The sequence below is a fragment of the Phocoena phocoena genome, chromosome 4 (assembly GCF_963924675.1).
Source record: "Phocoena phocoena chromosome 4, mPhoPho1.1, whole genome shotgun sequence".
Classification (NCBI taxonomy): domain Eukaryota; kingdom Metazoa; phylum Chordata; class Mammalia; order Artiodactyla; family Phocoenidae; genus Phocoena; species Phocoena phocoena.
This window is the reverse complement of record NC_089222.1, coordinates 41,791,361-41,863,449: the sequence shown is the minus strand read 5'-3', so window position 1 is coordinate 41,863,449 and position 72,089 is coordinate 41,791,361. Positions and strand designations below refer to the sequence as shown.

Below are 72,089 nucleotides of genomic sequence, written 5' to 3'. Positions count from 1 at the left end.
GTTAAATTCACTTTTATGGTTTTGGCTTCCAAAAAAATTGTATTCGCTTTTCACGAAAATCCCACGTAGTAAGGCACCACAGACTTTGGATTGAAACTATAGGGCCTGAGATTTAAATGATAATTCTCTACTGAATCAGCCACAAAATTATAAAGTGAAATTTTCATATTTTATTTAAAGTAATCATCTTTATTAAAATCACTCGACATTTATTATTTAAAATTATTTCAAAGCCACTTTGAAAAGTACAGTCGGCACTTGAATAACACTGAAGGTAAAGAGTGCCAACTCTCTGCAAAGTTGAAAACCTGCATATAGTCAGCCCTCCATTTAATTCGTTCCTCTGTATCCGCAGTTGTGCATTCTCCAACTGAACAAACTATGGATGGGGTAGTACTGTACTATTTACTATTGAAAAAACTCCGTGTGTAAATGGACCCGTGAAGTTCAAACCCATGTTGTTGAAGGGTCAATTGTAAAGAAATTCCACACCTTTATTAATAAACCTGCCACGGGAAGTCTGTGGTGTGATCCTCAATGCACGAACCCTGGAGCCAGGCTGTAGAGTGGGAACCTAACTTCTGCTATTTTAATTTCTATTTTTTTCTTGAGTTCTATCACTTCCATTTTGAATTCTAATTTATTTTGCTCTTTTATTTCTTATATATGTATTTTTTAATATATTTTACCTCATTTTGAAATAATATAGTATTCCAGATCTGCTTATTGAGTATGTCTTTCTGACGTGCTTTTAATGTCTGCATGAATGTTATTTTACTCCTTATTCTTTTTCCTTATAATAACTTTGTATAGCATCAGATCTTGATATTGTCTTGTTGCTCATTTTTATATGAATTTAGTTTTACTGAATTTTAAGAAGAAAGCTTTGTTCAGATAACTTTTATAACTTTGTTCAAAATAGGGCAGCTTGCTTTCAGATGTTTCCTGATTGTTCTCCTTTCCCACATTAGTCTAGACCTTTTTTTCCTTTTTTTTTTAAATTGAAGTACAGTTGATTTATAATACTGTGTTAGTTTCAGGTGTACAGTAAAGTGATTCAGTTATATATATATATTTCAGATTATTTTCCATTATAGTTTATTACAAGATATTGAATATATTTCCCTGTGCTATACAGTAAATCCTTGTTGCTTATCTATTTTATGTATAGTAGTTTGTATCTGTTAATGCCAAATTCCTAATTGATCCCTCCTCCCACTTTCCCCTTTGGTAACCGTATGTTTGTTTTCTATGTCTGTGAGTCTGTTTCTGTTTTGCATATAGATTCATTTGTATTATTCTCTAGATTCCACAAATATGTGATATCATAGAGTATTTGTCTTTGTCTGACTTACTTCAGTAAGTATAATAATCCCCAGGTCCATCCATATTGCTGCAAATGGCAAAATTTCATTCTTTTTTATGGCTGATAGTCCATTGTATGTATATATACACCACATCTTCTTAAGCCAGTCATCTGTTAAGGGGCACTTGGGTTGTTTCCATGTCTTGGCTATTGTAAATAGTGCTGCTATGAACATTGGGATACATGTATCTTTTCAAATTAGAGTTTTCATTTTTTTTCTGGATCTATACCCAAGAGGGGAATTGTGGGATCATATGATAGCTCTATTATCAGTTTTTTAAGGAAACTCCATACTGTTTTCCATAGTGACTGCACCAATTTACTTTCCTACCGACAGTGTAAGAGGGTTCCCTTTTCTCCACACGCTCTTCAGCATTTATTATTTGTAGACTTTTTGATGATGGCCATTCTGACCAGTGTGAAGTGACACCTCATTGTGGTTTTGATTTGCATTTCTCTAATAGTTAGACATGTGGAGCATCTTTTCATGTGCCTGTTGGCCATCGGTATGTCTTCTTTGGAGAAATGTCTATTTAGGTCTTCTGCCCATTTTTTGATTGGGTTGTTTGTTTTTTTGATATTGAGTTGTATGAGATGTTTGTATATTTTGGATATTAGCCCCTTGTCGGTTGCATCATTTGCAAATGTTTTCTCCCATTCAGTAGGTTGTCTTTGTTTTGTTGATGGTTTCCTTTGCTGTGCAAAGCTTTTAAGTTTGATTCGGTTCCATTCATTTATTTTTGTTTTTATTTCTTTTGCCTTGGGAGACTGACCTAAGAAAATATTGCTACAATTTATGTCAGAGAATATTTTGCCTATGTTCTTTACTAGGAGTTTTATGGTGTCATGTCTTATATTTAGCGGGCTTTCTCTTTCTTTCTTGACTGTGCCTGTCCTGCTAGATTTTTTTTTTTTTTTTTTTTTCGGTACGCGGGCCTCTCACTGTTGTGGCCTCTCCCATTGCAGAGCACAGGCTCCGGACACGCAGGTTCAGCAGCCATGGCTCACGGGCCTAGCTGGCCCGCGGCATGTGGGATCCTCCTGGACCAGGGCACGAACCCATGTCCCCTGCATCGGCAGGCGGACTCAACCACTGCGCCACCGGGGAAGCCCCTGCTAGATTTTGATTATGCTTCCAATCATTTATGTTCAGTGTGAAGCCCCAGCCTTGAGGCAAAACTAATGCGTCAGGTTTTTTGTTTTTGTTTATTTATTTATTTATGGTTGCATTGGCCTTCGTTGCTGTGTGCGGGCTTCTCATCACGGTGGCGTCTCTTGTTGTGGAGCATGGGCTCTAGGCACGCAGGCTTCAGTAGTTGTGGCACACAGGCTCAGTAGTTGTGGCTCATGGGCTCTAGAGCACAGGCTCAGTAGTTGCGGTGCATGGGCTTAGTTGCTCTGTGGCATGTGGGATCTTCCCAGACCAGGGCTCAAACCTGTGTCCCCTGTGCTGGCAGGTGGATTCTTAACCACTGCGCCAACAGGGAAGCCCCTAATGGGTCAGTTTTGAGAATTAATGGGATTACAACACTCTGGCCTGTGGGCCTTACCTTGAGATCCTCAGTTTCCTAGCCACCTACTAGCTGTGTGACCTTGGACAAAAATTGCTGTACCTTTCTATGCCTCCATTTCTCCTTTCATAAGATGAAAAAAGTAATAGGATGATCAGTTTTCATTCAAGGTGGTTAACACATTGACACCCAGGGATCACTTTTTGAATGTTTGGTTAATAAGTAAAATATCCATTTGCTCCTTCTTTATGAACTCATCTTTAAGTTGTAGAAGATCTGAGGTCATCTGATCACAACTATCCAAAATCCCCAGTGCTTCAAGGAGTCTATTCATGGTCTAGCCATAGTTAAAGCTTTAATTTACCCACTCAACATACCTCACACCATTTTGGTTATTAATAAAAGATTCAAGAGAAAGGAAAACTGCTCAATGTCATCCTACTAAGGACACAAATGCCCTTACTTCGGTGTTGAGTCATTTCTTGTTACATTTTTTTCATTTTTTTCTTCCCTAGGCTCTCTAGAAACTTGAAGGTAACTTTATTTGTATATAATCAAATAGGACTTCTCAACACCTGGTACTTGAGCAAAAGTGGCAAACGATCTTTTTAGAATGGCCCTGGAAAAACTTTTCTTAAAAGTCCAGAGCATTTTTTTAAAGGTTTCTGAAGTTTTCATTTTTTATAGCTTATGATTTACTGCTGAAAATTTGTATGATCTATAGTAAGAGTGTGCCATTTCTTTAACCTGTTGGATCGTATGTTTTCCCTTTTAAGCAACGTTATTTTAAAACTTATGAATACAAAAAAGGTGAATCAACCAGATTTTTGGAATTCAAGTTGCCAAAAAAGCATTTTTCTACATCAACCTAGGATTTATCTACAAAAATATGACCCCAAAAAAGGGTGTGTGGAGGAACTCCTAACAACTAAATGTAATGTGTGGTCCTGGTTTGAATCCTGGACCAGAAAAAACGTTTACTTCTTTTTCTATAATTATTGGGAATTGATGAAATTTAAATAATGTCTATAGAGAGCAATATTGTATCAATTTTCCTGATTTAGATAATCACACTGTGATTGTATAAAAGAATGAACACAAAACATTTGGGGAAAGAGGCATCATGCCTGCAACTTAGTCTTGAAGAGTTCAGAAAAAGGAGAGGATGTGAAAGCAAATGTGGTAAAATGTTAACATTTGGGGACTCTGGGTGAAGGGTATAGAGGAATTTTTTGTACTGTTCTCTTACAACTCAGTGAAAGTCTGAAACTGTTTCAAAATAAAAAGGATTTTTAAAAGTTGGGGGGTTAAGGGCAGAAAGATAGTAAGATTAATGTTGGTAGGGGCACTTTGAGCATTTACAGTATCCCTGAATGTTGCATGTGGAAACAAAAACCTTATTTTAATAGAAAAGTTGGGGGCTTAGAATGCCTCAAATATCTTGACTAGGATTCCAGAACAAAGTCGCTCCCCAGAAGTATTCACTTTGATAGGTGCACTGATATTTGAGTCAGTAAACTGCCATTCCATATTAGCTGAATCAGTGATATCCTAGTGAGCTAATAACTCAGGCTAAGGTCATTAGAAATAGCAGGCACTATCAGATTGGCAGAGATGAAGCTGAGTTATTATGCTCAGCTAGCATGTGGAGCAACGATGGTGCTTGTAATCTGTTGGTGGGATTTAGATTGGTATAATCTGGTATAATCTTTTTTAAGGAGCAATCGGGTAGTATGTATCACGTTTTAAATGTTCATACCCTTTGACTCAGCAATTTTACTTCTAGAAATTTATCCTAAGGAAATAGTGGGGTAAGTGAACAAAGATGTATATTCAAGGATGTTCACTCTGTCACAGTAAAGAACAGGAGACCTTATGTGTCCATCAGTAGGAGATTAAATAAATAATGGTTTATCCATACAAGAAAACATTCTTCAGCCATCACAAAGTATGAGATAACTGACAAGGAGCAATATCTCTAATATATTAAATAAAAAGTAGGTTGCAGAATAGTATGTATAATATGATCCTATGTATATTTGCATTACTTATTTACATTTAAAGTAGAGATATTACATAGGCATTTATTTTTAAAGAGTGAAGAAACATATGCCAAAAAGCATATGGTAGGTAGAGAGTTAGAAGTGTATACATTGCATTATCCATGGCAGACTATGTAATTTGCAAATCCCAGTGCAAAATGAAAAGGGGGAGCCTCTCAATAAAAAAAATTAAGAATTTCAAGATAGTGACAGCAATCATTAAGGCAAATGTGCGGCCCTTCTACGTGCAGAGCCCAATGTGACTATATAGGTCACATGTCAATGAAGCTGGCCCTACATATACACTGTACTATACACTTAGATATATACTGCACTATACTATACATTACACTACAAAGTATATGCTAAGATATACACTACACTAAGTGGTAGTGTATGGAAGGGTGGGTGGAAATATACATGTTGTCTATCCACTCCATCCACCTCTTTGTTATTTTGGGTATTATAATAAGGGCAATACTTTGTGATAAGGGCAATTCAGAGTGTGTTTAAATTATTCCTAAAAGGAGCTAGCATGTTAAGGGTGCCAAGATTAACAATTTGCCAGTGTACCCTTTAGATCACTTTGCATGCCACAAGAGTGCCTCCAAGAGGACTGCCACAGATTCAATGAGGAGAGATGTGCATCTCTCAAGAGAAATGTCTGTGGCAAATTTGAATTACTTTTAAAGAGGTTCCACTTTAATGGCTATCAGGACAGATAAATGATGAGTGATTTTTTTCTTCTTGTCATGTGGCAAGTAGAAGAAAAAAAAGAACAAAAAATGTAAACACGAATTTCCTATCTCTAGAAATTAAATAGCTCTTCTAGGCCGTCTGGGTATCCATAAATATTTTTCTACTGCTCAAATTGTTCTTTTTATTTTTGGCTGCATTGGGTATTCGTTGCTGTGCGCGGGCTTTCTCTAGTTGCAGCGAGCGGGGGCTACTCTCTGTTGCAGTGCACAGGCTTCTCCTTGTGGTGGCTTCTCTTGTGGAGCACAGGCTCTAGGCGCGCGCGCTTCAGTAGTTGCAGCACGTGGGCTCAGTAGTTGCGGTGCGCAGGCCCTAAGGCACGCAGGCTTCAGTAGTTGTGGTGCCGGTCTCAGTAGTTGTGGCACTCAGGCTCAGTAGTGGCGCACGGGCTTAGTTGCTCCATGGCATGTGGGATCTTCCCAGACCGGGGATCGAACCCACGTCCCCTGCATTGGCAGGCAGATTCTTAACCACTGTGCCACCAGGGAAGTCCCTCTAATGGTTCTGTGATCGACTTGAATTAACCAAATAATAGTATTGCTAGTCATTAGTTGACTGTCTACAAGCTAAATGCTCCTCTGATACTTCTCTTTATAAGTAGAACTAAAAACCTGGGAAGTCTAATTTGGGATCAGCATGGTAGCTTATGTTCTGTCATGTAGAACATCAAGGTTTGATCAGGCAGATCCTAGGGATGTAGCCAAAAAGGCAAGAGGATAAGACATTCTAATATCTAACAGGCTTTAAATATGATGGTATAACACTAACCAGGCCCTGATTCTCAATAGTTTTTATAGGGCCTAATGCGTGAGTGTTGGGATAAGCATGTAGGTAAAAGGACAAGGATTTCCAGGGTTCAACCAAGTGGGGAAGAGGTGAGAAAAACATTAAAAGATTTGTTAAAGATTTTATTTTGAAGTCCATCATAAGGTAACTAAGTCTAACTGACACACCAGGAGTTCCAGACCTTTGACTCTGTAGGCATCTGGAAAATTTGTTGAAACTATTAGAGAAGTTTTCCAAGAGACTTCAGGGTTTTGTATAAAATAGTGACAGAACTATAAATAGAAAGCTGATAAATCCTATGAGGTGTTATGTATTTCAAGGCTCATTTCTATGTCTTGAATGTGTTCAATCCTGTACTATTTTTAAATTCATTTTCTAGAATTATATGTGTATACATGGTACCATGTGTCACATCTAATTTATGCTCAGTAATAGGGAAAAACAACTAATAAATACATCAGAGTTCTACTTATATGTGATTCTCCAAGGCAGCCAATTGTTTTAGGGCATCAGTTATGTCTTCATTAAAGTTATTAAAATCACTCGTATTCATGAGAATTAATTTTCACCCATCTGACTAGCACTACTATTCTCAAATTTCAAAAAAGGACCCATAATCCAGGTGTAAGACATTACTGAAGGTGGGAATCTTATCATTTTCACAAATTAAAAAAAAAAAAGAGCTCCATTAATGCATCTGCCCTTTTTTGGTCTATAGATATTTAACTGCTTTGATCTTAAATATTACAATGACTTTTTCTTTTAAATGATATTATATACACACATGTGTTTGACATGAAGAAATTTCTAATGATATCCTCTGAAGACTAAATGGGTTATGATTTAAGAAATATTGAATTCCCCATTAATGAATGTGTTGCCCTTGATGAGAATGTTGAAGTGAGAATTCAAGCACAAAGTAGGTGGTTGAACTAGTTAACACGTGTGCTCTTTTCCAACTCTGAGACATCATAAATGTGAAACAATTCTTACAGGTCTTGAACACGGCAGAAGATGGTCACAGGGAGATGGGAAACGAGGCAAATAAGAGAGACACCATGAAGATATCCTATTAATTCTATACCATCTGTTCTTGATTGTACATGGAATGGCAGGAGAAAAGGATGAAAAATCAATAACACTTAATGTTTTCAGCTCAAGAAACTAAGTAGAGTAGCACCATTAAGAGAAATGAGAAAGGATTAAGAATTAACAAGTTTTCCTTTTTTCATTGTTTTGATTGTGAAGGAATCCCCTTGAACAGGGTGACTAAAAATAAAATTAACTCTGCATTTCTGTTTTGTTTGTTGGTATCAGAGACCGTTCTAGGAGACCAGTCAAGATGTGGCAGGAGAACCCATTCCTGACTGGACCTGAGAGGGTGTCGCCCCGAGGAGGCGGCTATAGAGGAAAACCTGGCAAACAGGCTAGAATTCAGGACTCGAGGAAGAACAGTTAATGGAGACATGCTCTGCCTCTTTGCAGATTGACTCAAGAACTGGGACAGGCCTGAGCCTTCAAGGAGCTAGGCAAGTGGCAGAGGATATGAGATTTAACCTAACAACAAGGAACTCAGAATAGACTTTACAGGCTCAATAGAGATAATCTTTTAGAAGAATGTCATCAATGGTATCCGAGAAAACTCAAGGGAAAAACTGGAGGCAGAAAGGGGACCCAGGAAAGTACTGCATCAATCTATTCAGAAAGTAACATGGAATTGGATATTACTGACCTGTAAATTCTATCCTTGAAACATTAATTATGTGGTACATTTTTCGAGCAAGAGTCATATAACCGTTATTTTATATTTGCAGTACTTTGAAAATTTACATGATATATTATCATCTATTACTGTGATGCTTAATTATACTTATTTAACTCTATCCTTACCTTAGGCTGAAACCACCTTAAATGGGATGGCAGGCCAGATCTAGTAGTTCTCAAAGTATGTTCCAGGAACCAGTACAAGCAGCATGAAGTGAGCACTTGTTAGAAATTCAAATCTTTAGATGCTATCCCAGACCTACTGAATCACAAACTCTGCGGATGGAGTCTACCAATTGGGGTTTTAAGTCTTGCAAGTGGTTCTAAAACACTCTAAGGTTTGACAACCACTGCTTCAGGCATTTCAGACTTAGACCTCTTTAGAGCCTGTTTAGGAAAAAAATACTCTTCTGTTTTCTGTCAACTCACAGCACTACTCTCACTTCAGATCACCAAATGTGTGATTTTTTTTCCCACACCAAAAAATTCTGCCACACCAGCTTGGTGACCTACATTTAAACTGAGTTCTGACACTACCTGGAGATAGTGTCAGATTCAACAGGTTAAAGTCTTGTGGGACTGAGCCCAACTCCCTGACATCAGTCACCAGTTGCAAGTTCAAGTTGTTACCTGTGCTTCTGACCTATAAGCAGTAAATTGGGGGTTCATATAACCCCGTCCTGGGGCTTGATTAATTTGCTAGAGCAGCTCAGAGAACTCAAGAAAACAGTTTACTTACTGAATTGCCAGTTTATTATAAAAGAATATAACTCAGGAACAGCCAGGTGGAAGAGGTGCATAGGGTTCAGTATGGGGAAAGGGCTCAGCTTCCATGCCCTGTCTAGGCTCACTACCCTCTCAGCACCTCCATGTATTCACCAACATGGAAGCTCTTCAAACCAGTTGGTTTTGGGTTTTTATGGAGGCTTCATCAGCCACTGATTCAACCTCCAGTCCCTCTCCCCTCACCAGAGGTCCCTATCCTTAGCAGCTTTCCGAAAGTCATCATATTAACATAAACACAGAGGTGGTTGAAAGGATACCCGTTTCATTCTGGAGCTATTTCAGAAGCTGAGAAGGAAAGGTATCCCTATAACCCTTATTGCTTAGGAAACTACAAAGGTTTTAGGAATTATGTGCCAAAACTGTGGAGGAAGACCAAATATATATTTTTAAAATCACAATATCATTGTGGTTTGGCAGAGATTTTTGTTAAAAACCAGCGAGGTGGGAATTCCCTGGTAATCCAGTGGTTAGGACTCTGTGCTTTGACTGCTGAGGGCCTGGGTTCAATCCGAGGCCAAAAAAAAAAAAAAAAAAAACCAGGGAGGCAAAATGTTTTTTTTGTCTGTTCAGGCTGCTGTAACAAAATGTCATAGACTGGATGGCTTACTCATAAACAACAGAAATTTATTTCTCACAGTTCTGGAAGCTGGGAAGTCCAAGATCAAGGTGATGGCCAATTCAGTGTCTAGTGAGAAGCTGCTTCCTCATAGACCATAGTCTTCTCACTGTAATCTCATTTGGCGGAAGGGATGAGAGAGCTCCCTGGGGCCTCTTTTATAGGGGAACTTAATCCCATTCATCATGACCTAATCACCCGCAAAGGCCCTACCTCCAAACACTATCACATTGGGGATGAGGTTTCAACATATGAATTTTGCAGGGGCACAAACATTCAGTCCATAACAATGGCTAACTATAAATAGTGGGGGTTTGCAGCTGGTCAGGCCTGGAATCAAACTGGGGCTCCAGTACTTGTTAGTTGTATAGGATTTTTTTTTTTTTTTTTTTTTTTTTTTTAGTACGCGGGCCTCTCACTGTTGTGGCCTCTCCCATTGCGGGGCACAGGCTCCGGACGCACAGGCTCAGCGGCCATGGCTCACGGGCCCAGCCGCTCCGCAGCACGTGGGATCTTCCCGGACCGGGGCACGAACCCGTGTCCCCTGAATTGGAAGGCGGACTCTCAACCACTGCGCCACCAGGGAAGCCCAGTTGTATAGGATCTTGAGCGAGTTGCTTAGCCTTTCTGAACCTCAGATTCCTCACACAGAAAATAGAAACAATAATATCTACCTTGAGAGGTTACTATGAACTCTGAAGTCTATGTACCTAGATGGTAATCAGGAGTGCTGACTCTGCTGTCAGACCCAGTTCAAGTGCCAGCTCTTCTATTGACTGTGTGATCTTGGGAAAATTACTAAACCTCTCTGTGTTTCAGATTTCTCATCTGTAAAGTGAGTAATAATATACTTTCTTCATAGGGTTGTTGTGAGGATTCAATGAGTCAATATTATCAGTGGCTTAGAAGACTGCCTGCCCCATAATTGTTCAATAATTATGTTTATAATAATAGAAATACAAATAACAACACTGATAATAATAAAATACATCACATAGATAGAATACCTAGACCTAGAATATGGTAGATATTAAATATTTGGTAGCAATTATTATTATTATTACTATTATTAAAAATTTTTTGGCTTCACTGCATGGCTTATGGAATCTTAGTTCCCCAAACTGGGCCCTTGGCAGTGAAAGCGCCAAGTCCTAAACACTGGACCACCAGGGAATTCCCAGTAGCAATTATTATTGTTGTCATTATAAAATTCTCAACAAGCATAGGGTTGTAAGAGGCTCCAGTATATAGGCACCCCCTGATACTTTCATATAGTCTTTACATTCTAATGACTCCTGTCTCCTATGAATAAGCTCTATGGATTATATCAACATCAATTTTCTGGTTTTGATAGTATACTATAATTACTCAAGATGCTACCATGGGAGGAGATGGAGCTGAGTAAAGGATATATAGAACCTCCTTGTACATTTTTTATTTTTTTGGAAATGCCTGTGAATCTGTAATTATTAAAAAATAAAAAGTAAAGAAGAAAAAAAAAAAGATAGGGGTAGGGAGCTTGCCTGAAGTGAGATCTACTGGGGCAAGAGGTTGGGCCCAGTTCCTTATTTCTCAGCCCCTAGAATCCTAACATTCCTCTTTACCAGTTTGGGCTACTGGAAGCCATGGGAGCCTGACTAGTGAGAGCTAGCCCAGGTTCCCATAACATTAGGTAAGATATGAATTTGCAGAATCTCTGCTACATGGAATTTTACACGTAAGGAACACTGTACTTTGTCACTTCCTCACCTAGCACAGTTCCTGGTGCATGGTGGCAAAGACAAGAAAAGTGCTCCTCCCACCCAAAGTTGTAACTCCAAATACAGCATTTTCCTCATAGAACTATTGCCACATATTGTCACTAGGTTCTATGACATTCATATAAGTACTTTATAGATTAAATAAGCCCTTGTGGGTTAACTTGAACACCTACTCACTAGTCATGACCATGCTTTTATGCACACATTTCAAAGAACTAATCTTCAAGCAAACTTTTGAAATACCACCCATTTGTAAGTCACTATACTTACAAACTGGTGCTATTAATACAAAATTTTTAAATTGAAGAGGGATAGTGACTCTTCTCAATTCACTGATCTCAAGTTTCCAAATGGTGTTCTGCTTAACACTGTCTCAAAATTCCCACTCCCCGCACCCACCAAGTTCTAAACTTGTTAGACCAAGGAAAGTTTTTGTGTTCGTTTGTTTTGTTTTAAGGAATACTTACTAACATCTAGATCTGGGGAACTCTCTGTTTGAGAAACACTGCTCTAAGTCATATGATCAGTCTCCTTGGCTATTTGGTTTAAGTGGATCCTTCTGTGCTGTTTACTTTTTAAAAATTAAAATTGAAGAGTATACGTATCCTTTAATTTTTTCAATATTTAGGTCCAAATAAAAAGCAAGTGAAGGAGGCTTCCCTGGTGGCACAGTGGTTAAGAATTCGCCTGCCAATGCAGGGGACACAGTTTTGTGCCCTGGTCCAGGAAGATCCCACATGCCGTGGAGCAACTAAGCCTGTGTGCCACAACTACTGAGCCTGCGCTCTAGAGACTGTGAGCCACAACTACTGAGACTGTGAGCCACAACTACTAAAGCCCACGTGCCACAACTACTGAGCCTGTGCTCTAGAGCCCACGAGCCACAACTACTGAAGCCCATGCGCCTAGAGCCCATGCTCCGTAACAAAGAGAGGCCACTGCAATGAGAAGCCCGTGCACCGCAATGAAGGGTAGGCCCCGCTCGCCGCAACTAGAGAAAGCCCGCACACAGCAACAAAGACCCAACGCAGCCAAAAATAAATAAATAAATAAATTTTAAAAATGAAAAAAAAAAGCAAGTGAAAAAAGTTTTAGAAAATCTATGGATGTTTGCCTGGTGGCAATACAAATAGATATTTACCAATAATCAATGATTTGTACACATGAATTATGAGTATTTCTCCAATTAATTAGTCAAAACTAAGCTTAAAAAAAAAACTAAGTTAAAAGAAAAACTGGTGGCTCATCTCTCTCAGTCAGATTATTATCAACAGCTATGCTTTTAATCTCTTACCATTCCAAGACTTGAGTCAAAATAAGAAGTAATTTTTTCCAGGCTCCCCAAGTCTGAAAAATCCTGGCAATAAAGAGGAATAAATAAAGTCCTCCACTACCTGATCAGTTCTGTTTTCCTAAGAAAATAAAAGCATATTAACAAAGGTCCAATGTTTTTTTCTCTCTAAAAAAAACCACAAAAAACCACTCAACTATAAAAAATAGAAATTACACTTTATTTAAGATTTAACAACACATAAAACTGCTTCTTGTTTCAGTAGATAATGCCTAGAGTTTTGCTCAAGAAATCACTCATAATTCCCCAAACAGTAACACAAACTGTAAGATCCATATTCTAGATTAAAGAGGGGTTCCACAATCTTCAAGTTAATGTATGTATCATGAGAATACTCCAAACTGCTTAAATGAAATAATGTTCAATTATAATTATTTTTGAAATTACATTTGATCACCTAAAACCCTGTATAAAGCTTCACAAATCCTCTCACAAGTCTCTGCTGCAGAACAGAGAAATAAATTTCTTTATACAGAAAGTGACTCTAAGAGAATTTCATGACACATTGAAAGCTAGTATCTCCATAATATTTTAGACTTTTCTTATACCAAAATAATAAAAAGTCAGGATATTATGTACCTGCTGTTGAATATCCTGTTTAAAATAGGTCTCATGTATAAGTCTTACAGTGTTTGGTTATAAATATATTTCATAATACACACAAAAAATTGTTAAATAGTCTGTGTTGAAATGGTATTGATGGCTGCATTACTATTTCCTTAGTTCAGCAAATTAAATTTCTGACACCTCCTAACTAAGAACTACCATATCTTGCCAATTAGATTGTCGATCTGCATTTAGATCTATTACCAACTCCCCGGAAAAAAAATGTACTCCTTTTATATAAATTGTGTATCTTCTATCTGGAAAGAACTGGAGCTACAGACACTAAACATGTAAAGTGAGTGGCAATGGGTAATGATAATTTCAAATGAAAAATTTAGGCCAGCAAACAGACTACCTAAGCATTATAATTAAGGACAATTGTTTGTTTTAGAAAGTGTGTCACGACTCCTTCTAAACATGTGTGTGTGTGGGGGGGGTTGCCCTGAAGCCTATGTCTGATCTACCCCCTGAACTTTAACCCTGGAGTGAGCATGATACCAAATTAAGAATTATTAGAAGGAACCCAGTGTAGATTAGAAGCTGTACTAACTCAGTCAACATTTTTAATCAAGAAGTGTTAGCTTGTCTTTTAACTTATGAAACATACACTCACAGCAGCTTAGATTCAGGTCCTGCCTTTGATAAGTCACTGAGTGCACACTACCGTGCCAAGTACTAGGTGTCGGGTATATAGAGAAAAAAACCAAATATGGCCCTTGACTTCAGAGAGCTTATTGTGTAGAGAGGGAGAGAGACCTTAGACAGACATTAAACAAATATTAAAAACCGAAATTACAAGTTGTGGTTATTTCCGGTTTGTATTGCATCTCTCTTAGTGGATAACTGTTATCACACCCTTCTTTTAGGAGTACGGTATTCTAAACTGAATTCTCTTATCCTAAACTCACTTTGAAGGCATCAGTGCTACAGTGTGCAATGTTACTTCTAATTGAAGTGAGATTTTTGGGGAATAAAGATTTATAATAAACATCATTTAAAACTTAGAATCGGCAGTGAATTTACATTCAAGTGAACGTTCAGTGTGAATTATTTCCAGGTACAGCTTCTGTTTACCTAGGCAGCTCAAAGCATACAAAGTATTGAGGACTTTAAAGGTATTATACTCATTTTAAACGTTTTATCTCTGCACCTTCTACCCCAAACAATATACCGGTAAGGAAGTGGGAGGGACCAGGTGTAAAAGTTCCCAAAGTAGTTTGAATAAGGGTCTCTTCCCCCTAACTCGCCAAATTTAAACACACCCAAAGCTTCTAAACACCCCGCTTTCCTTCCGACCCCAATTGCTCCTGCATATTTGAGGAGCTATTAGTTGGATTTAAATATATTTTTAAACCATTTCCTTCTCCCGCTTTCTAAAACATTTTAGTACGTTCTTTGTAGCTAGTTTTATTTCTGCCTCTGGTAATAACATTTCTGGTAGAGATGTATATCTTCGGAACTCATTTCCTTTCTCAACAGAGTTACAATATTACATTTCCTATGCCAGGTGCCACGGTCCCCGCCTTCCGTAAGTTAGTACTCTGTGGCCGAGGAGCTCCTTTAACTTTCTAAGACGAAATATCCAGGGGGTGGTATCGTCACAGGATCATCAGCGCTGCCCAAGTTCCCACCTGTTGCGAGACTTGGTTAGAGAGGATGAATCAGATTCGTCTAAAACGTCCTTTGCCTCTTCGACCCACTGTCCCTACCGCTTTCCGCTGCGCCTCCCGAACGCACGTCACTCCTTCCAGTCCAAGCCCCGAAGCCGGGCCCCCAGAGAGCAGAGACCTCGGCCAGGGTAGGGAGCTCGGTTGAGAGGAGGGGGTTGTCCCGACCCAGGATAGAGCAGAGGCGCAGATCCCACTTCCTGTAAAGCCAGCGGAACTCGCAAAGAATGCTCTGGAAGAGAAGGTTCACCGAAGAAGAAAAGAACGTACTTTAAGTGGGCTTCGACCCCGGACCCCAGACGTCTGGGGTGGGCCGCACATGAGCAAACCAACTAGCTCCCTGGCGTCTCCTTTCCCTTCCCCTTCCCGCCTCTAATTCTCTTTCGCTTCCTCTCCGTTGCTCCGGGGGCACGTGGTCGCTCCCGGCTCTGCCCCCGCCGCGCCCCTCGCCTCCGGGGCCCGGCCCCGGCCCCGGCCCCGGCCCCTTCCTCCCAGCGTCGCCCGCTTTCCCTTTCCGTTCGCTCTTCCGCCCCCGCTCTCCATCGTTCTTTCTGATTGGTTGAACGCACCGGAGTCTGGTTGGCCAATCGGCGAGCTGGGCTGGCGGCGATGGGCGTGGCCGCGGCGCCGGGGCCCTCAGATCGAGGCTTCCTCCCCCTCGCAGCCGGCAGCACATTCCGCCGCCGTTGCCGCCGCTCGGCCCGGCAGTTGTCTTAGCGGGAGCTGCGGTCGCGCTGGGGTTAGGGCGGGGGGGGGGGGGGGAAACGGGCGGGGAGAGGAGGAGAAGGCCGCGACGGAGGCAGGTGAGAGGAGGAAGGAAGCGACGCCGCGGCGGGCATAGCAGCTCAGGCGGCGGCCCGGTTCCTGGGAGTGTCGGTGCGGCGTGGTGGTTGGGGCGGATCCCGCGGGGCCCGGGCGGGGGAAGGAGTCACCGGCCCGGCCATGGCGGACAACGAGAAACTGGACAACCAACGGCTCAAGAATTTCAAGAACAAAGGCCGCGACTTGGAGGTAAACTCGGGGGCGCCGGAGGGGTGGGGGCCGTGGGCCTCGGGTCGATCTACGCCGGGACTCGGAGTGTGGGGAGTAGGGGCGGGAGCCGCCGCCGGGCCGCGGGGGAATGGCGCTGGGGGCCGGCCCGTCCGTGACGCCTGTGCTAACGCGCCGGGAAGTTTGTGTTGGGCCTGGTCCGCCTCCGCCGGGGAGCGAGGTGCCGGGGTACGGCCGGCGCGGCCTAGGCCTGCCCCGAGGAGCCGGCCCGGCTCGGGTGCGAGGGGCTGGGCCGCGCGGCGGGGAGGCCGGGCGCGGCGAGTGCGGAGGAGGCGTGTGTGTGCCGCGCTGCCAGGGCCGTGCTGCGGCCCCCATCCCGGTAGCTGCGGAGATTCCGGCTCTCGCTCCCGCACCGACGTCGGGCGCCGCGGGCAGGAGTGCGGTGGGAGGTGGAGGGGGGGACTAGCGTGTGGCGACCGAGTGAGTCTCGGAACTTCCTCAGTGAGGCCTGAGTCGTCTCCACTTAAAGGCATTTTCTTTGGTCTTCCCGACTCCCGCTTTACCCTTGCCTCCCCCCAGTATTCCAAACTACAGGAGTCAACTTCTCCGTTGAAAAAAAAACACCCCCGGCGTGAGAGGCCATCCTGGTGATGCTAACAGTGCCTTCCAGCGGCCTGTGTTTTACTATGGGTATAGCTGATTCAAGATGTGGCTCACGGTGTGTCCTCTTCCAGGCAAAGGATACCCCTTATTTCAGCTTGTTCACAAATCTCTTTACCCCCTTCCGAGAGACCACCAGCTGCGTTCTTGCATATAGAGTCCAAAGGGTTATACAAAGCTGTCATCCTCTAGTCTGCAGTATCCTTTCCCTCCACCTGCCGGTGGTGGTGGTAGCGGGGGATGGGGTGGGCCGTGGAGTGGCACCATCACGTTTTATTATTTGAAAAGGGTGAAAAGCAACCTTCATTATCTTAAGTAACAGCTGCCCCTGAGGTTCTTAGGCTACATAAGGTGTGTGGGCTAAGCACACACCCACATCACAGATTTTTAATAGAAGACTTCTTCCCTTCAGGTTTAGGCGTCTAGGTAAATAGGGGTTTTTGTTTGTTTCTGTTTTCCATTCTGCATCTGAATCAGGAGGTTAGCTTTTAAGAGAAAGTGGTCAAGTAGTATTTTTTATGTTGTTTCTTTGTACTTTTTTATACTGATATCTTCAAATTCCCATCATTTGTTTCTGAACTTTGAGCATTTGCTTGCCTGAGATAGTAACTGTCTTTTGGACTTTCCACAAAGCCATTTACTTTCCAAGGCAGTTAGTGCTGTCTTAGTGGGTTTCCTAGTTTGAGGGACTATCTCCTAGTTGAAGTGAAATTTCAGCATCTTTATTGAGATAATTCATATGCTATAGAAATTGCCATTTAAATGTAGAACTTACGACTTTTATTAAGTTTACCTAGTTGTGTAATGAAACATTTTTTTGACCAGTATTAATATTTAAAATGAGGGAAAAAATTACAAAAGCTAAAAACATAAATACCACAAAGTTACAAACATCCAGAGAAATAGCAGTTAAATGCTTGACAATCCTTCTGATCCTTTTTCCCTCTACATTTCTGGCTGCGCTTTTTTTTTTTTTTTAACATCTTTGCTGAGATGTAATTCAGATACCATACAGTTCACCCATTTGAAGTGGCTTTTGGTGTTTTCACATAGTTGTGCAGCCATCAGCACAGTCAGTCTTAGGACATTTTCATCACCCCCAAAAGAAACCCAAACTCACTAGCAGTCACTCTTTGTCTTTTTAGATATGCCTATTCTGGATAGTTCATATAAATGGAGTTATACAATATGGGATCTTTTGTGACTTGCTTCTTTTAGGTAGCATAATGTTTTCAAGGTTCATACACTCTGTAACTAGAAAGTATTAGTGCTTCATTCCTTTTTATAGCTGAATATTCCAGTGTGTGGATACACTACATTTTGTTTATTCATTCATCACTTGATAGACTTTTGCATTGTTTCCACTTTTTAACTATTACGCATAATGCTGCTCTGAACATTCATCTACATATTTTTGTGTAGACCTGTGTTTTCATTTCTATTTGCTTATACACCTAGGTGTGGAATTAGTGGGTCATATGGTAACTTTATTTATTAAACATCTTTATTGGAGTATAATTGCTTTACAATGTTGTGTTGGTTTCTGCTGTATAACAAAGTGAATCAGCTATATTTATACATATATCCCCATATCCCCTCCCTCTTGCATCTCCCTCCCACCCTCCCTATCCCACCCCTCTAGGTCGTCACAAAACACATGGTAACTTTATGTGGAGTTGCCAAACTATTTTCAGGTGATCCTTATTTTTTGAATTGATGTTTCCCCTTACTGTGTATCTCTTATTATTTTAGTCAAAATAAGATCGTGTTGATTCTATATTAGAACAATATTATGATATGTGACTTTAAAAAATAATTATAAATACACATTAGGTAAAATTTTTTTGAGAAGTTCATTGTGCCTTATGGGCATCCTTGTGACTTTGATAACCCTGTGTATGCATTAGGAATGTGAATATTTTCACATTTCCACATAAGGAAATGGAATATGACTTTAAGGGAAAGTCATACTCTCTCCTCACTTGTGATTTATTCTGTCACATATGCCTGCAATGAGATAGAACCATCTTTTATTTTATTTTATTTTATTTTATTTTATTTTTTAGAACCATCTTTTATTATCCTTAGAGAACACTAGAAGGCCTATTTTGTGTATCTATTCATACATATATGCCTGTGTCCCTCAAAATACTAATTATGCCCATTTCCTCCTCCCTCAAAATATGGTTTCTGTATTGTGCTACAACAAATTCTAAGAAAATACTGCTTTTTGGTTGATCTTACAGTGACATGTTTCATTGGAAGGTCTTTGAAAAGAAGTATGGACCAGTGCTGTCCAGTGAAATTTTATTTAATCTGGTATATCCAAAATACCATTTCAACATGTAATCAGTGTAAAAAAATTTAATGAGATGTTTCATGTTCTTCTTTTCATACTAGTCTTCAAAATCTGGTCTGTCTTTTACACTTACAGTGTATCTCAATTTGGGCTAGCTACATTTCAGGTTCTTAATAGCTGCATATGACTTTGGGAGAATCAGTTAGTCTTAGGGTTCTTTTATCTGTAAAACTAGAGGTCCTTGACATCTGCTTCATGAGTGTTGTGAAGATTAATAGGTTAATGTTAGGAAGATGCCTGGCAATTTTCTAGGCATTTATCACCTTCAGCTTTTCTTAGGGGGAGGAAGGAGATTTAATAGGATTCAGTGGAACTGATTCTCTAACTCCCTTATTTGCAGGTGGCTTTTTGTTTTTTCTCTTTGTGCATATATAAGTTATGTTGAACTTAAAATTAATGGGAACATTTTTAATGTAGAGAGATGTAATTGCTCATTGAAGGGCAGTTTGGGCACAGGGAATTAGTGACCCTTGTAAAGTCAGAATTTCTAAGTGTTGGAATTGAAACTGATTCCATAGCCTTCAGTTTGATAGTTATTCCTGTGTTACATTCTGGCTCCTCCAAAATATGGTCGTGCTAACTTCTTGAAAGATAAAAGCATTAAAGAAGTTATATGTCAGTATCCATTTAAAATAACTTGTAGGAACTGTCAGATGACATTCAGGGTGTGGTTCCTTTTGTGTAGTGTGGTAGAGGATCATCATTATTAGTTTGAGATAGTAACCATAGCTGGGTATGCACAGTGCAACACAGGAAATGGGTAGTGACCAAATTTCAAATTAAAAAAATGTGTCAGAATAAAGCAAATTAATCTCATCTAGCTTATGTTTTAAAAGTAGAGGGGGAATTCTCTCATATTAATAATAAACCTGCATAATTTTTATAGGAGTTCTGAGGTTATCCAGGATTGAATAGAGCATAAGTTATGTTAGAAAAATAATTAGATCTTATAAAAACACTACTTTAAGAAAAATACCCTAAAAAATAAAAGAATACTAAAATGCTACATAATTGGAAACTTGTCATTGTCCACAGAGCATCAAATAAGAACTTCAGGAAAAAATAGTTGCTTGGTTGGCAAGAGTTTAATAAATTGATCAGCTGTATTATTGTTTAGAAATGGCCTTGGTGATTTGTTAAACTGTACAGAATGAAAGGCATTGTTAAGCTATTAAGTCTTGTTAACTTTTAGAGACTGACCTCTCTCATCACAAATCTTGGAACATATTTAATATACTTAAAATAACCACTGTCTAATTTTTCATATAATAGTCCAAGCATGTGACAATATGAAATATCTGATAGAAATATAGTTGGGAATTCAATAATTGTTTTTGTGCTTCCTTTCAGCTTTCCTAGTTTATGAGGCAACCCATTTCAGAATTGCTTCATTGATAATTTTCTTAGAGATACCAAGATGTCATTTTTCATAGAGACTAGTATGTCACATGTGCATGTAACAAGATTGGGAAGAGTTGTAGGAGTGATTTAGCTTTAAAAGAATGGAACAACTTTAGGAAAAATGTGTAGGTAATTTTTTTTTTTTTTTTTTTGCGGTACGCGGGCCTCTCACTGTTGTGGCCTCTCCTGTTGCGGAGCACAGGCTCTGGACGCGCAGGCTCAGCGGCCATGGCTCACGGGCCCAGCCGCTTCGTGGCATGTGGGATCTTCCCGGACCGGGGCACGAACCCGTGTCCCCTGCATCGGCAGGGAGACTCTCAACCAGTGCGCCACCAGGGAAGCCCCAATGTGTAGGTAATTTTTAAACATTGATCTCTTATATCTGATAGTGGTTGTGGGTCCTTAAGATATTTTTAAATGTTTACTGGAGCAGCATTCATCTACTTGAGGCCTATAATGGTGAAATAAGAGCTTGTCAAATCTAACCTTGAACAATGATTGTGGTACTCACTGGTTTAGTTTTGGAACAGAGCAGAAGTCTGATTAAAGGGAACTAACTTCTTGAGCATCTACTGTATTTGCTTTTAATTGTATTCTCATTTCTCTCAGTCATGTAAGTAGGAAGTATTATTATGTAAAGAAAAAAATTCTAGAGTTAAGTGACATAATAGCATAACATTCAAGGGAATGGTCTTAACTCAGGAATGTCAAAGTGAAGTCAATACTATTTGTACTGTACTATATTACCTCCCTTTAACTTCTCTCAGCCTTAATACAGATCTCAAAGTTGATTAAAAGGCTGTATGTGAAAGCACCTAGCATAGTACATGGGGTATAATAGGCATTCAGTAAGTGTTGTTTCCTTTTTTTTTTTTTTTAAACCAGAGATCTTTTTGGAAATTGTGTTTTATTTGTGGACTTTAAACTAGAGAACACAATCTGTTTACTTACTGTGCTTTCCATTTAGGTTTAATAAGACAGGGATGAGGGAGACTCCTTTCTTCCACAGATAAAATGAACACAATCTTTATATTGGCACCTACTAAATAAGGATAATATATATGTGCTTGTTACGGTCTTAGTTCAGAAATTTTCAGAGCTTTGGGGCTCAAGACCCATTTATACGGTTAAAAATAAGGACCCTCAAAAAGCTTTACTTGGGGGACTTCCCTGGTGGCACAGTGGTTAAGAGTCCGCCTGCCAATGCAGGGGACACGGGTTCGAGCCATGGTCCGGGAAGATCCCACATGCCGCGGAGCAACGAAACCCGTGCACCACAGCTACTGAGCCTGTGCTCTAGAGCCTGCGAGCCACAACTACTGAGCCTGCGTGCCACAACTAATGAAGCCTGCGTGCCTAGAGCCCGTGCTCCGCAACAAGAGAAGCCACCGCAGTGAGAAGCCCATGCACCACAACAAAGGGTAGCCCCTGCTGGCTGCAACTAGAGAAAGCCCACGTGCAGCAACGAAGACGCAATGCAGCCAAAAATAAATAAATAAATGTATTAAAAAAATTTTTTTTTTAAAAGCTTTATTTGGGAGTTTCTATTAATATCAATTTTTACCATTTTAGAAACTAAAAGTAAGAATTTTAAAAAATATTAACTCAAAAATAACACTAATAAAGCTGTTATTTAAAAAAATATTTATTTATTTATTTATTTTTGGCTGCTTTGGGTCTTAGTTGCTGTGCGCGCGTGGCGAGTAGGGGCTACTCTTTGTTGTGGTGCGGTGGCTTCTCGTTGCGGAGCATGGGCTCTAGGCACACAGGCTTCAGTAGTTGTGGCCCACGGGCTCAGTAGTTGTCGCTCGCGAGCTCTAGACCGCAGACTCAGTAGTTGTGGTGCATGGGCTTAATTGTAGCACGGCATAGGGGATTTTCCCGGATCAGGGCTCGAGCTCATGTCCCCTGTCTTGGCAGGTGATTCTTAACCACTGCGTTACCAGGAAGGTCCCAAAGCTGTTTTATATAAACATAAATTTCTTACCGAAGATAACTTATTTTTCAAAACCCAAAAAATTTGGTGAGAAGAGTGGCCATGCTTAACATTTTTTTGAGTCTCTTTAATGTTTGGCTCAAGTAAAGATAGCTGACTTCTCATATCTGTTTCTTTCTTTTTTTTTTTTTTTTAGATTTATTTCATTTGTTTATTTTTTGGCGTTGGGTCTTCTGTTGCTGTGTGCAAGCTTTCTCTAGTTCCTGTGAGCGGGGGCTACTCTTCGTTGTAGTGCGAGGGCTTCTCATTGCGGTGGCTTCTCCTGTTGCGGAGCACAGGCTCCAGGCACACAGGCTTCAGTAGTTGTGGCACACGGGCTTTGTTGCTATGCAGCATGTGGAATCTTCCCGGACCAGGGCTCGAACCTGTGTCCCCTGCATTGGCAGGCGGATTCTTAACCACTGTGCCACCAGGGAAGCCCCCTCATATCTATTTCTGAATTCAATCTTTTGGTATGTTCTTTTGGTTGAAGTATATGAGGAACATCCAATTTCACACAGTAGGCAGTTGGAAAAGGGAGGAACGTTTAATAGCCTTTTCAGATAATTAAGGAAATTATTCTTTGATATACTATATCATACCATATATACCAAAACTACAGAAATAACACTTTCTTAAAAGTTAGTTGCATTGTGGAATCTGAAGCCATATTAGTAAACTTTTCTTACTTTGTTACATTAAAATTCATTGGTCTGTCTTGCACTTGGACATGGCTGATTTTGTAACATCATGTATTGGTCATTTGGAAAATATTAGTTCACTGAGTTGTGTAGATCTTCCGAATGCTGACACATTTATTTTACAATGAAAATTCACAATTATTAGCATTGCCACGTAGCTCATCAGAAAAATCTTAAATATTGGTAATCTGTCAAGCTCACAGTGGTAGATACAAGTTTTCCAAAATTCTTATCTTCACTTGAAAGCTCAAATTTTGTCATTAGCAAGAAATACTTTAAGTTGTTTTCCTTGAAGCCATAAGTTCACTTTGCTCGTTTTTGTGAAAACATCTGCCAGACACTTTCTGAGTAGCCATAATTTGTCTCTCAGTTGTTCTTTCAAGTAAAAGTGATGTTCCATGAAAAAAGTGGCTAGTTCAATTAGCAACTTAAACAGTCCCACAAATACTTTTTCCTGAAACAGTCATCCTGCTGCAGAAGGGGGTATGCTGTAGAAGTGGTTTATGTGTAATCCCCATTTCATCACAAAATGTTAGAAAGAAAAGGCCGTTTTTTTGTGTGTGTGTGTGGTACGCGGGCCTCTCACTGCTGTGGCCTCTCCCGTTGTGGAGCACAGGCTCCACAGGCTGAGCACAGGCTCAGCGGCCATGGCTCACGGGCCCAGCCACTCCGCGGCACGTGGGATCTTCCCAGACCCGGGGCACGAACTCGTGTCCCCTGCATCGGCAGGTGGACTCTCAACCACTGCGCCACCAGGGAAGCCCAAAAGGCCTGTTTTTAATAAAAGTAATTTTTTTACTGTTTCATCAAGGACATTATTCTTTTTTTTTTTTAACATTTTTTTCTCTTTTTAAAAAATTTATTTTATTTATTTATTTTTGGCTGCGTTGGGTCTTTGTTGCTGTGCACGGGCTTTCTCTAGTTGTGGTGAGCGGCAGCTACTTTTCGTTGCGGTGCACGGGATTCTCATTGCAGTGACTTCTCTTGTTGTGGAGCACAGGCTCTAGGTGCACGAGCATCAGTAGTTGTGGCACGCGGGCTCTAGAGCACAGGCTCAATAGTTGTGGCGCACGGGCTTAGTTGCTTCGCAGGATGTGGGATCTTCCCGGACCAGGGCTTGAACCCGTGTCCCCTGCATTGGCAGGAGGATTCTTAACCACTACACCACCAGGGAAGCCCCTCATCAAGGACATTCTTCAGTGAACAGTCTTTTTTCTTTTTAACTGAAACACAATGACTATTATTACAGCTTGGTGACATTGCCTTAATTCATGGTAAAGCACCAGCGGCTTTACCCATTGCAGTGCAGTACAGTGCAAATGTTAACATAATAAAAAAAAATTAGTAGTAGTAATTTAAGAAAATAGTTTTGACCTTGTGGACCCTCTGAAAAGGTCTCAGTGTCCCCACAGGGGCCCACTGACCACACTTTGAGAATCACTGTCTGTGTTATTATTGTTGCTTCTGTTATAGGTGATTGTCACTTTTAATTAATAAAAGACTATTGAAGGACTTTACAGTATCACAGTTAAATAACATGGACTATGGAGTCACACCTGGATTTGAACCCTAGTTCCTCTGTTTAATAGTTATGGAAGTTAACTTAATCTCTTTAAACTACTTAAATGCTTAATAGTGCATGGCATATAGTGCAGGTAGAGTGAATGGTGGCTGTTTTTATTTCTACCAACTTGCTTCATCATACATTACATCCAAATAACCCCCTGTGTTCCCTGTCAGATTAACATTTTGTTTGCAGTTCCTTTTGTACCACTGTGCACCGTAATTCACATCACATCACATGAATTGGAGAAGGCTTCTTTTTCCCTTCATTAGCACTCAAGTGAAAGCCTACTTCCTCCTGCATGCTTAACCAAATTGTCACAAAATTACTAGTTTCTGACTTCATTTCTCTAATCCTGTGTTGTAAGTAGGTTAGTAAATACTTTATGAAGATTTTGTAACTGTTGTCCTGTAAGACTGTAAATTTAACCAGAAAATAGCTCTGATTCACATTATTTGGTACACGTAATGAAAAATGGTTTAAGGCTATAGACATTTACTGGTACTACAAGATTAGCTTGATTATTTACAATGCTAAACTGTTTTCTGTTACTGTGTATTCACTGTTAGGACAAAATTTGATTAGCTATCACTTTTACCCTAAATTTAATTTACATTGAACTTAATGTAAATTACATTTTCAATAATGGTGTATTTTGGCAAACCTGAAATTTCTTTAAACAAAAGTCAGAATCCTAAGATAATGTGGTGTTTCATAATTTGGTGATAGACATATTTTTAATATTAGAAAGCAAATTATGTTCTGTCTCAGTTTCTAGTTCTTTAAATGAAAGCTTTAGTTGCCCAGTATCTACTTGTAATACTTGTTTCAGTTTTTACAGCATGTATGGTTCCTTAAAGTAAGTGTTATGTGAATTTAGTTACAGTAGTTGTATTCTGAAGGCCCTACAGCTAGTCTCTACCTGGTTGTATTAAATGATCCTAACCTTTTTGCCACCCATCCTGCCTATTCCCCTGTTCCTCTTTAGCCACTTTCAGGTGTTGCAGGTCCAGAAAAGAAAAAAGCAAAATAAAGTCTTAAGATTTTTGAATAATTGTTACATTACTCTTGGTTCTTTAGTAATTATGAAACCCAATATTTTCTGTCTTTGTTTAGAATAGTGGCTTTAAATACCATAAACTTTTTCCATAATGTTGATATTAAAAGTTAGGTCTGATAGCTTTAGGCTGAAAGAGCTGATTTTTTAATATTATACAGTTTTGTTTTGGGGAACAGAAACCCAGCTAAAATTAGTTAAAGCAAAGTGGGGGAATCTGGCTCTCATAACCCAGTAAGTTTAAAGACATAGCTCACATTATAAGAGTTCTAATGAAAGTCTGGGGAGGACTCTGATCAAGATTTGATTGCATACTTACGCCTGAATTAATCACTGTGGGCAGAGGAACGTGGTTCTCTGATTGGCCAGCACAAAGTCATGTGCCATAGGCCAGCTGTGTGTGTGGGGGGGTTGCCTTTGTTGGGGGAGGGTGTTGGTACCTCCACTTAAAACACAGGTTTCTCAAAAGAATGAGGGGTCTGTCTGTTAGAGTAAGAAGAATGGAAGAAAAAACCTATTGAAGACAAAATTATAAAGCACTACCATCCAATACAGATGTAGAATGGTTTCTTATTTTGCCTTTGACTCTTATGTAGAGGTGTTCACAGGTATAGCTACAGAATTGAGTTGTTGATCAACTGTTTTCTCAAACATCTTATATCAGAGTTTTCACACTTTTTTCTCTTCATGTCTTGAATAAGTTTTCCCAATTCCCTTTTGTTCTCCAGCTTTAAAATGGTATTATCTTTAAATTATGACAAAGCTTATTTAGGACCAATAAACAAATAAAATGTATGATCCAACAGCATTAGTCATTAAGCTGAAAACCATAATGAGATACCACTTCACACCTACTAGCATAGCTGTAAGCAAAAAGATAGACAATAACAGGTGTTGATGAGGATGTGGAGAAAGTGGAACCCTCATATATGGCTGATGAGAATGTAAAATGGTGCAGCCACTTTAGAATGCAGTTTGGCAGTTCCTTAAAAAGTTAAAGGGTTAACATGTGACCCAGCAGTTCCACTCCTAGGTATAAAACCCAAAAGAATTGAAAACAAGTGTCTGCACAAAAACTTGTACATGAATGTTCATAGTAGCATTATCTAAAATAGGCAAAACATGGAAACAACCCAAATGTCCATCAACTGACGAATTGATAAACAAAACCTGGATATGCATACAGTGGAATATTATTCTACCATAAAAAGGAATGAAGTACTGCTACTACATGGATGAACCTTGAAAAAATGCTAAGAAGCCAGTCACAAAAGTTCACATATTCTGTAATTACATTTATACGAAATGTCCAGGATAGGCAAATCCAAAGAGACAGTTGATTAGTGGTTGCCAAGGCCTTGGGACAAGGGGCACATGGGGACTGGCTGCTAATAGGTATAGGGCTTTTTGTGGTGAAGAATATGATCTGGAATTGGATGGTGGTGATTGATGTGCAACTTTGTGAATATACTAAAAATGACAGAATTTTACACTTTAAATGAGTGAATTGTATAGTATGTGAATTATATCTCACTAAAGTTGTAGCTTAATTAAGAGAAATAAGTAGGGCTTGTGGCAACTTTCTACTACCTAAGGGTCACAGGTGAACTCTTGGCAGCTCTTTTTCACTCACTTTTCATCTATCCTTCCCTGTATTGAATTCATTTGTTCAGTGAGTAATTACTCAGTTTCTCTGTCTGAGGTTCTGTTGTAAGCAGTGAGGCTAGAGCAATGAATAACCCAGGCTAAATTCCCATTCTCATCGTTTTACATTCTAGAAGGTCAGGATTTCTCAGATCCCTGCTGTAAACTGACCCTGTGGTGATATTTAACCACTGTGAGCTAGTGTTGTAGTAGATCCCTTATCTTTCTTTCCTAAACTCAAATTTCTAATAAATAACATACCTTAAATTTGAAAGGAAAGGATATCCTAAATGTTTGGCATCCAATAACTCTTCCCTTAAGATTTGTGGAAAAGGTTGATTATTAGAATGAGAAGACCTAGGATTGCATCTCATGAGCTATATGCCATCAGGAAATCTTTATAATAATTTTTTTAGCCTCAATTTCTGTAAAATTAAAATCCCACTTTAGTGGATACTTTCTTTGATTAAGCTTTTAAAAATGCAAGGAATAGGGACTTCCTTGGCGGTCTAGTGGTTAGGACTTGGTGCTTTCACTGCAGAGAGGCCTGGGTTCAGTCCCTGGTCGGGGAATTAAGATCCCACAAGCCGCGCTATGTGGCCAAAAAAAAAAAAAAGAGAGAGAGAGAGAATGCAAGGAACACCCTTATTCAGACTATGTCAAATAAGGGTGGGGTGTTAGGAACATTAAGGAACCAGTTCTCACATTATCCCAGATATTTCAGGTAGGAGTATCTTGGTAGGAATTCATGGATCTTTGCTCTACTGCTCTGCCAGCCACTAATTCAGCTACTAAATTTTATTTTTCCTGGGTACTGACTCTCTTAGTCTTTATATAATTTTCGTGTTGAATTACTGAGAGAATCTGCTTATGCTGATAAGCTCTGCCCAAATTGAGGCAGATTGTTTTTACTGCTGGCCTGTTTATGGATTGGCTTTTCCCCTTGACCTCCTCCACCAGTCAGCTGTGGTGTGGGGAAGGGGGGTGTCACATAAGTAACATCCTTTGCTGGCTTTGCAACAGCATCCCTGGAAAGAGAAGTTTCTCTATAATAAGGTTGTAAGTATGATGTTATTTAGTCAGCGTCACTCCATTCTTACTTTTCTGTTCGCTTTGTACTCACTGTTAAAATCTGGGGCAAATCATTATTACCTCATCTCTACAGTGGTTGCCTTATTTCTGCTATTGCTCTGCTCTAATTCATAAAATAACCAGCGTGGTTCTTTTAAAAAATAAGTAAATCATATCAACGCTCCTCCTCTGCTTCAGTTGCATCCCACCACATTTAGCTTTCAAACTCCTTACTGAGACCTTTAAGGCCTTGCCAAATCTTGTCCCTGTCTCCTTCTCCTACCTCTCTTACTTATCTCCTTTTACTATGCTCTCACTCATCTTCTTTTAATTCCTCTAACTCTAACACATTAATAGCTCTCTCCAGGCCTTTCACACATGCTGCTCTGTCAGAATGCCCTTCCCACTCCCTTTATCTTCATCCCCTTTCCTTCGCCTGCCTGCTTATTTCTCATCTTTTGAATCTTCAATATCATTTACTTAGAGGCCATCCCTGAAGAGGCTAGTTGAAAGTTAAATCCCCTTGTTGTTTTCCTTGAGAATATGTATCATAATTTGTTAGTGTATTTACTCAATGTTAAATTCTTCCATCAGACTATAAGCTCCCTGAGAGTATGAACCTTGTCTCTTTTGTATACCACTCTATTCTTAATTCTTGTCGCAGAGCCTGGCGGATAAGTGGCACTTAAGTAAATACTTGTGGAAATCAAATGCAACTTTAAAAAAGAAAAAAAAAAAAGAGAGTCATGTACTCTGATTAGAATTAGTGACTAAATCAGATTTTTCAAATCAAGCTCATTTTTCTCTCTTTTTAAAAATATTTATTTATTTTGGCTGCGCTGGGTCTTTGTTGCGGCACGTGGGATCTTCGTTGCGGCACGTGGGATCTTCGTTGCAGCATGTGGGCTTCTTAGTTGCGGCATGCAGGCTTCTTAGTTGTGGCATGCATGTAGAATCTAGTTCCCGGACCAGAGATCAAACCTGGCCCCCCTGTATTGGGAGCTCAGAGTCTTACCCACTGGACCACCAGGAAAGTCCCAAGTTAATTTTTTTCTCTTGAAATGGTAATGGCATGGTAATTGTAGAAATTTTTTAGAAAAATGGAAAAATAAAATAATCCTCCATAATCTTATTGCTGTTAATCTTTTGGAATGTTTCCTTTTTCTTGTGTATATTTTGAAATATATTTGGACTTAATTTGGGTTCTAATGAGAATAACTCATAGTAGAATATAGCAAAGTTTCTTAAGTTTGGCACTGTTGACATCTTGGGCCAGATAATTCTTTGTTGTGGGAAACTTCCCTGTGTGTTGTAGGATGTTTAGTAGCATCCCTTGCCTCTGCCCATTTGATTCCAGTAGCATGTCTGTCCCCTTCCCCCCAAGTTGTAAAAACCAAAATTGTCTCCAGAAATTACCAAATGTCCCCTGAGTGGCAAAATCACCCTGGGTGAGAACCATTGGGACGCAGTCTTGTGGGATATAAAATTAACCAACACTAACAAGGAACAACCTGAAAAGGAAATGGAGAGGCATACCCATTTACAGTAACATCAAAAGGAATATAATACTTAGGAATAAAACTAACCAATGAGAAGAAAAACTTTTACACTGAAAACTGTAAAATATTGCTGAAGGAAATTAAAGGGGACACAAATAAATGGAAAGACATACTGTGTTCATGGATAGAAAGACTTATTATTGTTAAATGTCTGTACTACCCAAAGTGATCTACAGATTTAATGCAAATCTACGGATTTATCAAAATCTCAGTGGTATTATTTGTAGAAATAGAAAAATCCATCTTAAAATTCATGTGGAATCTCAATGGGCCCCAAATAGTCAAAAGTAATCTTGAAAAAGAAGATAAAGTTGGAGGTCTCATACTTCCTGATTTTAAAACTTAGTACAAAGCTACAGTAATGACAACTGTGATACTTGCATAAAGTCAGACATATAGACCAATGGAATAGAATGGGGAGCCCAGAAATAAAGCCTAGCATGTATGGGCAAATTATTTTTGGTGAGAGTGCCAAGACCATTCAGTGGTAAAAGGACAGTCTTTTCAACAAATGGTGCTGGGAATATTTGCTATCCACAAGCAAAAGAATGAAGTTGGACCCTAACCTAATACCATATATAAAAATTAACTCAAAATGTATCAAGAGCCTAAATATAAGACAAAACAATAAAACAAGAAGAAAACGTAGGACAAAGGCTTCATGACATGAAACTAGCAGTGATTTCTTGGATATGACACCAAAAGCATACATAGGTGACAAAAGAGAAAATAGGTAAATTGGACTACATCAAACGTTAAGATTTCTGTACATAAAAGGACCCAGTCAACATTGTGAAAAGGCAACTGGCGGAATGGGAGAAAATACTTGCACATCTAATATGTGGTTAACATCCAGAATATATAAAGAACTCCTACAACTCAGTAACAAAAAAATAAACCTCTATTTTAAAATGGGCAAAGGATTTGAATAAACATATCTCCAAAGAAGTTATACAAGTGGCCAACAAGCATATGAAAAGGTGTTCAACATTACTAGTTATTGAGGAAATGCAGATCAGAGCCATAATGGGATACCACCTCATACCCATTAGAATGACTACTGAAAAAACAAAATCCAAAATAAAAAAAAAAACAACCCCAGAAAATAACAAGCGTTGATGAAGATGTGGAGAAATTGGTACCATGGTACACTGTTGGTGAGAATGCAAAATTTTTCAGCCACTATGGAAAATGGTATGGTGATTCCTCAAAAAATTAAAAATAGAATTACCAACTCCACTCCTGGGTTCGGAATATGCCCAAAAGAATTGAAAAGGACCTGAAAGAGGTATTTGTACCCTTAATAGTCATAGCAGCATTATCTGCAGTAGTCAAAAGGTGGAAGCAAGCCAAGTGTCCTTCAGTGGGTGAATGGACAAATAAAATGTGGTATATGCATGCAATGGAATATTCTGACTTAAGAAGAAAGGAAATTCTGGCACATTACAATGTGGGTGAAACTTGAAGCCATTATGCTAAGTCACAAAAAGCAAAAATTGTACAATTCCACTTATATTAGGTACCTAGAATAGCAAAATTCATAGAAACAGAAAGTAGCGTAGTGGTTGCCCTGGGGGAAGGGGAAATAGGGAGTTGATGTTTAATAGGTTATAGGGTTTCAGTATATTGAGATGAAAAGAGTTTTGGACATGGGGTGCACAAAAATGCAAATGTACTGAACTCTTCACTTAAGAATTATTACGATGGCAAATTTTACAATTTTTAATAAAAATTTTTTAGTTAGAAATGGTTATGATAGTATGTTTCATGTCGTGTATTTTACCACAGTTTAAAAAAAGAAAAGAAAAAACACTTGACAACCAATGTTAGTGAGGATGTGGAGCAAGGGGAAGCCTCATTCATTGCTGGTGGGAATACAAATTGGTACAGCCACGTTGAAAGGCAGTTTGGCAAGGTTTCTTACTCTTACCATACAATTCATTAATCACACTCTTTGGTTTTTATGCAAATGAAGGTAAGTAAACTATGATACATTGAGACAATGGAATATTATTCAGCACTAAGAAAAAATGTTCTATCAAACTATTAAAAGACATGGAAGAAGCTTAAATATATACTACTAAATGAAAGATGCCAATCTAAAAAGGCCACCTCCTGTATGATTCCAGCTATATGACATTCTGGAAAAGGCAAAAGAAGTGTAGAGACAGTGAAAGATCAGTGGTTTCCAGAGACTGTAGGCAGAGTACAGAGGATTTTTAGGGCAGTGAAACTAATCTGTATGATACTATAATAATGGTAGATACATGTTATTTTACATTTGTCAAAACCTGTAGAATATACCCTAATGTAAACTATGGACTTTGGGTGATAGTGATGTGTCATAGGTTCGTCATTTGTAACAAAGGTACCACACTAGTACAGAATGTTGATAGTGGAGGAGGGGCGAGGAATACATGGGAACTCTGTACTTTCTGTTCAGTTTTTCTGTGGGCTTAAAACTGCTCTAAAGTTTACTTTTCAAAAAGGTGTGTATGGCATGATATTATTCATATTAAATGTTAAATGTATTAAAACTATTATAGATGTGTTGATATACAGTCAAAACACTCATGAGAATTCAGAAAAATGGTTGCTTCTGGGAAGGCAAAAGGGGGAGAGGGAGTGGAGAGGGTTGAGGTTGGAATGAGGTTTCAGCAGTATCTGTAATACTTAGAAATTCTTATTTCTTTAAAAAATAAAGCAAATGGGACAAAATAGTGATATTTATTGATACATGAGTATCTTATGATTTTCTCTACTTTTTTGTATATTTGACATTTCAAAAAATAATTTCATACTTATAGAAGTGGTTAATTTGGGAATATATATGTTAAAATGTAGTCTACTTCATTGACTGCATTGATGGAGGGGGAACCATTATTTACACAAATTTAGTCTTGTCCTGAAATATACGACCTATTCAGAAATAAGACTGCTTGCAGAGTGGCTTAAGGGAACAAGGAAGGGCTAGAGAGTGGGGTTTGTTTTCATTTTGAGAAATCTGTGTTGTGTAGATAACAGAGCTCACCTTTGGTTCTGTAACTTATTCAGGTACAGTACTGTAGCACAGTAAATAACATGTGGGTTAGAAGCTTTGAGTCTTGGGTAGTATTTTTCAGCTTATTAAGTGTCCAGGGATGGGAATAAACGGTAACAGAAACAGACCAGAATTCATAGTAGATTTGGGGTGGGGGTATTGTTTCTGTGATGAGAAGCCATATTAAATTATAAAGTAAATATACAGTAATCTGATGGTTCTCAGTCCTCATCTTATTTGACCTGTCAGTACCATTTGACATAGTTAATTATGTATTCTTCCTTGAAAAGTAATTTTTTTTTTCACTTGATTCCAGCTTTGCACAGATTCCTATTGTCTTCTGTCTCACTGACTGTTACTTCTTAGTCCTCTGCCCCTTAATATTTAAAGTGCCTGAAGTTATGCTCACTCTGCAGGTAATCTTATCAAATCATCTGGTTTTAAATGCGATTTATACACAGCCAGCTTTCTAAGTTGATATTTTTAGTCCTAACCTCTTCCTTGAAACCTAGGCTCAAACTGGTGTCTTGACTCATTTTGATTCAAAAATGAGTGTTCAAAAGTCATATTACTCCCCAGACCTGCTCATCATTCAGTCTACCCCATCTCAGTAAATGGTAGTTCCATCTTTCACTTAACTTGGACCCAAAACCTTCCATTCCTCATTGTTTCCTCTCTTTCACAGTCTTATCTAGCCCATTAATTAGCACATTTTGTAGATTCAATCTTCGGAATATATCAATCTTCAGAATCTGCATCTCATTATGTCCCCTGCTATCACTCTGCTCCAAACTATTATCTCTTATCTGGACTACTACAGTTATGTTGTATTCCCAACACAGCAGCTGGAATGATTCTGTTTTAAGTCAGAGTATGATGTCTCATTTGCTCAGAACCCATCAGTGGCTTTCTATCGCACTAAGAGTAAATGCTAAAATCTTTACAGTGGCCATCCATTTCCTTCTCCTCTGTTCATTGCATGTCAGCCACCTGGACTCTGCCTTTCCTCTTCTCTTATGTCTGGTCCTTTTTTACTTGCTAATTCCTCTGCCTTGAATACTTTCTGCCAAATTACCAGCATGGCTTGCTTACTCATCTTAAGGTCTTTACTTAAAAATATCCCTCTTCTTGGGACTTTCCTGGTGGTTCAGTGGTTAAGACTCCGTGCTCCCAATGCAGCGGCCCCAGGTTCAATCCCTGGTCAGGGAACTAGATCATGCACGCTGCAACTAAGACCTGGAGGAGCCAAATAAATAAATATTTTTTAAACATTTTTTTAAAGTTAAAAACAATCCACTTTCTTGGCTTTATATTTTTTCTAATATTTGTCACTAACATACTATATATTTTAGGTTTTTTTTTTTTTTTTTTTTTTTTTGCAGTACGCGGGCCTCTGACTGTTGTGGCCTCTCCCATTGCGGAGCACAGGCTCCAGACGCGCAGGCTCAGCAGCCATGGCTCACGGGCCCAGCCGCTCCGCGGCATGTGGGATCCTCCCGGACCAGGGCACGAACCTGTGTCCCCTGCATCAGCAGGCGGACTCTCAACCACTGTGCCATCAGGGAAGCCCTATATTTTAGTTTTATTTATTGTCTTTCCCCACACTAGGTTCTGTGAAGTCAGAGATTTTTATCCTTTTGTTCCCTGCTGTGTCCTTAACACTGAGAACAGTTTATGGTATATAATGGTCAGTAAACATTTGTTGGGTGAATTACTGGCTTTTTGTGTAGATGTACACATCTGTTTAGTATGTGAGCATAATTAGAGTTAATGCTTCTCAAATGGTGTTTTAGTAAAGCAATTCAGTGATTTACCTTTTAATGAAGTTTTCCTGTTGCCATTGTGAAAGTCTTTGAACATAAGTTCACAAAGAAAAATAAATATTTTGAAAATACTGAGGAAAAAGAAGGAAAAGTGGCTTATTTGAAGAGATATGCAACAGAAGGAGACCTAGAATGAAAAGGTAGTATGGTCTAGTATAAAGAACATTGGTCTGGGGCCAGGATAATCTGAGCCTTGGACAAGTCACTATAAAATGAGATAGTTTAAATGATTTCTATTTTTTCCAGTTTACAAAATCCTACAATGATATTTGTGTAGATTCTTCTGTAACAAAACCATGAATTTGAATTGATTATATTCATAAAATGTACATACAAGGAAAATATTCCTTAATCTCCTGCTTTTCATGTTTTATTTTAATCTGATCTTGTTTTGTAAATGGAAAAAATAATTGGTTTTCTCATGTGAGAATGCACCAAATAAACAGAGATAGCAGATTTCTTTAGCAGTGTTGACTTGGGTTCTGTTGACTTCCTTAACTTGGTTGAAACTCATTTGGTTTCTTGTTCTTCGTAATTTTTCCCAATGTCTTTCCCGTATGTTTTCTTCAACTTGTTATTCAGTCAGTTCCTGAAATTGTATTTCTTCTATGAAGTACTCAAAACCTTTGAAGAGAAATGATCACTCTTGCCAGGATTTGATCAGTCTCATTCTAAAAGAGAAGGGAGTACCTTCCCTTTTGCTCATATAAAATTCAAACATGTGTTGTTTGGTATAACAGGTTTCTCTATGTGTTGTCCTTAATCACTTTCTATGTGATTCTGAAAGTTCACCTAGCAGCATTTCCCATCTTTGAGAGGGTTGGTTATATGTGTCTCACCAAACTTATGGTCATTTCTTAATCTTTTTTCTTTCCCTGCCAAACACCTCCTCCTTGCCAGCAGCGTGCATGCACAGACACACGTACACACAGAGTTCATTTGTTTGGTAATGATCTCTGTTACCAAATCTATTGAAAGCTCAATGATTTCCATGTCCTTTTGGCATTTGCAGCATAATTTAAGGCCAGAAAAAACCCTGCAAAATGTGAAAACACAGAGCAGCTATGCCAGAGCCACACAATATCTTTTCATTGTTTACAATCTTGAGCTATGGCTTTCTCAGTATTCTTAGCATAGAAGTTATTGCCATGGGTAGTAACTTGTACTAATGGCAATTTTAAATATTTTTGTGAGTTTGTTTTTTGAAGTTGATAACATTGATGAAATTTTTGAGACATAAAAGATGTTAGAATCCCTTCACTCTACAGATGAAGGAATTAATGCCCATAAACATGGTAACTTGACTAAGATTACAGTAATAAAAGGTAGAGCTGGGACTAGTAGCCATATACCAGTAGTTTAGCCATATGGTAGTACCCATCTTGGGGGGAGACATGTATGTATTCTGTATTTTCTCCTCTGTTATGTGTGTGTGTATATACACCTCATTACAATATAGGTGAATATAGAAAACTTAGGAAATTTAACTTTTTCCTTTTCTTCTTACCTTTGTTTTCTAACTTTTCCAAATAGATATGTATAACTTTTGAATTTAATGTATTTCCCTATTGTTTGAATATTGATTAGATAGTGAAACTCTACTGTAATGCCATTCCTTAGAGTTAACAACTATTAACAGTTTCTAACATTTTTGTGATTTTTATCTTTTTTTTAAAATTTAGTTTTTGGCTGCATTGGGTTTTCGTTGCTGTGTGTGGGCTTTCTCTAGTTGAAGTGAGCAGGGACTACTCTTCATTGCAGTGTGCGGGCTTCTTATTGTGGTGGCTTCTCTTGTTGCGGAGCATGGGCCCTAGAGCACGTGGGCTTCAGTAGTTGTGGAGCATGGGCTCAGTAGTTGTGGCTCATGGGCTCTAAAGTGCAGGCTCGGTAGTTGTGGCGCACGGGCTTAGTTGCTCCACGACATGTGGGATCTTCCTGGACCAGGGCTTGAACCTGTGTCCCCAGCATTGGCAGGCGGACTCTTAACCACTGTGCCACCAGGGAAGTCCCTTTGTGATTTTTAAAAAAGTACACTCATGTAATTTAATAAGTTTAATAAGTTAAATTTCAATGCTTATAATTTACATGTGGATTATTTTAAAGTATGGTATCTGTAGATTCGAAGTATGTCTTAAAACTTGTCCAAAAGCTTGCCAAGGTTAAATCTGGCTTCCTACAGTGAATTTACTTTTGTTTTTTTTTTTTTTGCGGTACGTGGGCCTCTCACCGTCGTGGCCTCTCCCGTTGCGGGGCACAGGCTCTGGACGCGCAGGCTCAGTGGCCATGGCTCACGGGCCTAGCCGCTCCACGGCATGTGGGATCTTCCCGGACCAGGGTACGAACTCGTGTCCCCTGCATCGGCAGGTGGACTCTCAACCACTGCGCCACCAGGGAAGCCCGTGAATTTACTTTTAAACTTCTCTTATACTCAGCCTCCGTTCATCTTTTTCTTGTCAGAGATAAGAACTTGATTCTACTTATGAAGACTTTTGTCTATCACTAGTAGTGCTAATTAGAACTTTTCTCTCCTACTGCTGCTATTAATAAATATTATTGCTGAGAAATAAATCCACAGTTTGAGCAAGCATATAACGTTAAGCATTTAACATTAAGCATTTAACTTTTTATTGTCATAAATGTGAAGTTGGAATTTATTTGCTAATCACCTGCAATTTAACAACATATATGCTATTTGGCAAAGGCATAAATAAGCACCATAATGACTGCTGCTGGAGAGATCAACAAGTGGAGATGAGAGGAGGGAGAAATAGGTAAAGAATGGGAAAACAGACTTTTAGAGATATTTATTTTTAGCATTTGGTTTACCATATTTATTGGATTAAACAGCTGTTGTACTTATGTTTAGGATGCAATGGTTATTATATAGGTTGAAAACACTAGTAACTCACTTTTAATTCTCTCTTTTTGTATATGTTCTATCTTCTACCTGAAATGCCTGTCTCTAACTGAATTTCCATTCAGTCTTAAAGATTCAGCTTATATTTCATCAGCTTATATTTCATCTTTATTACATAATCTCTCTGCTGTTAAGATTAGTATGCACATTATAACACATTACATATATTTAAATGAATAAAGTCAAGTAACATATTGAGAATGGTGTTTGACACCCAGTGTTTGCTAAGTGTTAGGCCTTATTACTATTTTATTAAATTGTATTTTTTTGTCGTAAGAGTACTACCTCCTTAAGGTCATGGATATGCTATGTCTGGTCCATCCTTGTATTTCTTATGATTGGCAAGTAGGTGATTAATAAATATTTGAATACTTGAGTGTGTGCTTTTTAGCAGGCTCTAAGTAGTAATACAGTAGTAATCCACATTGAGGGGAGGATTTGTGTGTGTGTGTGTGTGTAACTTTTTAAAAACTGCTTTATTGGGATATAGTTTACTTTGCATAAAATTCACACATTTAAAGTATACAATTAAATGATTTTTAGCCAATTTTCAGAGTTGTGGTAATATTACTAAATACCAATTTTAAAATATAGCTCATCACTTCAGAAAAGATCTTATGCCTGATAAATTTTTTTATTCTTTTGCTTTTTTGTGCTATTCCTAAGGTAAAAATGACAGGCTGGATGAAATAAAATCAAAGTATTATATCCCTTACCTTTGAATGACTAACTTTAGAATTTTCTTTAAATGTTTTTCTCTAGTAAGACTTACTGAGTCCTTACTGATCTAAACCCTAACTTTTTACTCAAGAAAATTTAAACCATTCAGTTTCATACAGTATATTATTACATCATCATATCTTAAATTAATAGTTTCTAAAGTTTTAAAGAAAACAGTATATTATATGGATAAAAAGTGACTTAGAAATTAACTAGCCGTAAGTTGGAAAGAAAGTACTCTACTTTTCACCCCATTGGAGCAGAGAAGGTAATCCCTAGAACCTAGCACAGTAATGGATACATAGTAATTATTTGTTAATTTTAAAAACTACATAACTATTAAATGGAAATGCCATTCTGTGTTCTGTAAGATTCACTTGTTTGAATTTTTTGACAATTTCTGGTTCCCTTTTGCCTGAGTTTAGAACTTTGAAGCTGTATCACAAGCAAAGAAATATAAAAATTCGGGATGATCAGAGCAGCCTGAACTCTACTGTTTATTGGGGGTAGGGGGCAGGAGGCGGGCACTCTCTGTAGCCTTTGTTTTTTAGATAGTCTTTGGCCTATTAAATAAGCCTTTGGCTAGTTTGGCAGCCTTTTGGAATTCTGATTGACAGCTTACTGCATCAGTTAAGTCATGCGAATCCAGAACTATTATATTTGTATGTAGTATGTAAAAACCCTGCTCTTTAAGATAAGTTAAGATTTAGAAAAAGAAGCCTTGTGTATCCCTTTCATGAGACCTCAGAGAAATAAAAGTCCTTCTTGATTCGAGATGGGGTTGTGATTTGAAAATGTCTAAATATCTAATACCACTTTTAAGGCACTTTGTTTTTTGCAATAAAAAACATGGGTAAATGCTGCCAGGTTGTTGTGTAGGATATCTTTCTATCTTACTATTTCATTCAATCTTCTCTTTACCTTGGAGGTAACAGCTTTCTCTCAAGAGAAGAAAACTCTTTCTTGCTCTATTGTAAAGAGGTTGTCAGTTCTTTTATTTTGCAAATGTTTCTGTGGATAGTAATAGCCCAAAGCTTATGTCACAGCAACTACAGTGCTAAATTGTTTTGATAAATCCTTTATTAAGAGTTTCAAATTATCAGAAACTAATAAGTAAGATGTACAAAAATGGGGGAAAATGTGTGTAAATAAATATTTAGGTCAATATATAGCAGTTGTTTAGGATTTATTAATAGTTTGCTTTATTAAGAAGTTAAAGCCCATTCATTGTACATTAATCCTACTTCTTTAGATGGGATTAGAGACTAGACTAGAAATAATCTCTGTCCCTCAAAAGTCTACCTTTTTACTGAACAAATCTTTTAAGTAGTACATTTTGCAGATTTTATTTTCTGTGAGAAACAGGGCATTGTTTTATGTTATTGTTTATTTGAGTTATTTATTGTTTTTGTATTGTGATACAGCGAAAGCGCATTATCTTGATAATAGTACTTTTGCTTTGGAATGAACCATAGGCTCTAAAATTGGCTTGAACTCTATTTGACTTTAAGACTTGTGGGAGACAATATGGCATAGTGGTTAATTGGCTTTGTATGAGACTCTGAATTCTAATCCTGGCTGTCCCACTTCTAGTCATGTAGCCTTGGCCAAGTAGTTTAACTTCTCTAAACCTCAGTTTCCTTACTTGTAAAAGTAAAAATGTTTTTTCTTACTTCTTAAAGGCTGTAATGATTTAACTATGGTGAATATTGAAACTCTTGTTGTAATACTTGTCTAATTATTTTTATTCATTTTGCAGCCTATCTTAGTAGTATTTTTTAATTGTCTTGGTATTTTTATTTTAATATTTATTTATTTAGGCTGCACCGGGCCTTAGTTGCGGCATCAGCCTTCTTAGTTGCAGCATGCAGGCTTCTTAGTTGCAGCATGCATGCAGGATCTAGTTCCCTGACCAGGGATCGAACCCTGGCCCCCTGCATTGGGAGTTTGGAGTCCATTTTCTTAGCAGTTGCTGTATAGTGTATTAGAAAAGGCCTTGAAGAGAGAATTTCCAGTGCATTAGAGGAATAGCAAAGTTAGTGAGGATACAGCAGAATGAATTGAGAGAGTGATAGGAGCTGAGATCTTAGAGGTGGTAACCAGGGAGGGCGTGAGGTGGGAAGACTTAAGCCATTATAATGACTGGGCATTTACTCCAGAGTGGAGAGCCAGTGGATGGTTTTGAAGAGGGGAGTAACATGACCTGATTGACTTTTTAGAAAGGAGTTCTTTACTGAGTCCTTATTCCCATGGAGTCTATGGGTGGAATTCAGGAGGTCTTGGGAACTTAGAAAAAAATTAATTACATCTTTGTTTTCACTAACTTCTAACTGAAACAGTATTCCCTTCAGTTAATAATGTAGTCAATAAACCTCAGTAGTTATTAAAGTTACCTGTGATTTTTGTCACCACCAATAAAAATCAGATTATTGTTGCAAAATATGTTTCATCTAATATCTTATCCAGTGCAATGGGCTTTCTCTAGTTGCAGCGAGCGAGGGCTACTCTTCATTGTGGTGGCTTCTCTTGTTGCGGAGCACAGGCTCTAGGCTCACAGGCTTCAGTAGTTGTGGCACGCGGGCTCTAGAATGCAGGCTTAGTAGTTGTGGCACATGGGCTTAGTTGCTCCACGGCATATGGGATCTTCCCAGACCAGGGCTCGAACCTGTGTCCCCTGCATTGTCAGGCGGGTTCTTAACCACTGCACCACCAGGGAAGTCCTCTATGTTAGGTAACTTTAAAATGAGAAAAACACTTTAAAAAACAGAATGGTTACAGTATGTGGTAGAATAATTAATGTGCTTCTTAGGAAGAATGAAATAGATCTGCCTATACCACCATGGAAGATCTTTAAGATCTTTAATTAAATAAACAAAAATAAGGTGAAGATCAGAATAAATAGATAAGTGTGTCAAAATCATAGTAAATCTAACAATGTTTACCTTTAGAGAAAGAAACTATGAATGGGCAGGAAGGTTCTCTCCCCTTCCCCCATCCCCCCTTTTTTAAAGCATTTGCATTTACTAACCTTATACATATATTAGTTTTTAAATAGGGAGTTCATATGGGGGGTGAGATTACCTTGTATATATGTTACTTTTTAAATAGGAAGTTCATATAGGGGGTGAGATTATGGGTTCTTTTATTCTTTGTACCTTTGTGTTTTTAATAATTCTTATGTTACAGTTTAAAATTTTTATGATATATCCAATATTATAGCTCCATTAATAATTTCAGTGATGTTCAGTATTTGAGAATGTGAATATGAAATGAAGATAGGAAATCATCTATATAATATAACCTTTATTATGAGTAAAATATGACTGTGTATATATACGAGTAGAAGAAAAGATAAGGGGATGCACATCAAAATGTTAATATCAGTTTTCTCTGGGTGATGGAATTTGAGGTGATTTTTAAAAAATAATTTTCTTTAATTTCTTGTAGACTATGAGAAGACAACGAAATGAAGTTGTAGTTGAATTAAGGAAGGTGAGCCTGATTAATATTGGGTACTTTCAAGCATAATTCTAACAGCCTTACAGCATATAGAGAAATTAGCAAATGTATATTAATCTCAGGTGCTTAATTGGCATTTCTTTCTCTTTTGAAAATGGAAAGATTGACTAAATTTGACAAGCTATTGAAGTTGACAAGATACAGTTTGTCCACTATCCAAATATAGAGATAAACACATTATCAAATGATTTTTTCTTCTGTAATTTTAAATGATTTATATAAAATATATGTCATACTAAATAGTTCTGCTATTTACAGTAGTAATTACTCCATAAAAGGAACTTGGTACTTAAAAATTTCATCAACTTTTCAAGTATTAAAGTAGGTTAGTTGAGAATATATTTTTAAGTTTGTCACAAACATTTTTAGTGAAATTCAAGTGGCCCTTCAGTTTTGTAAGGTATTGTTGATTTTTGTCTGATTTTGAACTGCCCAACTTTTGCTTTGACTTTGTTTTTAGGTGATAAAGAGAAGCTCCCAGATGATGTATAAAATGGTTTAGTACTTTTAAATAAATATGTATGTTTGGTTCTGGCTTAAACTGTACACTATCTTTTTTAATCAAATTATTTTTTAGTTTATTTTTACATTGTTCACGGTTCATTAAAAATGTAATATTTGGGGTTTGGGGCTCAAATTAGTGTTGCTTAAGTGTTTAATTCACAATTTGGTTTAATTTTCTGCGTTTGCATTTTACTTTTAAAAGTCACTTCATTTTTTTTTTTTTTTTTAACGGTACGCGGGCCTCTCACTGTTGTGGCCCCTCCCATTGCGGAGCACAGGCTCCGGCACGTGGGATCCTCCCGGACCGGGGCACGAACCCGTGTCCCCTGCATCGGCAGGCGGACTCTCAACCACTGTGCCACCAGGGAAGTCCACTTCATGTTTTTTTGTAGGCACAGGACTGCCTAACCTTTGTATGAAAGTATTTAGCTTTTTAAAAATTAACTGGTTTTTTTTTTTTTTAAAGAATAAAAGAGATGAACATCTCTTAAAGAGAAGGAACGTACCACATGAAGATATCTGTGAAGACTCTGACATAGATGGTGATTATAGAGTGGTAAGTAATTGTTATTCTGGTAATTTAAAAATACCAGTGAAAAATTTTTACATAAATACAGAATTACAAGGTGATTTTTTAACTTAGTTTTCTCTAACTTTTTTCCCAGCAAAATACCTCTCTAGAAGCTATTGTTCAAGTAAGTTGAGTTTCCCCCCCTTTTCATTTGTATTTCTTGGACTTAACAACTAATTACTGTGTATCTGCATCAAAAATTGTTTTGTTTTTTATAGAATGCTTCAAGTGATAACCAAGGAATTCAGTTAAGTGCAGTTCAAGCTGCTAGGTAAGTTAAATTTTAAGGACATATTTTGTAACTTACACAGGAGTTCTCTTTTGGGTTTTCACTATATAGTAGTCCTGTTTCTTATATTAACTTTGATGACAAACAATAAAGAACAGTCATAGACCAACTGAATTTATTTTCAAAATTATTCTCTGATTTAGAGTATTAAAATTAGCAATTTTCTAAACTCGCTAATACATTGAGGCCTTAGTGTGGCTAATAGGTACAAATGCTAGGGAAAAGTTGATTTGACAGGGTATTGCTATAGACTAATAGAAAAACATTATTTATAAAGCTTTTATCTTTTACTGATTAATAGGTATTTAATTTTATTAAAATTCAGATTCATCAAATCCTGCTCAGGTAGCTATTCTTCTCACAGTCCTCATATTGATCAAACAATGAATTGAATTAAAGCTTACTGTAGCAGTGTACAGGGAAGTACACATTAAGATTTAGGGCTACGGAGACTCCCACTTCTCAGTCAATGTAAGAATATTTAGTTATTTTTGCACATTGTTATAAAACCTATGCACTCATATTTTAAGGGAAAACCAAAAAATTATTACTGAGACATTTGTATTAATAAATAGCTTGGGGAAGACATGGTTGTATCATAGTACAATATAGTGGTTTCTTTGTTTTTTTTAATTTATTTTATTTATTCTTGGCTGCATTGGGTCTTCATTGCTGCGTGCGGGCTTTCTCTAGTTGCGGTGAGCGGGGGCTACTCTTCATTGCAGCGCGCAGGCTTCTCATCACGGTGGCTTCTCTGGTTGCAGAGCACAGGCTCTAGGGCGCACGGGCTTCAGTAGTTGTGGCACGTGGGCTCAGTAGTTGTGGCTCGTGGGCTCTAGAGCGCAGGCTCAGTAGTTGTGGCGCATGGGCTTAGTTGCTCCGCAGCATGTGAGATCTTCCTGGACCAGGGCTCGAACCCGTGCCTCCTGCATTGGCAGGTGGATTCTTAACCACTGCACCATCAGGGAAGCCCTTTGTTTTTTTTATAAATAAAAGAATACCCCCCTATGTTGTAATTGTAGGAAAGAGACACTTAAGCAAGAAATTGATTCTAGTTACAGAATTTTAAAGTGAAAAAAAACTTCACAGTTTTATGTAATATCTTATCCAGTGCATGAGTCCCTTTTATGTTTATTAGACTTTCTTACTTTTGCATATTCACTTTAAATGGCCTAGAACACATATGGAAATTATAGAATTAAGTGTTGCCCACCACAGGTAGAAGAACTTCCTAGAGAGGACTTGGCTATGTAGGAAGAAAATCACAGAAGTTTTCACATCTCAGAATGGCAAATTAATGTTAATAGGAAGAATGATTAAGAAATTGATACATTATGCTCACCATTGTCAGAGTTGATTATAGTATTGGAGCAGCTCTTCTCAACATGAGTTCTGTAAGATAATTAAAGCCCTAAGGCAGGGGATCTCAAAATATAGTGTGTGGATCCCTAGGAGAGCCTGGGATAACTTAAGGAGGTATTATTTTCACAATAATTCTAAGACTTTATTTGCCTTTTTTGTTGTTGTTTTTACTGTGTTAACATTCACATGGATGTTGCAAAAGCAACTGTGGGTAAACTACTGGCACTTTAGCACAGAGCAAGACAGTGTCACCAAACTGATGATACATTGTAGATATTGTACGCGCCATTTTACAAAGAGGGACATTTCTCTTTAAGAATGTCCTCAGTGAAGTAATAAAAAATAATTTCTTTTATTAAATTTGAAACCTTGATTAAGAAAGACTGGGTTGGGCTTCCCTGGTGGCGCAGTGGTTGAGAGTCCGCCTGCTGATGCAGGGGACACGAGTTCGTGCCCCAGTCTGGGAAGATCCCACATGCCGTGGAGCGGCTGGGCCTGTGAGCCATGGCCGCTGAGCCTGCGCATCCGGAGCCTGTGCTCTGCAACGGGAGAGGCCACAACAGTGAGAGGCCCGCGTACTGCAAAAAAAAAAAAAGAAAGAAAGACTGGGTTTATTTCCTGTGTTGTGCAAAGAATCATACCATTTATTATGGAAAATACTGTGAAGAAGCATGTGGAATAATTCTTGCTTTGTAAGAAGTTTAGAACCTAATCGGGAAGGCAAAACTATATTAAAAATAGTGATGCTCAACAGCGAATGTAGCCATATGCCGTGTATATATTCTCGGAATTCAGAGAGGGTATTTTGAAAACATTTAACTTGGAAAGATAGAGTTTGAATAGGCAAAAAAGAGAGCATTCCAAGTGTGGGGAATAGGATTTGAAGGGCCTAGAAATTAGACTGAAATGGTCGGACAGACGACTGACCTGTTGTTGAATTACAGAGAATAAGATTAGTAGAGAAATAAGATGGAGCTAGTTTGTGGAGTGTTATAAAAAACTCAGTCAAGGAGTTTACACTGATAGGGTAGTAAATTAGCAGCCATCACTTGGTTTATGTAGGGGAATAATCTGATTAAGGTTGCTTAAACATTGTCTTAATATAGTAGTGCAGGGGATTCAAATGAGTGAAGATTTGTGTTAGGCCACATTTAGGATTTGTCAGCTAAAACTGCAGTCTGCCATATGTGTAAATGGGCACTAGGTATTGTTTTACCCTCTAAGCTCCATGAGAGCAAGGATGTGTCTTATTCACCTTAGTATCTCCAATATCTCTCTGGATATTTTCCTATGTATTGCTGTGTTTATTTCATTTCCTTTAGTTGTTGAGATGAGAATGTTGTTGAGCTTTTATGACCTTTGATTTGGTATATAGAGTAGGATGAAGAACTGGACACTAGTATCAGCTATAAACTTGTACCAGCATCCTATCTGCTTTTGTCCTAACTTAAAAAAAAGTGGTTCATGTCTTACCATTTTTTCCTAATTATTAATCTCTGTAAATTTATAAATTAATTTATAATAGAGAAAAGGTTGCATTATGTAAATTTAAAAAGTAGCTTGCAGGGAGAGTATTTGTGCCAAATATTCAGTTTATTGTAATATATCAAATGTGAATTTGAACTTAATTATATGTCATTAAGTTCACAAGGGGTATGTTTATATCTCTTATAGGAAGCTTTTGTCCAGTGATCGAAATCCACCAATTGATGACTTAATAAAATCTGGAATATTGCCTATTTTAGTCCATTGTCTTGAAAGAGATGACAAGTAAGTACATTAATTTTAGAAATAATTTAGGATGTATCCTTTGCAGAAGACAAGATTTTCTCGTAGTTAGTTTGGTCTTTAAAGAAAAAAAAAGGGGGCTATAAGGTGGAGTTGAGAAGCCAAAGTGAAAAACAGTGTAAGGAATGTTTACACCAAGAGAGGAAAGTAAAGACCAAACGGGAACTTGTGAATGATATATTTAACTTTTAAGCTTTGAAAATTGGCAAGAACTAGTTTAGCCAGATAGGTACTTGAGAAAACTGTTTGGGTAGTAATGTGCAGGTATCTTAATAAAGAGTTCTTACTAAAAATAAGGACACATGAGGAGGTTGTAGCTTTTTATACTGAACAGATATTTTAAATAGTCATTGGAAGTTTAAAAAAAAGTACTGGGTGCATAGATCTTTTGAATAAAAATATGTAATACTTTTAAAATGCTAGGGGGAAGAGTGGTTGGTGGATATTTGGGCCAATGTAGAAATTCCTGCTGTTTAAAATTATTTGTTTTTTGTAGTCCTTCTTTACAGTTTGAAGCTGCATGGGCTTTGACAAACATTGCGTCTGGAACCTCTGAACAAACTCAAGCAGTAGTTCAGTCCAGTAAGTTGGTTATTAAGAGACAAAATTGTGATTTTTCAAAAAAAAGTTAATTAAAAAACTCAATGCTTTTCCTAAAAGAATAGAGCTATTTATATTATAAAGTAATTAAGTATTTTGAATTCAGTAACAAATAAGGTAGTTGAAATAGGCGAACTCAAGTATGTTACTTTGATCATCTTGTCCCATTGACTGACATTTTCTATTTCCAAAAATTCATTTGATTCTAAATCTGAGAACATTTTGTAATTATAGTAGTAGTTACATTATTGTGTTTATAGGACATTACAGAAATAAAGGTGTTTTTCCTATTGCCATACTACCTGTTGGACACTGTTAATGAGATGTCCATTATACATTTTAAAGAAATCTTCTTTTATAAAGTGGTTCTACTGTAGAGAATGGCTTGAAATTTTTTTTTTCATTGTTATAGGATTGGTTGTTTTTTATGTTCCAAGAAATGTAAGTGGGAAATAATTATTGAAAGTAATAACTTGAATTATTTTCATCAGTACTATTTGATTCTTCTACTAAACAAAGAAATTAATAATTTTAAAGAAAGTACTTTCAGAGTCCCCTTCAAATATGTAAGCAGTATACTTGTCTGATAAGCCTGTTAAAATCTTAAGCACTGTCAAGATTTTGAAAGGGAACAAAGGTGTTATCCAGTGAGGATTTTATTATATAGACACTTGTATTATAATATTACATAGAAAAGATAATTTCCTTAAATTATAATAAAACTGATTAATTTTGGGTTCAGGTGATTTTGGGGTTTGGTTTTGCTTTGTATAGTTGACTGTTAGTTAATTTTATGATCTCAAGACAATGTCTTAATCCCTCTTCTTTTCTCTTTTGTGTTCCTTAAAGATTAGAAAGAGGCTTAGAATTTGTTTTAACACTGCTAGTCTGTCTTAATATACCAAAAGTAATGGATAAATGAATTACTTTTTACTATAAGTAAGCATGATTGATCTACATGTACTCAAATAGCATTTTTCAGAGCAATATCAGAGGGAAGAAAAGAAATAGAAGAATCATTTGTTCAGTGCAGTATTATTCTGTTAAACGTCTCTTTGTTTTTCCTTGTGTTAAGCAACAGAATCATTTTCTGATTCAGAAGGTCTCATGTGACACAGGAATCACTGACCTGGCTAAAGACGCATATGATGTTATTTTAAATTTCTATATTCAAAAGTTATTTTAATAATTGGAGTTTTTTTCAAATTTGAAGCTAATGCTAATCTATAAGGAATTAATTTCTTGAAATTGGAATTAAATCCGGTTTTAACTGTGAATGAAATTTTATCAGCTTAATTTGACATTTGTCTGTGTGTTAAAACTGTCACTTTGATGATGAATAGTCTGCTAGCCGGAAATTTTCCACTACCATTATTCTAATGAAAATCATTTAATGAAGATATATTTTAAATATATATATATATATATATATTTTTTTTTTTTTTTGCTGTACGTGGGCCTCTCACTGCTTGGCCTCTCCTGTTGCGGAGTACAGGCTCTGGACGCGCAGACTCAGTGGCCATGGCTCACGGGCCCAGCCGCTCCACGGCATGTGGGATCTTCCCAGACCGGGGCACAAACCCGTGTCCCCCGCGTTGGCAGGCGGACTCTCAACCACTGCGCCACCAGGGAAGCCCTTAAATATATTTCTGATAGGTTTCTTTCTTTTGGGATTTCAGCAAAGAAACAAGTTTGATTTTTGGTTTAGATTATAGTGTTTTCAACCTTTTTCCTTTCAATTTTATTGAAATATAATTGATATATAGCAGTATCTTCAAACTTAAATGATAGCTTATGTTTTCCTTCTTCAGATGCTGTTCCACTTTTCCTGAGGCTTCTCCATTCACCCCATCAAAATGTCTGTGAGCAAGCAGTGTGGGCACTGGGAAATATCATAGGTTTGTCTAAAACTTGTAATACTAGTCCAGCAATCATTGTTATCATGTACTGTGTAATAAAAATGACTACTAGTAGTTGAAAAGAAAAAGCAATTTGCCTTTTTTAGTACTAGTTTTTATGAACTAGTTTACAGAAATTACAGCTGTTTAAGTATAAACCCATAGTAAACAGAATGAACATTTTTGTTGCCTGTGATACCAGTATATCTCTTTGTATATAGTTAACTCTTAATTATTTGAATAATTATGAAATATGTATGTGATTTAGGTATTTTCCTCTTTCTCCTTTATTATGTTGGTCCATTTTATTCCTCAACTCTCTTCTATCCTAGGAAATAATAAGAAAAAAGGAGGAGGCAAAACATAAACCAAAATTTTTCTCTGTAATAGCAGTTCTGAGAAGAATCTAAATTGAAATTTTTTATATCTCTTGTGGATTTTAGTGCAATGAAGTATAGTAATGTTATCCACTATCATCATGAGGTCATCATCATACATGTGGTATCTGTACCTTATAGGCAGTCTCATTAAATGTTGACCACCATGATTGCCATACCTTCAGGTGTTTTCTGATAAGTAATTGTAGGAAGAATAATTAAAGACAATTCCAGTATTTCAAGAATTTGTTTTTTAACTACAGCCTAACTTCACCCAAACTCAAAAATCTATCCTCCAGTGGAGAATGGAAAAAATCTGCAGTCTGAACTGTATTGTGTACCATGATGTTAAAAGTTATTTTTGCCACAGATTTTTTTATTTTTGCATAGAAGTAATCAGTTTTGCTCTGATATACCTCCTCTTTATTACCCTTTTGGGGGCCAAGATGGAAGGTAAGGTATGGTTAGTGCTCCACAATTGTGAGTTTTCCAGTGGGAGAATTTCCCTATAAACTGTTCTTGGCATATGGTATATTACTGTTAGGAATGCTATCGTTTGTATATCCAGAGTCCCTCACTTTTATACCAAATTGTAGATTTAGAACTATTAATACAACATCTCGATCTTTGGCTTTTAATTCCAGTGACATTTTAGAATTAATTAGAATACATGGTTGCAAAAAGAACAAGCATTTTATCTTCAAATACCACAGTGCAGGGCAAAGTGTTTTCACTTACGGAATGTAATACTTCAGTGTGGCTTTCATACTACAAATTATAGTGATACTCTAGATAGAGGAAATTAAATTTGGCACTTTTCTCTAGGGCAGTGATTCTCAAACTCTAGCCTGTTATCAAAATTATATTAAGGGCTTGTTAAAACAGAATCCTGGACCCACAGAGTTTCTGTTTCAACAGATTTGGGATAGGGCCCCAAAATCACTATGGGAACCACTGATCTAGGGGTATTGGTTCCCTCTCCCCTGCCTTTTTGAGACATAGTTTCTAAGTGTATAGAGTAATTTATAGTTAATACTCTCTATGCTTTGATATTAGATCATCAGTATAAATTCTACAAATATTTTCTCTGTAATGGTATTTCAATATATCTCTTTTTATAACATGAAAATTTCTTAAACTTAGAGTGCCATTGAGAGAGAAGAGAAAAAGCAAGAATTCTGTGTTCACAAAGTACTTTAAAGCCTTACTGAGGCTTTTAGATGGCATAAAAACATTTTAGGGTAAACAGAATATAAACCTGAATACATGAATAATGTGCAAAAAAATCTTAGTACCTTACCTTGCTTCTCTTGGCTCAGAGAACTAGGTTATTATTGTCTAAAACTTTCACATAAAACAAAATAGTATACTTGGTTCAAATACAGGAAGTAGCATATTGAACCCAGTGCTTTACGTTTTCTGAGTTGCTTATTGTATTGAATTAATAAATCCTTCTTCCTACAGGTGATGGGCCACAGTGTAGAGATTATGTCATAAGTCTTGGAGTTGTGAAACCTTTACTTTCCTTCATAAGTCCATCTATTCCTATAACATTCTTAAGAAATGTTACTTGGGTTATGGTCAACTTATGTCGCCACAAAGACCCACCACCCCCAATGGAAACCATTCAGGAGGTAACAAGTATTTTTGTTTTTGTTTTCCTTTAAAGTAAAGTAGATACCATTATGTGTATGTTTTTATCTGTGTATATTTTAAAATCTATATATTTCTCTCTTCAGATTCTTCCAGCTCTTTGTGTTTTAATTCATCACACAGACGTAAATGTGAGTAAATGCTTCCCGTCATATATTTTTATGTGTATATATGGTTAGGGCTTGTCCCTGTGACACGGGAGAAAATGACATTATGTCAGTGCACTCTATCAAATTTTTTCATTTCAGGAGCTGCGATACGTAGTTTGGTATTTTATGTTTTCTCTGTGTTTACCCATATCACAATATGTAATTTCAGTGAAGAAATCAAGCCTGTTATTTTGGTCTGGGCAGTAATGTATGTGCATATATTATATATTAGTGTTGTGAAAACTGACATTGGAAGTTCTTAAAGTTGCCAGTTAGTAATCTCTCTCACTAAGATTTTATCTTTGATTGTTCATGAGCTTCTTATGAAAGCTCATTTTGACAGCTGGCCATTGAGAGAACACTTACACCTAGTGGTATTATTTTTCGAAAGGTAAAAAAGAGAAATATTTGTGCCTTTATGCATGGGTTTGTATTCATATACCATTCTTACACCAAACCATGAATATCAGTTGCTCTTTAATTTCATTTTTACTCTGTTAATTCAATTATAATGACTTTGGTAATGGCTTCACTTGGTGTAGAGATAATTGAGTATACAAACAAAAAGGAAACAAATCAGTGCGGACTAGATTTTAAACATAATAAATATATCCTACTCATACTAACACAGAGAGCAAAGGAGAAAGCAACTCCGGAAGTATGAATGAGTGGGAAACTGCCATAACTGCTTATAAATTCAGTCTAGCCTTTATTGTGTTAGAAGAGCTAGGAATATAATGGGTAAAAGAAAATCACATGGATAAAACTCATAGTAACAATCAGAACCTTGTGTAGTTCTTTAAAAACACAGTTTGGTATAATTACTATCTGACAAGCTGCTTCATTCCTTCACAGTTTCTAGGGTATTAATACCCTTTTGCCAGGATCTCTGTAAAGATATGGAGCAAATTAAAGTTAGAATTATACTACATCAAGCAGTGACATAATGTGCTTGATTATTCATTAGATGAACATGATCTTTGTCCTAAAGATATTTTTTCTAGCTCCAGATAGTCTAGGGTGTTTAAAAAACAAACAAGCAAAAAAACCACACATGTAAACAAATTTTGGTTTTGGCTTATTATAGCCAAATTCTTTTTTTTTTTTTTTTTTGCGGTACGCGGGCCTCTCACTGTTTTGGCCTCTCCCGTTGCGGATCACAGGCTCTGGATGCGCAGGCTCAGCGGCCATGGCTCACAAATTCTTTGATTAAATTACAGTTTTTTGTATTTTACTTTTATTAAAAGATTTCCAAGAAAGATTAATCTCAAAGTTTATAACTCTTCTGGAAAACTAGACATCTTGGTTGACCTTATTCAGAGATGTATTGTGTTCTTTCCACTTGTTTACCCCAATCCATTTGAGATTGTAACTCCGTTTTTCTTGCTCTTGATATATCTTGAATTTCTCAAGCCAGTTTGCATTGTTCTTTTTTAGTAGCATTAGTAATATTGTTTACTAAACAATAATGTTTACTAGAAATGAAATCTTCTTAGGTTAACACTTAGGAGCAAGTTCTTAAATCAGGCCATTAAAGAAATAAAAAAAATAACGAAACTGCGTCCACAAACCATAAGTGAAACATTGAAATTACACTCTGGTTGTAATTAGTAAACTTATCATAGACTTTGCTGACACAAAAAGTGCATATGAGATCAGGTCTGATTTAAATTATGATTTTGATGTGAGCATACTAATGACATGTTTAGTATTGGGCCTTTTTAAAAAAATATATCTGGATTTTACATACAGTCATGCACAAAGTAACTTGAAGTTTTTTTGCCTATGTCAGCAAATTTTGGCAAAAAAAAAGTTACTTTTGTAAGTTGAAATTTAGTTGTCTCACATATTTTGATACCACTTTATGTGTGTGAATTTTTCATTTGGTGTCTTCTTTTGACGTTAAAAATATCCATAGTGCTTTCTTGAATTTCTGAAAGGAAAAATGGCAAAGTGCTATTTTCTTCTAGGAGCTTCTTGGATGTTTTAAACATATCATTGATTTAGAATTTAAAGGTTTCAGACTTCTCTGGTTTGTCTTTTGACACAGAGTTCATATTCCAGAAAAGCTTTCGGAAGTAAAGTTTCAGGCACAATTATTTATTACTGTGTCTTTGTCAGTAATTGTATTATTTAGCAGTTTAACAGTTGTTTGTCATTCTTCGTTTTGGCCATAACTTCTAATTAGGACTTCACATACAAAGAAAGAAGTAACACAATGGCCTGTTGCACTTTGAAATATAATCATTATAAGTTAATTACAGAGGCTTTTTTTTTAAAGTACTTTTGGCACCTGATGTAAATTATAGTTTTGTTTGGTTGGTTGGTTTTTGGGGAGTTTTTTGTTTGTTGGGTTTTTTTGTTTTTTTAACTAGAACATGTTTTTTGATTATAGATCTCACAAGTTGACCTATGGTTGCTTTTAATGTCTTGATCTGCAGCTGTGGGAGATTCCTATTTGGGAAGTTGCCTCTGGTTTTATAAGGCAAAGCATACTGGTTGGAAAAGATGAAAGTACTATAATCCTAATACTGGAGTATTGGCTTTAGACCTACCAACATGGTATTGATGCGAGAACACCTTGAATATATTCACCTAGCCCAGATGCTTTGAACCACTTTGTATGTTGGATACATATACTCTTTCCAACCACATGAGTTTATCACAATGTCCTTGGACCTAGTATCCCTCAGTCTGAGCATTCGGGAAAGAGAATGTCTTTTTCTCATATTTTATGTGCTATGTAGTGTGTTTGTATCTTTGTGAGTTAAGAGTGGATACCAATCTGTGAACAAGATCATAATTAACTTAAATATCCTAAATATGGCTAGAAGATAAGATGCACACACTTGATATAGACGTTCATAGATGATGATGCTTAGTATAATAGAGAAGATTGATTCCAGTGAATTTAGGTGAGAGAAAAGGGAAGAAAGAAGATGATAGAACAATCATAGGTTAGTCCATATGGTTAAGAATTTTTGAAATGAGAAAATATTCAAAGGCTATTTGAATTCTTTTTATTCATTAGATATTGGTAGATACGGTCTGGGCCCTCTCTTACCTTACTGATGCTGGCAACGAACAGATACAGATGGTAATAGACTCTGGAATAGTCCCTCATTTGGTTCCTCTGCTCAGCCACCAGGAAGTTAAGGTTCAGGTGAGTTTTTTATTGATAAAAGCATGTCACTGTGTGCTTTAAGTGTGACATTTGAACATGGGTAATGTCAATAGTGTAAAGTATTTTTTTAGCCTAATAACAACATATCTGTGATGAAAAGAGTGAGTTATTATATCCCCATTTTAAAGATGGAGAAAATGAGATAGATTACTACAAGAACTTCCTCCTCTCCACCCCCCAAACCCCCCCAAAAAAGCCAAGTTGACGTCTTTGTAAATTACTGATTTCTAACGTAGACCAGGGCAGTTCATATAGCAACTTGGGTAGCATCTGAAACAAGTACTGATTATTTTTCCTACTTTTCCTATTTTTCTTCTTCCACTATCCTGCTCCTTCCCCCACCCCCTCCCCCCAACAGCTGTCCTTTTTTATTCTCCTTCACTGCACCTGGCAAGTTTAGTTAATGCTTAGCTTCACTGGTACTGTGATAAAGGCTTTGTACTGAAACGTGCTGCTTAGGGGTTTCCTAAATTGTCTTCTCTCAGTTATTTAAAATTTTTTTCTGTTTTATTATTTTAAAATCCTTCCATATAAATATTTATCCCAAAGAATCTTCATCTAGAAAGAGCCAAAAAAGAGAAGGTGAGAAGTTCACACAAATATTATAAGCAGTAGCTGTCAAACTACGGTGGTAAAGGGAGATGCAGCAAGCAGCAAGCTCTCCCTGTCCTTCTGAGGTTAATAGCATGCTTTAATCTTAGAATGACTAAGAGCCTATAAAGCACAATAATAGCATAAGGAAAACGGTTAACCTGATTCACTATTTCTCAACCATGGCTGGACAATAAAATCAGCAGTGGGAAGCCTAAAGAAAAAAACTTAGTGTATTTCCCTTGCTCTACTCCTAGAAATACTGTTTCAGTAAATCTGGATATTTCCTAGAAACCTGGGCTTTAAAAAGCTCTTTAGGTTATATTCATGTACTGTCAAAATGGAGACTCACTGCTATAAAATTTAAAGCACTTTAAAGAAAAGAGAGAACACTTAGCTAAATTCAGAAGAATTCATTAATAGAATAATTTGTCATTTAGGGTTATTTGTGGTTTATTTTAAATATTCCTACTAGATTCTTATGAAGTTCGCATTTCTTAAGTGTGGTACTTATGTCTTGGTATAGGTTTTTGGTTTGCATTTTGTTTTTGTTTTTTTCAGAATGCATCTTCAGTTTTAATACTGGACTTTATTGAGAAAACAGGGCTTGGACTTTCACTTGAGCCAGCTCTCAAGGAAAGTTATGTTCTGTACTTTACCTGGTAACTAATAGAGATTTTTAAAAACTTTTTCAACTTTCATGCCATAATTTAGGAACACAGAAAGAATAATGTAATGAACTATGTAGGTTTCCTCTATATCTCTACTTCCCCACCAAATTATTTTGACACATATTCCAGATATCATCTAATTTCACTTAGGTTGCATCTCTAAAAAGTAAGGCTATTTTTTTTTTAACATATCCACCATACCAATAATTAGAGCACTTCAGGAACCGTAATGTTAAAATCCAATCAGTATCTGAATTTTACTTATTGCCTCATTTTTTTTTTTTTCCACAATTTGACCAAATCAGTATTCAAACAAGGTCAACACATTGCATGTGGTAGCTATGTCTTTATGTTTCTGTTACTCTACAACTTTCTTCTCCTTTTTTTCTTTCCCCTGTTAAATTTACTTGTTAAAGAAGCTAGGCCACAACAAAACGTTTTTGAAAGAAGTTGAACAAGACCTAAATCAGTGGAAAGACATCCATGTTCGTGGATTGGAAGATTCAATATTATTAGGATGGCAGTGCTTCCCAAATTTATCTACAGATTAAATGCAATTCCTGTTAAAATCCATATGGAAATGCAATGGACCCAGAAAGAGCCAAAACAATCTTGAAAAAGAACCAAGTTTGGGGGTTTCTCACTTCAAAACTTGACTACAAAGCTAGAGAAAACAAAACTTTGTGATTCTAGCATAAGGATAGACATATTGATCAGTGAAATAGAATCAAGAGTCTAGAAATAAACTTACACATTTTTGATCAATTGATTTTCAGCAAGGGTGCCAAGAAAATTCAGTGAGCAAAGAATAGTCTTTTCAGCAAATGGTGCTGAGGCTACTGGATATCCATATGTAAAAGAATGAAGTTGGAACCCTACTTCACACCATATTTTTAAAAAATTAACTCAAAATGAATCAAACAGCTTAATGTCACATTCAGAAGTATAAACCTCTTAGAAGAAAACACAGGCATAAATCTTCATAACCTCAGATGAGGCAGTAGTTTCTTAGATATGACACCACAAGCAACTAAGGAAAAAATAGATAAATTGGACTTCCAAAATTAAAAACTTCTAAGGAAACAATCAAGAAAGTGAAAAGACAACCTACAGAATGGAAGAGAATGTTTGCAAATCATATATATGAAAAGGTATTAGTGTCCAAAATACATAAAGAACTCTTAAAACTCAACAAAAAAAAATGACAACCCAATTTTAATATTTATTTATTTGGTTGTGCTGGGTCTTAGTTGCAGCAAGTGGGCTCCTTAGTTGTGGCATGTGGGCTCTTAGTTGCAGCTCGAGGGCTCCTTAGTTGTGGCATGCGTGTGGGGTCTAGTTCCCGACCAGGGATCAAACCCAGGCCCCCTGCATTGGGAGCGTGGAGTCTTAACCACTGCACCACCAGGGAGGTCCCAGCAACCTAATTTTAAAAATTGTAATGTTCTCCAAAGAAGGCATACAGATGGTCCATAAGCACATACAAAGATGTTCAACATCCTTAATCATTAAGGCAAAGCAAATCAAAGCCACAGTGAAGTACCATTTTATACCCACCAGGATGGTATAATCAAAAAGACAGTAACAAGTGTTGGCAAGGACGTAGAGAAAGTATAATCCTCATACGTTGCTGGTAGGAATGTAAAATGGTACGGCCTCTTTGGAATATAGTTTGACAGTACCTGGAAAAGTTAGATGTAGAGTTATTATATGACCCAGCAATTCCATTTCCAGGTATATACCCAAGGGAACTGAAAACATATTCCCACAAAAACTTTTGTATTATCTTATTTTCTTTATGGCCATAATTACTATCTAAAATTATCCTTCATACTTGTTTATTGGCTGTTTCCTCTTACAATAATGGAAGCTCCATAGGAGATGGGTTTATGTCTGTCCTATTCACTCCTCTGTTCCTAAATCAGTGTCTGACACAACTTGCTCAAAAAGGATAGGTAGGCATGAATGCATAAAGATATCTTTCATAACCTGGGGCTTCCCTGGTGGTGCAGTGGTTAAGAATCCGCCTGCCAATGCAGGGGACATGGGTTCGAGCCCTGGTGCAGGAAGATCCCACATGCCGCAGAGCAACTAAGCCCGTGCGCCACAACTACTGAGCCTGCGCTCTAGAGCCCATGAGCCACAACTACTGAGCCCACATGACACAACTACTGCAGCCCATGCACCTAGAGCCTGCCCTCCAGACAAGAGAAGCCACCACAGTGAGAAGCCCACACAGCAATGAAGAGTAGCCCCCGCTCCCTGCAACTAGAGAAAGCCCGCGCACAGCAGTGAAGACCCAATGCAGCCAAAAATAAATAAAACAAATTTATATAAAATATATATGTATATATCTTTCATAACCTGCCTAACATACCTTTGTGGTAATAAGTGATTCATATAGAACAACATCTCATTAAATCTTTTTATGTTTCAGACAGCAGCACTTCGAGCTGTGGGCAACATTGTTACTGGAACTGATGAGCAAACACAAGTAGTTTTGAACTGTGATGCTCTTTCACACTTCCCCGCACTTCTGACACATCCCAAAGAGAAAATTAATAAAGTAAGTATTTTTAAATACTATTTAATAATTAGCATATAAAGTAGCCATTTTCATCAAGTGTCTTTAATACCGTTTATTAACATAAACTGTCATTTAGACATTAAGAGAAAGTATTTTACTCTTTATGACATGGATTGGTACATGATTTTCCATATATAAAACTGATTGTAAACAGTGCACATTTGGCTCTCTTGGAAATGATGAAATAGAGATAATTGGGTGTTGAATGTTGTATGATTGGAAGATTTTAATACGTAAGTAATCTAAGTTTAATATTTTTTAGCTATTTGATAGAGTGTGTGTGCATGTGTGTGTGCTTGTGGAGGCTATGAAAAGGGGGCACTGACTGGTGATGCTGACGTTGGAGTGCATCTGAGGCTGTTGTAGAAATACATGGGTTGTTGATTACAACATTGCCGATGATTATAACCCAAGAACAGCTCACCTAAGTAGCCTAGCACCCTAAAATCTCTAACAGGTTCATTAAACATGATCCTGTGATCTGATCCAAAAGAGCCTACTGCACACTAGGAGTAAAACTTGTTTACTACTTTTTTAAAATAGAGAAAATGTTTCCCTTGAGTAAATTCATCTGTTTAATAGGTTTATTAACTTTGGTAAATTATAGCAATGTCCTATATAGGACATTAGGCAGATACTTTGTCTTATTTCATTCTGTGTTTTTAGTATGCATTTATTGTCTATGAAAAAAAAGACTTGCAGTCATCTTGGTAGAAGTAGCACATTGTGGTGTAAAGGGTAGCATAAAAAGATCATTAAGGTAGACCAATAAAGCTGTCAAACATCTGGTTCCACTTTAACTCTTGAGAGAGATGGTACAATGAATGACTATTACAAATAAGTATACTAAAACAATCCACTATTTCAGTTTTTGTGTCTCCATTATCATGAATAATTGAGAGATTTATCTACTTTGGCTACGACTCAATCAGAACAGAAGAGAGAATAAATAAAGCACGCTATGTGAGGAGGATGCTGAATCTCCTTTACAATTGTTTTAGGATTTGTATTTGTATTGCAGCTCATCAGTTCCTTAGTATTTGTTCAGACAAGCTTCTTTTGAGTCTTAGTGTTTGGGAACATTGCTTTTAAGAATTTTTTAGAAGGGTTAGTTCATTATCACTTAGACTAGGGTCATTAGCAATTTGTCCAAAGAAAAATATGGAAAGGGGATAGAGGAATTCATATTCCTAAATTTTTTATTATAGAACATACTCCATAAAATCATTTGGACGTTGTAGTGAATGTGCTTTTTCCTAGTTCAGCTGCAGATTTTATTTTTTAATGAGAAATATTGAAAGGGTCTTGTTCTACAGGAAGCAGTGTGGTTCCTCTCTAACATCACCGCAGGAAATCAGCAGCAGGTTCAGGCAGTAATTGATGCCAATCTTGTACCAATGATAATACACCTTTTGGATAAGGTAAGAAAGTCATCTTATATGTTCTGTGTAAGAGGAAAAGAATTATATGAATATATATTTTTCTGTTTAATTACAACCTATACAGTGGCATGAGTAGTACAGTAAAATAGTATTAATATTAAAACTTTCAAGCATTTTTTATATACAAGAAATAGTTCCTTTTAGAAACCCCTGGCCCTTTTTCTATATCATTCTTTTATCAAAATTACCATTATCCTGAAGTTTATTAAAAATTCATATTACTACTACTGACTATAAATGCTTACATATTGTACCAAGCACTTTACATGTATTACTTTATTTCTTTATTACTGTAACTCTGTGAGGTTAAGAATTATTCCCATTTGACAGATGAAGAAACTATGGTATAGACAAATAAATTGCCCAAGATCAAACAGCAAGTAAGTGTGCTATTTAATCATACGCCATATCATTGCATGCTTACATTAACGTTTGGGAAAGAGACAGTTTAAAGTGTCCACTCACAGCATGAGGGTTTTTTTCTCAACACTGATCTGTTAATTAAAGAGAGGATATCTCGATCTTCTTTTCTTCCACGTTTCCTACAAACTGGTAGTAGAGGTTAATTTCTTATAAACTGGTAGATCGGGTTCAATCATGCACTAATGATTCACATGAGGAGAAACATTCTATCTGTTTGTCCTACATTTAGTGATATTTAGATTAAGTCAGCTCAGATGTTATCAGCCTGTTCCAGCCAATTATTATAAAGTTATTCATCATTCTTTCACATAATGGTTTTTTGGCAGTCATTATGATCATTACCTAGATCACTTATTATACTAGGAACTGCAACATGATGACTTTGTAATTCTGCCATTCTTTATGTATTAGCCATGATTCTTCAATAAAGAGGAAAAAAGAGCTTTTCCCTATCAACTGTTGGTTTACTCTAAAATATATTTCATATAGGAAAGGCAAGACAAATGTTTGATCCCTGCTCATTATCACTGTTTTTAGAATGACATGGTTCCCTAATGACCTCAAAAGGAGAGACGAGTGTAAAGTTTTTAGTGTCATTAAGGAAATTATGGATTTACATATGTGTATATCTTTTATATAAGTTTTAGTCCTTTGTAGCTAGCTATTCTTTCTGACGTTCAGATTGTCCCTGACCAATGGGAACCTCTTAAATTTGGTGCCTGTGTCTTTTTTACATCACTGCAGTAGTTTTTGAGAGCTTCCTACCTTTTGGATGTGATATGATTCCCAGGCTTACCTTGTATATTTCCTGATCTACACCTGGAATTAACTCTTTTCCAGGGTGTCCTGGTTCCTTTTTGTAGCAAATGGTATTTAAAGATAATAGTTCAGGTACTAAGGATAATCATTGCTATAAGGTTGTCGTGGTATCTAGGCTTGAATGAACAAAATAGGTGACCTTTTTTTTTTTTAAGAAAGTGAAAAATATGCATATTGTAATTTTATGAACATGAGATTCATAAAAAACAAATCATGAATGAAGGGAAGCTATCAGATATTACTGGGTATTTAAGATAGCAGTGTTTTTATTTTTACTTCTTCGATTTTATATTTTTATCTCTTTTATGCTGGAAATCTTCCAAAAACATGAACATAATTACTTGAGTTATATACTGAGATATATAATATAAAATCTATCAAAATAACAAGACTACATTGACACTAACAACATGATTACTCCACTTTTGAGATTTCCTTGAGGACTTTTTTGTCTTTAGGATGTATTCCATCAATGATGTACTTAAAAATAATGTCACTTGAAATAATTCCTGTTATGTGTGGTTAACATATACAACTTGATATACAGTTAGGTTATTTCTGTTTGTTTTTTATTTGGGGGAATTACTTTAGGTTTTGTTTTTTATTTTTATTTTTTTATTTTTGGCTGCACTGTGCGGCTTGTGGGATCTTAGTTCGCCAACCAGGGATAGAACCTGGGCCCTCAGCAGTGAAAGCATGGAGTCCTAACCACTGGACCACCAGGGAATTCCCTTGTTTTTTATTTTGTTGTGGTTATATGAAGCATTTATAGTTTCCAAGTAAAAAATATGTACTTTGTTTTCAAGGTATGTACACAGAGGTCTAACTTCTGTTTCTGTCCATTCCTCCCTGTTCTTTCCCTTCCTTTACAGATGATCATTTTTATTAGTTGTTGGTTTATTTGTCTATTGTTTATACTTTAAATATAAGGAAATGCCTATGTAAAGTTTTTTGCCAGGTTGTATTTAGGATTACTGGATCTACAAATAGACACATATGTAAATTTGCTATATAATGCCCATCCACCTCTAGAAAGATTGTCCCGTTTTACACTCCTGCCAGTCTCACCAACACATATTTGGGATTTCTCAATCTGATAAATAAGAGTAGATATCCCACTGCAGTTTTTCTTTTTTTGAAGTATAATTGATTTACAATGTTGTGTTAATCCACTTCAGTTTTAATTTTCATTCTTATTTACATATTCTTTTCTTAATACATCCTAAGCATTTTTCCAAGTTGCTAGTCATCTTAACATTAGTGGCTGGTTATTATTTTATTCTTTAGATTTGCTATAATTAGTTATTCCTCTGTTGTTTAAGTTGCTTTTACTTTCTGACTCTTATGTGCTGCTAAGACATTGTATGGAAAGATACATAATATTACTTTGTTTTGAATTATTTGCTTGGTAAATTCTGAAAGGTGAGATTACTAAATCATATATGTGACTTTTTAAATGAATTTTAAATTTATTTTATCAATTTGTATTTGAAAGACAATATATGAGGGTAATGTCTTTATGACAGTCTCATTAATGGTGGGTATTTTCATTTTTAAAACTTTATGTGTTTAAAAGGATACCTTACCCTTGACATTTCTTTGATTAAAGTGCAATTGTATATTTCCTTTTTTTTTTTTGACTGATTTTATTTTATTTTATCATTGACTTCATTTGATCTGATATTACTGAACAGCAATATCAAGTCAATTTGTTGCCGGGAAAGTTCACAAAAAGGAATCTCCATTTGTTTAGGGTAATTTGAGTTCAAAGCCTTATCTTTATTATATGTATATAGAAAGGCTAGAAGAAAACCTAGGGGAATAAGCAGTTGAAAAATCATTTCAAAAAACACCTTTTCCAGTTTACCCTATATTGCAATTTGTATCCTTTACTTTGCTTTTACAGGGAGATTTTGGCACTCAGAAAGAAGCTGCATGGGCCATAAGTAACTTAACAATTAGCGGAAGGAAAGATCAAGTAAGTTCAGCTCTTATTTATTTTTCAAAACTGATAAAATAACAGTACCAATAATTCTAAGATTTAGATTTTAGTAAATCATAATTTAAGATAATAGCAAGATAACAGGCATTCTATGATACATAAAAGTGTCACCTTGACTTCCTTTAGTTATATTTCGTAGATGTGAAGTGTTTTCTTTCCAGCCTCTTGGCCTACAAGAAATTTCTAATCCGTGGTAAGATGAAGCACTTACGGTCAGGGTTTTTTTTTTGTTTTTTAACAGTGTTAAGAAAAAAACAAGACTTTTTAGGTTAATAGGGCAGAATGAATCTGCCTCACAGATTCTCCTTACAAATGAACAACAACAAAAATTATCTGGCAGCAAACCAAACAAGGAACTAAACTCAGCCAAAAAGCTGGGACTAAGAACTAGGGTGAACAGTGTGAGGTGCCTAGGGCATAAAATATAAAGAGACACTTAACTCTCACAGTTGTGCAGGTGACAAAGCTTAACATTATGCCAACTGGCAAAAGAAAATGGGTTTTAAAGGTCCCAGATATGGGGGACTTCCCTGGTGGTCCAGTGGTAAAGAATCATCCTTACAATGCAGGGGACATGTGTTCGATGCACTACAACTACACGATGTAGTTGCACTACAACTACTGAGCTCATGTACCTCAATTAGAGAGCCTGCTGCAAACTCTGAGCCCACGCGCTCTGGAACGCGCGCGCCACAACTAGAGAAGAGAAAACCCACGTACCGCAGCTAAGACCCGCGCAGCCAAAACTAAATTAAAAAAAAAGTCCCAGATATGTTTCACAGACAAGTGAAAAAGGATGAATTTGGAGCTGATAATTGTCACAAATAAGGTACAGACTGGTGGTGACCAGTGAATCCACTCAAATATGAATACAGAGTAGAATATAAATACAATACATGGAAATAACTAAATAGAAAAATGATAGAAGAATATTTTGCAAATTTTATGGAACCAATAGAATAGCAAATTGAGAGGTGGCCAGGTATATATGAGTGCTAAATGTTACAGCAAAGAGAGGATGCTCTCAAATTGAACAATTATAGTTTTAAAAAAATAATCATCCAGCCTCTCAACTGATTTCATAATTTCTTAATGTTAGAAAGGATCTCTGAAGGAAGTACTCCTTATGGCAAAGAAATGTGTCATATGAAGTTGAGTGACTCCTTCATTTTCACTTTAGTTCTTTTTTCTAAGTTCATGTAAAATTAACATACTACATTAAAAAGAAAAGAAGGTTAGATTAATGTAGTCTAACTTAACATGTGAGAGGTGAGGTCATATTTCCATATTCAAGATTTTAAAAGTCAAAATTATTACAGTGAGGACTTCCCTGGTGGTGCTGCGGTTAAGAATCCGCCTGCCAATGCAGGGGACATGGATTCGAGCCCTGGTCCGGGAAGATCCCACATACCACGGAGCAGCTAAGCCCGTGCGCCACAATTACTGAGCCTGTGCTCTAGAGCCCGTGAGCCACAACTACTGAGTCCGGGTGCTACAACTACTGAAGCCCGCGTGCCTAGAGCCCGTGCTCCACAACAAGAGAAGCCCATGCACCACAACTAGAGAAAGCCTGCATGCAGCAACGAAGACCCAACGCAGCTAGCTAGCTAGATAGATAGTAATGAAAAATTAAAAAAAAATTTTTTCCAGTGGGATAATAGGGTGCACGAATGAAGTTCACTTAACACTTATCATATCGTGGTATTTTCATTTTTCAGGTGGCCTACCTAATCCAACAAAATGTTATCCCACCTTTTTGCAATTTGCTGACTGTAAAAGATGCACAAGTTGTGCAAGTAGTACTCGATGGACTAAGTAATATATTAAAAATGGCTGAAGATGAGGCAGAAACAATAGCCAATCTTATAGAAGAATGTGGAGGTGAGTTTATTATAAGCTATTGATATTATTCCACATTTTAATGTTCTTTTTGTAACTACTTTTATTTTCTAACTAATACAGCACTTCTGTATTTTTCTGTCTTAGATAATCAAGTAATAGAATAAAGTAAATACTGTATTCTATATGTACAGTCCTGTTCAGCTTCTTGCATATGCTTAGGTAACTGAATTGTTGCCATATATTGAACAGGCACTGTGCTAAGGTACTGGGAAGACGATGGTAAACAAGTCCTTTCCCTCAAGGCATGTAGTCTAGTCATGGAGATAAATATGAACTGATTTAATGTGCTAATTACCCTAATAGAAATGTACAACAAAAGGAAATACCCTAATCCATCCTGGAAGAAGCAGGAAGTGACACCTGAGCTGGATTTTGAGAGATGAATAAGGATTAATAAAGTAAAAAGTGATGAAAGGTGTTCCAGGCAGAAATAACACCATGAGCAAAGTCTGAGGTGAGAAATAGCATTCAGCAAATTATAAGTAGTTTAGTGTTGCTGAATCACAAAATATGAGGTAGAAACTGCCAAAAGATAAGGCTGCAGACTTAGCCATTGACCAGGCTCCTGCAGTCTTAGAAGCTTTGTAGCACAGCAGGTACTTTAGGGCAGTGGTTCCCAAATCTGGCAGTGTACCAGAGCCACCAGGAAGATAAACAACATGTCTTAGCTTTCAACCCTTAGGATTAACATGTAGACAGAACATGGAAGTCTCAGATATGGCTGTGGAATAACATGTAAATGTTATCAACCTGGATAAGCATAAAAGTAAAGATCTTTCTGATGGAAGTTGAGAAGTAAATGAAAGGAGGGAGAGGTAACTAGGAGTAGGAGAACCAGTATCTTCAGCTTCCTTAGTAGAGTTCAGAGGCTTGAAAATTAATAAGAAGTAAGTATTTTTAAAGTTATTAAAGTGACAAATAGAACAGCAACAAAAATTGCATAACTATCAACTTGGGAACAGGACATGGGGAATACTGTTAGGGAAATAGTTAGAAAGGGAGTACCAGAAAAATTAAAAGCAGGAATTGTTAAAAAAAATTTCCTACTTGAATGTTTTTTTCTTTTACCATATAAACATTTTAATTATTAAAAATTTATTTTTATATATTAAAATAAAAATATAGATCTTGAGCATTGCCTACTTCACTGGAGGCGAGCCCTAGGAATATGTATCTTATAAACTTCTCAAAGGATTCTGCTGTAGGGTATGACAAGCCATTGGAAGATTTTACCTAGTGAATTGATGTATTTAAATGGAGCCATGGATATGAGGGGAATGGAACCATTTAGAGACAAGCAGGAAACCACCTAGGTGGTTTCTATATATTGTGGTGAGGCCACAATAAATGAAGGCAGTGATAATAGAGAAAAGGGGGAGATGACAAGATTCAAGAAATGGATAGACTTTAGGGTTTTTGAGATTTGATTATAGAGTATTGAGGCTAAGGGGAACTTATTAGTCTGTCTCTCAGATTTCAAACTGTTGTTGATTATCACCAATAAGAATGCAGTATAATAAACAGCGTAAATGAAGAATGGCAAATAACAAATTGTGTTTTGGATAGTTTGAGTTTTAGATACCTGTTGAAATATCCTTGTGGAATTATCATACATGTTTAAGATTTTCAACATCTGAAGCTCAGAAAAGAAATGAAGCCATAGAGTTATAAGTCCTCAGCCTATATGTAGTAGTTAAACTTTTTCATGGAAGGGCCCCATAAAGAGAATGTGAAAAGTGAGAAACATGCCCATAACAACTTCCTCCACTTAAAGAATAAATAAAGGAAGAACACTCATGAAAGGGCAATTTCACTTTAATTCAGAGGCCTTAAAATTAATTATTACTCCTATAAAGCAAAATAATATCCAGTTTGCATATCAATAGGTTAAGTTTATATATTCTGCCTATGATTTAATAAATTTATTAATATTTACAGGGAAAATTCCCTTTTCCCCAAAACACTGTGGTTGATCTTGATCATTTTTCATTATACTTGAATAGCTGTCTTAACATTCATATTTATTAATCACGAGTACTTAAAAGTTCTTTTCCTAAATGCTCACTAGAAAAACTTGGCAGATGCTACAAAATAGAAGGAATTGGCTTTTAACTTTTTTTTTCCTTGCATCTTTGGGGATGTGTGTGTGTTTGTTTTTGGCCATGCCACATGGCTTGTGGGATCTCAGTTCCCCGACCAGGGATTGAATCCGGGCCCACACAGCCGTGAAAGCCCAGAGTCCTAACCACCTGGCCACCAGGGATCTCCCAGCTTTTAACTTTTAACAAAGCAATTTTACATGTTATTACTCTTTATAAACACTGATGTGTATAGTTATTCTGCTGAGTAGATAGATGTCCCATTGCTTATGTTTATATGTAGTTAGTAGATACTCAGATAATTTTTTTAAGATAAATATGCTATATCTTTGTGCATAAAACCTTTTTATTTATAAGATTCACTTTTAGAATAGATTCCTCAAAATTGGATTTTGTGTTCCCAAGATTATTGTAACTTTTTTTGTCACTGCTTTTTAAATATTACCATTATTTCACTTCATAAAATTTCTTACAGGACTGGAGAAAATTGAACAACTTCAAAATCATGAAAATGAAGACATCTACAAATTGGCCTATGAGATCATTGATCAGTTCTTCTCTTCAGATGATGTATTTAATAATTTTATAATTTTCTTAGTTCTATGTATAAGCATAGTCTGGATGAAATGTAAGCTAGGACATATATGTATGTATTTGGGGGGAATGGAATTGAAATAGATATATGACAGTAATGTTACTTATTTCAGAAGTACAAATATTTCAGTATTTTAAAAGTCCTTCAAGGTATTAAAAAGTAGTACCAGCTCTAATGGCAAAAAAAAAAAAGAATTTTTGACAGTGGATAAATCAGGCTTTATTTTCCCTTGATGTCTTTATAAACAAAACAGTGAAGCCTAGTATATCCTATAATAAATCCATTATGACAATAATTAGTTAATCTGTATTTGAATATATTGTCACTGTTATTTTTAGTTGGTGACCAAAAACTAATACAAAGATAAATAGATAAAATGAAAAAAATTATCAGGAAATATAAGTATTTCTTATAATAATATATATATTACTATATAATGTAAGGTATAGTCCAGAAGAGTATCTTCAGATTGTCAGTATATGGTAATTGAAATTAAAGAATTATTTTTAGTATCACCTCTTTGAGAAAGTTAAATCTAAAATTAAAGCAGGGCTTCCCTGGTGGCGCAGTGGTTGAGAGTCCGCCTGCCAATGCAGGGGACATGGGTTCGTGCCCCGGTCCGGGAGGATCCCACATGCCGCGGAGCGGCTGGAACCGTGAGCCGTGGCCGCTGGGCCTGCGCGTCCGGAGCCTGTGCTCCGCAACGGGAGAGGCCACAGCAGTGAGAGGCCCGTGTACCAAAAAAAAAAAAAAAAAAAAAATTAAAGCAGTTTCTTAGAAAGTTATAGTGATTATAGATAGAACCACCAGTGGATCTCTTGAATGATTTTCTCAACTTTTCAAAAAAAAAAAAGGAATGTTATTAAATATTTTGTTAAGCATGCATGATTTGAACATTAACTTGACAAGGACAATACTAAAGAAGAATTACAGATTATCAAGCTAAGTCCTATTTAAAATATAATAGTAGTTGAAAAACGTACTTTTTTAAAGGTAGTTTTTGTCACGTCTTAAAGTTGGATTTTTAGAAGTCCTAATTGATAATTAGGTATACATAAAACCTTATGATTTCTGATACTTCAACGTGCAGGTCCTGTTTACTCTGTTGCATCATCATAAAAAGAATAAAAAAGATGATGTGCCTATTTATAGGAACTACACTATAGGTGCATAATTTTGTGGAATTTCAACGTTTAGATATAAAGCATATAGAAAGAATATTATACATTTTTAGCAGAGCTATTATTTTACTACTTTAAGCTCAAAAGTCATTTGTCTCCAATTGCTATTAAAAGATAAACCAAAGAATACACTTACTCTCCAAAAGTGGTAGCATTACAGTGAGTATACTCTGAGATGTAGGACCATTTACAATGTATTACTTCTCTTTCATTCTTTCAGAAGATATACGTTTTGCATATTCTCTTAAGTTTCCTCTCTTTTTGGCATCTCTTAAGAAAAAGCCTTTATAAAGTGTTCCAGGTTTCTAAAGGGGTGGTAGGACAGTGTTGGCACCCATCATCTCCCATACTTTTTTTTTTTTTTAATTATTAATTTATTTATTTTTGGCTGTGTTGGGTCTTTGTTGTGGTGTGCGGGCTTCTCATTGCGGTGGCTTCTCTTGTTGTGGAGCACGGGCTCTAGAGCTCAGGCTCAGTAGTTGTGGTACGCGGGCTCTAGAGCGCAGGCTCAGTAGTTGTGGCGCATGGGCTTAGTTGCTCTGCGGCATGTGGGATCTTCCGGGACCAGGGCTCGAACCCGTGTCCCCTGCATTGGCAGGTGGATTCTTAGCTACTGCGTCACCAGGGAAGCCCTCCCATACTTTTTAAATGGAAATAGTACTACAATGCTATTTTTTTTTAAACTAATTATCACCTTCTTTTTCCTTTTTTCCCTTAGATTGATGAAGATCCTAGTCTTGTTCCAGAGGCAATACAAGGTGGAACATTTGGTTTCAATTCATCTGCCAATGTACCAACAGAAGGGTTCCAGTTTTAGAAAGATGTTGTGGAAGTTAGGTACAATGCAGCACTGAGATATATATATATACACATATATATAAAAAGGTTTGATCCATCAAGCTTGGCTCATGGGATCTGCTGCTGCATTAAATCGGGAAAGAAAATGTGAAGATTTCATTTGGAATCACAGAAAATGCCCAAATGAGGTCAAGATGGCGAGTGGGTGCGAGTGAGAATGAGTGGCAAAATGTAATGAAAACTTTACATGAATGCTTATTTAGGTTGTTCAGAGTAAAAGGGCTACAGGTCACAGATCTTCAGTGCCTGAGGAGGAACATTGACATTATATCAGCTGAGGGGAAAGTGCAGTAATGTCATCTTCAAGCCTTGTAAGCATAAAAGAGAATAGGATGCCCATATAAGTCAAAGGAAAATGAGCCCAGGCCTTGCTATGAAGCAGTGTGTGAATGGACAATGTTGAATGAATGTCTGGCTCAGTGATAGAGAGCCAGGTTCATCTTTGAAACCTAGGGCTCTTCATTCATGAAGCAGACTCCTAGTCCTGGAGTGACTGTGTACGAGAGTATGGTTGTGGTGCTGTATGTGAACGCATGCAAGCTTGATTTGCCTTCAGGGGGCTGATAACAAACCTAGTAAATCATCAAAGTGAGATCGTAAGTGTTACTGTACACTGGACATGAAAACAAAGACCAGTTCAGCAGCAGACATTGGTGTACTCTGCAGCCTGTGTTTTCTATTTCCCTTCTTCCCTTTTCCCACCCCTCCTTTTTTTTTCCCCCTCTTTTTTTTTGTGGGTTTTTTTTTTTTTTTTAGTTTTTGTTTTCTTTGGTGGGGTTTTTGTTTTGTTTTTAGTTTTTATTTACTTTACCTAGTATGGCTTTTTAGTTGCTTCTCAAGTCAGAAAACTTTCAGGAAGGTTTCCCTGTGCATTTGCACCAGATGAATGTTTGATGCTATGAAAAGCTTTCCATATCATCAAAACTAATTTGTGTAGATTTTTGCATGAAAAAAAAATTCATAAATTTCCCTCAAAATAGACTGTGTTGCAGTACACAAGTTACCATAATAGTATAAAACAGTAAAATGTGCTTTAAAAAGCCATCCTTTTCATTTTCAGAGATAACATAAAGATCTTTGCATGAGGTAAATCTACAGCCTAGTTCATTTTTAGATTTTGTTGAGTCCTGTAAAGAAGAAGAAGAAAAAAGTTTCAGTTGTGGTAGAATACCGTGCTGTGTTTAAATGTTACTTGTTTTCAAACTTTGTTTTCTATGAAAATGATATGGAAACTTCTAAAATGGAATTTGGTGCATATGTACTGCTGAATAAAGACCGATGAAGAGGTTTGAGTAGATGTACAAATCAAGTAATGGTTTGAACACCTTTAATAATATGCCTAATCTGTTCAATTGTTTTAGAATCTTTTTATCTTAGATGTAGGCAGCCATGAACAATCTATTTTGAGCCACTTTAGGGAGAAAACTTTGTATTTTTAAAACTTGCATAAAAGTTATGCAAGTGGTTTTTATAAATTGGAATAATACCTCAGTTTCGAGGTTATGCACACTAAATTAAATGTGACATAAATTAATTTGTACAAAAAGAACTCTTTATAAGGTGGCTCATTGTAGGAAATCCTGTGCCTTCCCCTTTGAGCACAAGTGTTGCATGAACAACAGTTTGCTATAAGAAACATACCAGATTAGCCACCATTAGCATCTATATCTACTTTGTGTTTAAAAATCAACTGGTAATTCTGAAACACTGTAGAATGGATAAAAATTATTTTGTGATCATAACTCTTTGTTGAACTAGAGTATTTTTGCAGCATTCCTTGTCATCAGAAACATGGTTAAAGTTTAAAACTAGAAGCAGCAGAAAACTAGCTTGTAAAATTTATCCAAGTAGAGTGCAGGCTAGGCTGTCTTGGGGAGATAAACATTAAAACTCAAAGCAATGTTTTACATGGGGCGTGTGTGTGTGCTGTGTGGATTTTTTCATATATTAGTGTAAAGTTAGAGTAACTCAGTGGCTTATGTTTGCTTGTCTTTCATAAGCTTTTGATATAGACCCAGCATTACAGAAGAAATTTCTTAAGTTATTTAATTTCGGTATAGACGTATTAATATTCTAACTGCCTGAATTTGTTCAGGTGACACCATCTTTGCTTCTACTTTCTCCCTGTCCAAACCAAGATTTTGACCTTCCTTCACCCCTCCAGCAAAATGGACTGAGAGAGACAACTTGAGCTATATTTTAAGTATTTCTGTAACTACAACATATGGTTCCAAATAGATTGCATACAAAGCATGGTTTTTACAAATGGCGTAAGTTACCAGAAGGTGAACATAATAGTACTTTGCATAATTCATGTTTCTTAGTAAACAAAAACCTGGTTCGAAGTCAGCCAGTGAGGTTATAATAGGCCAAATGATTTTATAGAGTAATTTTCTTACAGATGCAGGACTCATGGCAGCTTGCTTATTCAAGGCCTGCAGGAGAATCTGATCTCAGAGAAGGCCCTAAGCTCTCTTTTAAAGGGCTCGCCTGATTAAATCAGGCCCACCCATTATAATCTCCCCCCCTTTTT

The 72,089-nt window shown here is 37.0% G+C and overlaps 1 protein-coding gene and 1 non-coding gene across 2 annotated transcripts; both read left to right on the top strand.

Annotated features, from left to right (window-relative positions):
• The first annotated feature begins 15,953 nt into the window (after positions 1 to 15,953).
• KPNA4 (karyopherin subunit alpha 4) lies at positions 15,954 to 69,515 on the top strand. The gene is made up of 17 exons (XM_065876005.1): positions 15,954 to 16,022; positions 41,940 to 41,984; positions 42,982 to 43,071; positions 43,181 to 43,210; positions 43,305 to 43,357; positions 46,412 to 46,507; positions 47,022 to 47,107; positions 48,937 to 49,023; positions 50,865 to 51,034; positions 51,140 to 51,184; positions 54,234 to 54,365; positions 58,086 to 58,214; positions 59,552 to 59,656; positions 62,826 to 62,897; positions 64,640 to 64,802; positions 67,398 to 67,492; positions 69,417 to 69,515. The coding sequence occupies exons 1-17, from the start codon at positions 15,954 to 15,956 to the stop codon at positions 69,513 to 69,515; spliced, it is 1,566 nt and encodes a 521-aa protein (XP_065732077.1).
• On the top strand, positions 58,407 to 58,725 carry LOC136122988 (small Cajal body-specific RNA 7). Its single transcript, XR_010655875.1, has one exon. It is a non-coding gene; the product is annotated as a small Cajal body-specific RNA 7 (non-coding RNA).
• Positions 69,516 to 72,089: the final 2,574 nt, after the last annotated feature.

Bases quoted from the DNA above. Each gene is read 5' to 3' on its own strand.
- KPNA4 (XM_065876005.1), top strand. From the start codon at position 15,954: ATGGCGGACAACGAGAAACTGGACAACCAACGGCTCAAGAATTTCAAG. The intron at 49,024-50,864 runs GTTTGTCTAAAA...TTCTTCCTACAG, and splicing joins GGCACTGGGAAATATCATAG to GTGATGGGCCACAGTGTAGA. The intron at 59,657-62,825 runs GTAAGAAAGTCA...TTGCTTTTACAG, and splicing joins TAATACACCTTTTGGATAAG to GGAGATTTTGGCACTCAGAA.